The sequence below is a fragment of the Zingiber officinale genome, chromosome 7A, assembly GCF_018446385.1.
Source record: "Zingiber officinale cultivar Zhangliang chromosome 7A, Zo_v1.1, whole genome shotgun sequence".
Classification (NCBI taxonomy): domain Eukaryota; kingdom Viridiplantae; phylum Streptophyta; class Magnoliopsida; order Zingiberales; family Zingiberaceae; genus Zingiber; species Zingiber officinale.
Genome location: NC_055998.1, coordinates 106486492 through 106547439, shown reverse-complemented (window position 1 = coordinate 106547439; position 60948 = coordinate 106486492). Strand labels below are relative to the sequence as shown.

Sequence of the window (60948 nt, the reverse complement as noted above, 5' to 3'; positions counted from 1 at the left end):
AAACGGAGTTGAAATGCTTACTCAAGCTCACACTCCCTTCGTGTTGATATTCCATTAAAACACCTGTTGTACTTGTTTGGGAACCTACTCTTTAAATATATATATATATATACTCTTCAAAAATTTTAGAGAACAATGTGATCATTAGAACATTTAGAATCTTAAATGTGCCCTTTCATAAATCTGCCAAAAAAAACGTTGAATCAAAGTAGGCCAAAAAATTACCATGATTGAATTCAAACTCCAAAATGACAGATTATGGGAGCAACAAGAATAGCCACTTTGAGGTAAGCACAATTGATCCAAGGATCTTTCACAAGATCAAGATTTCTTCATCAATTAAATTTGGCATCCAATTAAACAATATTGATACAAGGGACCATCATATATATACATGGAGAAGAATGAGAATTTAACTTGAATGAACCGGATATAAATCAATCTCTAAATCCTAAAATGTAAAACATGATATCATTTCAGCCAAAGGCAAAGTGAAGTAAAAAAAGCGATATAAACAACCTGGTGGAAAAATGAAGGGAATAAGCAAAAGAAAAGGGTATAAATTAGTGTGAAAAGTGACATAAGATAACAAGGTTGTCATCATTAGTTCCCCGTGCTTCATGGGGTCGACGGACACTTCTAAACGACCAAAACTTTGGTTGCGTAGTGTTTGTCATGTATAGAACGAACAAATTAATCAAATGAGTAGAGATTGCAACCAGTTGGAAGTGTACTCGTATGCAACAAATGTGACTGCAGCAGCAGGAGCAGATTTTAATAAACTGGGAAAGATGCCCTTGTATAAACCAGGCCACCCTTCTGCGTGGAATATGTCTCTCAAGGCATAATGCATGTTCTTGTATTTCTGGCTCTCTACTCGTGCCCCGTACCTCGGATGCCTCTCTAGACCTTCGATCTGCAGTTAAGCCAAGCGAAATCAAGACAGTGAGATAAAAACTATAAAATAGTACAGTGCTCTAAAGGTATATACTGTCAAGCGGAAATAAGTAGGCTTTTTGAAAGCAAATAATGATGAAGTATTTAATAGTAGTATGGTGGCAAATTATATGGAACCTTTAATCAGTGATCTTATGTAGTATGGTTCCTTCAATATAATACAGATCTTGAAGCAACTTCAAGCGATAAACTAAGTGGTCTCAAGAAACCACAATATTTTGGTTTTCCAAACCATAGTCTGTGTTCTGAGACTTTGAAACTGTAATGGCCTTTGAAACTGCAGTATGTGAGTGTTTCAACTTGTAGTTATACTTAAAAGTTCGAAATTTGTAGTATTTGGGTTTCAAATATCGACTCGTACCGAGGTTTTGGTCATAGACTGGAATGATACGGTTTCGGTATTGTATCGTGTTATACCGATACGATTACGGTATTTTTTTTATTTATATATAGTAATTATTAGATAAATATATTTATTGTGTATAATTTAAAATAAGTTGTATATTGATTTTATATAAGTTATTTAAACAACTTAATATGGTTAGAAAAAATAATTAAATATACTTTTCTTTAAAGATGTATTAATAACTTGAATTAAAATTGATACATCATAATTATATAAATTAATTATTTATTCATTTAATTAATTATTAATTTAAATAATATATATTTAAAATAGTAAAAAAAACTAAAAATATCAATTAAACAGTAAAAATAATAAAAAAATAAAAAAATTTATCAAAATATAGATATGATTTATTAAAATTTTTAAATAAAATTCAAAACAGTAAAAAAATTATAATATCAATTAATATTTTTTTTAATTTTAAATATATTTTATAGGGATACTTTATTTAGGGTTTCTGAAAACATATTCGAAATATCACACCTCAATTGGGAATTATTTAAATTAATTATTTTTTTTGTTTTTGGGTAACAGTAGGGATCATCTCGCACCGGTCGCGTGATGCGGCGCTAGAAGAATCCCGTATTACTTTCGGCGCAAGCTGAGGCATCACACGACGCTTCCGGCACCAGCGGAGGCATCGCACAACGCTTCCGATGCCGGCGGTGGCATCGCGCGACGCTTCCGCGGCACGAAGGCATCTCGCGATCGTCGATCGTGAGCAAATGACGCACGCGAAATTTATTCGAGTGCAGTGCCGGTTTTGCTTCCACACCAAAACGATAAATTTTAACGGTTTCGGACGGCACGGCTTGACACTTCAAACACTGGCCAAATTACATGATACTTAGAAATTCAATAGTATATCATTACTGGTTCATTGAAACCATTGTATATGATCTTTGCATTCACAATATCTGGATAATCCAATCCCTAATATATAGATTCTATTGATACAAACTTCAGTATGTAGCCTTTGAACCACAGGATATAGACATTCACAGCAGTTTATTGATTCTGTGAATTCACAACCATAGTATATGGTCTTCGATACTATAGCCTTTACAAGTACACACCTGTTGTATATGTTTCTGAATCCAAATGTATACTTTACAACCATAGTTCACAATTCATTACTAAGTTTTGTGATTTATTGATTAAACCAACCTCCATTAAATCACTTATGGAGGCACTACAAGAAAACTGGTTAATAGCGAAAAAATTATAATTTCGTCTCTAAATTAACGACCGAAATAATAATTGTCTCTAAATCAAAGACCGAACATTATTTCGGTCATTAATTTAGTGACAGACTTAGAATTCCGTCTCGGAATTAGCGACCAAAAATTCTGTTCCATCTTTAAATTTGTTGCTATTAATCAAAAATAATATTTAACTTATTTAATTAATTAACAACGGATAAATAATTTCCGTCATTGATTTAGCCACGGAATTAAATTTCGGTCGCTAATTTAGAATCATATTAGGATTTCTATTTTTTTTTTCCTCTCTTCTCGCTCTCTTGATCCTCTCTCCGATCGATCTTCAGCGTCTAGCGCAATCTCCTCTCTAACACAATCTCTTCTCTAACACGCAAGTAAACCTCTCCCCTCTCCGACACTTTGTTTATGAGGTCAGCCGTGGCCTCGGCCGGGTGCAACCTCACATAGTGTTTGTGAGTCAGCCGAACAGAGCCTCACGCTATGCTCGCGAGGCCAGCCACAGCCTCCTCACCCTCTCACCCTTGGTCATCTGCGAGCTCAGCCCTAGTCGTGTGGCCGAGAAGGTGTGAGCGGCTGGGGTGTTCGGGGTCGACCATGGGCGGTTGTGGGTGGCCATGCAGCCATGGGTATTTAGCTTCTCCTGAAAATGAAGAAGAAGCTACCTTTAGCTTCAGACTACAAGGAAATAAATTAATTGCTTATTTGAATTTAATGACAAACAACAATCTAATTTGTCTATTCTATTGGTGGTGGATCACAAGTTGCTTCTTGTCTTGTGCTTAAGGATGTTAGGTAGAATGACTATGGAATGCTTCCAAACCAAGTAAACTTTAGCCCCAAAAGTCTAAGAAAGGTGTCAAATGATACAAACTCTTGGTAAAGTCTTTAAGGACAATTCTTGATCACTCTTCATTAGGATCTCATTCTAATTTGATGTATTATTAACTTTGACTTGATGAACACTTGTGCTGAAAGAATTAAGGTGTTAAGAATTCTGTGATGGTGATTATGAAAAGCATGTGGAGATGAGTTGAAACTTAGCAATATCTTTCTCACATGGAAAACAATTCAGTGTTGGGTCCTGAAGCTTGAGAAGTTTGACAAAGTGGCACAGAAATTTCATTCATGAAAAAGCTTTTGTACCTATTCCTGGATTTTCTTTTGTACTGATTGAATAAGTAAATGAAGGCATCTTTTAGGAAAGCAATAAATACTGGTCTTGTGAATATGGAACTGGAAACAGCCTCTTATAAAAAACAGGATAAGGCTACGTACAATGGATCCTTCCCTGGGCCCCCGCATAGTGGGAGCTTCGTGCACCGTGAATATGGGAAATCAGTGGTGCTGTGGAGGGGCTGAAAGTCATTATCTAAATTATAGGCCTTCACTTTTTTTTATGTATAATCTAGATGTTCAGGCTTTGCTTAATTAATTCTAAAGGTAGACAATCTTTCTCTAGATTCATATACTAGATAAATCCATAGCACAGTTTATATTAAATTCTGATCCTCTCTTGATTGGTATACAAATCTGATTTGATTAGTATGTGTTATAATATTATTTTGCAGATATAATCATATCAGATATTGTAGTAGTACACGGTGGTCAAATTATATAGAGAATTGTAGGGGATTGGTAAGTATTGATGTTATTAATAATTCAAATTCATCTAATCTTTTATTTATTATTTGGAATAATGAAAGTTTTTTCATGTAATTTTACTCCTGATGGTCATAGTGTATCTACTTATATAACCAAAAAATGTAAAGAGCGTCAATGCGCTTTTGGTTGTACATGGAGGCATGTAGACCAAGATCTTAAAGATTTTTATTATCGAAATTTTTTTATGAAGTAATTTGAATATTGTTTTTACTGTATAATATAATTTTTAATTTTCTCGATATTATTGTAGAAAAATATATTTGAGAGCAAGGACATGAAGTAGAATTTAAAGAAACATGGAACAATTATTGTCAAAAATTATACAAAGACTTGTTATACAAGTGGAGAAGGAAGAGAACAAGGTCAACCCATGTACATATGAGATTTGGGATGCATGAAATAATAATTGGGCTGCAGAAAAATGACAACAAAATTTATCGACGGCTCGAAACAATAAAAATATTGAGCTCGCTTGCCCAAGCACCGGATCCACAAAGCATACAACTAGATCACGATATATTGTAATGCATGCAATAGACTTGGTGAGTTTACGACAAATATAAGAATTTTTTAATTATTAATACACTTATTTTATTTTATAAAAAAATTATATATGCAGGTAGATACTTTACAAAGACCTCCCATTTGTTGGTAGGTATTTCGCAATATGCACGAACAAAACGATGACACTTTTGTCAATGCTCAATCAAAGGTACGTAAGAATATAAACTTTATTACAACTCACATTTTTTTTTTGTGCACTGGCTTTATTAATTGTATATTAGATAATACTAAGTTTTTTTACATAGAACGATATGACTCATGAAGTTGCACAAGCGTCTCAGCCTACTATAGAGGGAAAGGAAGTACAGACTTTATATGCTATCAATGATATATATTATGAAGTTGTAGGTGGAAGGAAAAAGAACTCCCTCTACAGCCTTAGCTCCTACACAAAAGTTGTATATGAGCGTGTGATGACTCATAGGCTCAGGGGTCGTCCTTCATCTACTAAAGTGCAAACATTAATACAAGAAAAATCAAGAATTGAGGAGCAAGTCTCAGCATTAGCATTAAAGATCGGGTAAAGACGACGATAGAGCAACAAATGCAAGAATTCTTCTCTCGCTTTCCATTAATGAGTCCTTTTACTTTTCCAACGCCGCATGATTTTGACTAGCGGGATACTCAAGACTCGAACGCCACTAATAAGTAGCTCTTATTTATCACTCATAAAACATGCAAAATTATACTGTTAATTTTAATACTATATACAACTCTAATTGTATTAGAACTTTTCAGGAACAATATAGATAAAAGGTCAGCACTCGAAGAACTAGATTTGATACTATATTCTATTAGTAAGGTATATATTTTTTTAAAACATATTAAACTTGTGTTTCATTCTTTGATAAGTAGTTTTGTCTTTGTGTATATCTATTTTAATTTTAGATTTATATATAAGCAGGATTGTTTCAAAATAGAAAATGTAGTCAACTTTAGATTCATGTAGTAAAGTTTGAAGTATCATATTGTACTTGTTGAAGTAGGATGGGATGATAAAAAGGAAGAAGGTAAAGAAGTGATGAATGTATTTTGTTTTTGAGCAGAATGGAATATATTGGAAATTGAACCATTAGTATGTTTTGTGATGAATGTATTGTTTTTTGAACCATATACTTGTTTTTGAATGTTGCTTTGTTGTTAAACAGTTGAAATTGATGTGGATTTAGAATGTTGAATGTAAGGAATTTTGAATGTTGCTTTGTTTAGGATGTCTGAATTTTCAGTTTAATTTTGTGATGTAATCTAGGATTTTTACTATTTTTAAGGGTGTTTTGGCAAATTTTAAACGACAGGATTTTAATATTTTCTTGTGATGTAATTCCGTCACTGAATTTAGCAACAAATTTAATTCCATTGCAAAATTTAGCAACGGAATTAAACTTCCATCGCTATATTAGCGACAAAATTAAAATTCTGACGCTAAATGCGACCATATTTTTTGTGACCGAAAAAATTGGTCGCTAAAAACTATTTTTCTTTTAGTGAGGGATCTGTCCGTAGACTTCATCTCGGTGGTTTTGGTTAACAACTATCGACACAATCAAACTTCATGAGGGATTATAGAAGAAATTTAAAATTAGTTGTTCCAACTAGACTTTTACTTTGTAGGGTAGCACAAGAAAACATATATTAAATGAACTACTGAGCATCTCCAGAATGTTATAAGTAATCATATGGTGAAAAACATCCTTGGAAGTTTGGGCCTAAAACATGACGCATTTGAATGTACTTGGATGTTTAGCAGCTAAGAATTTTGGTACACAAAGATAGTTGCCAAACATTCAAAATTTTAGCTCAGCATTAACCATATGGGATGAAAATTTCTAGATCTTCAAGAAAACACAAATTTAGAGACCAAAATGGTTGGCTAATTATATTGAGCCTGCTAAGATATCCAAAGTTACCTGGAATCGCTTTTTGACCACATCTAGAGGGTGACAAATGGTTTTCGCACAGGTTCCAGCTGCAAAACCACAAAGAATCAATTGGAAGCTTGATAGAGAATCATCTGGCTTGATTGGGCCAATATAGGAAAATCTGTATCTATTCCAAGCCTGTATAAAGGAGAGAGATTTTCCAATTTAAAATGTCAAGAAAAACAAAATGATCATTGATACTTCATGAGATGAACCAAAATTATCCAAAAATCTATGATGAAAATATGTATTATTGAAATTTATGCTAAAACACAAGGATGGATGACTTATGTTAGTGCTGGAATAGTGAAGTTTAGAACACTTTGAAGACAATGCTAAAAATTGTGAGGTTCAAGCAAGAAAGACCGTGCAGAAGTCTAAATGACCCTTCAATTTATGACAATATTTAGAGTTAAATCAATAAGCATGATGATAAAAAGTATCAAGCAAATTTTGATATAAATTATAAAATATATTGTTTTCAAATGTTACCATCATCCAACGCTTGAAAGTGTCATATGATCCAAATTGCAGAGCAGCATAGGGAATGATTTCAACAAGTGTGGGTGACAATCCAGCATATAGTCCTCGTACACCACGAGTTTTAATTATGTCAAACAAAGCCGATCTCATGGTTGGATAGACCTAAATTAACATCATATACTCTCAGTATGTGTTCCAGTTATAAATGGAATTTATTAAGTGCACAAATTACATTTAGCAGAATTCATTTCCCCATTATTCTAAAACTTTCGTTTCCATTAGAGGGCATCAAAGCATGAAGAAAGGATATTTTTCTTAATACCTTCGGCTCACCCTGTGAGGCTAAGACTGTCCGTAGAAGATCAAAAGGATATGACCCTATAGTTGCTGCACATCCTGCAAATGCTCCACTAAAATAAGACAAATAAGGACTCAACTGCAAGTGATCCTCTGCAAAGGAAAATTTGGTATGTCAAGGATATCAGTTGAAGATATTTAAGACAAAAATTTATTTCATTAGCTCATTGTTTAAGCAATGTAGTTTCAGTAACACAAGAAATTTTCTTATATATCTTGAATGTATCAGAAACCAAAGGAATGTACTTTCAGTAACACGAGAAATTTACCACTCTACCTTGAATGTACCAGACCAAGTTCAGACCCTGAGCCTGCAACTTACATTCCAAATTTTATATAGATTTTTTTTACAAAGGATGTAAATGTCTTGTGATCACATCATCCAACTTCCAAGTAGCATTTCTAATAGATATTGGTAATGTTAAGGGAAGTTGTTGAATCAAAATGTGCTTAACATCAACCAGCCAACCATGGTCATACTCGTGATGACCATGATAAATGTTCTTTTAGCAATTTAAGAAACTGATTGCAAATATATAATTACACAAAGAAGAGAAGATAGAATACAAAGTCCAATTCAGAAATGCCTTGTCAATCCTGAAAGTGGGTGTTGCACTTGAACTCTAAAGGAATCATAGTCAAAATAGTTGGTCTAAAAGTGTTGTTTAATTTGTCGATGATACCTCAAGTTAAGCTCCAAGTTAAGAGTCCTGTGGCTACTGTCACCAGTGGACTTATATTTTGAATAGGAGAAATGGGATGGTGGAGCTTCTACTCATGCTTAAATTGTTGATATGGAGAGATTAACGCTATGCATCTTTCATGCTACATAGAAGTTGACGGATTGAACTCGCTACTAATTTGGTCACCACAAACAAGAGCTATCAAGACCTGACTTGGAGGCATGCTAATTATACTAGGAGCTCAATTGATGCACTATGCATCTTTTGCACTTAGTAGAGGCTAAGAGATTGAGCTCAGTATTAATTTAGTCACCCCAAACAAAAGCTATGAAGACCTGATTTACAGAAATGTTAACTGTATTAGGTGCTCATCCAACCCTACTTGGAGAGATGTTAACCCTGCCAAGTGTTCAGCTGACATCACATGGCGCTCCTTACCAAGACCTCAAACTTCTGGAAGTTGAAGGGCAATGTTCATTATAGCATGTGGCTCGTTAATTATGCAATTTATGATCACAAAATCTTGCTCAAAGGCTAGACTCTTGATTAATCACAAAATCGAACAAAAATCTCACACAAAGACAAAAACTCAAGCAGAAGCTTATTTAACAGAAGGATAATTTACAGTAGGAGCATGGTTGGGATTTGGGCCTTTTTTTATAGAGCAATCAAAGAGTCTAGCCTTCTTAAGTAATTCTCAAAAATACAAGGTCTAATTGCCCTAATAAACAAGGTCTTCTTCAATATCATTCCTTCTTGTTGATTGTAATTTTATCTTTTCAATTTATCTGTGTTTCATGCTTTCCTTGCATCTGGTCAGGGGTTCTAATAGTTTGCGAGAGATAAGTATTGCATCCCTAAAAGAAAGAACTTGAGACTTAAAATGAATTAGATGAATCTTTTGCTGAGGTACATACAAACAATCTGAAAAAAGTGCAACTTGAGACAAGGTTTAAAATTGTAAGTCGTGCCAAAGTTTCCGTTTATAATTGGAATGATATTGTTTTAGTACCATATCATGTCGTATCAATATAATTTCAATTTTTTTAAAAAATATAAAATATATTAATTAAAAAAATATATATTAATATTTGATTGCTATAAATGCTTACTATTAGGTTATACTTGAGATGTTGAATGTTAAGAGTTTTAATATTATCTCGTGAGATGATCATGATTATTGAATATTTTGCAATAACTATAAAATATATAACTTTAAAATCTATATTTTTATTATTATTGTACATAATTAAATAGTCTTAATTATAATTTTATTATAGAGACATCAAGTACAATAAGGCATCAAGTCTAAGAACTTGCATTTGCAATGGTAATGAAGATTAATCTTTAGTTTTAAGTTTTATTATAGAGGCATCAAATCAAAGACCTTGCATTTACAATGGTTATGAAGATTAATCTTCATTTTCGACATATTTAATTCTATTTTGAAAATTTTAAGGATTGATTATGTTATATTTATTTGTAAACCTTAAATTATTCATAGATTAATGTAATTTTTGTATTTTGAGAATATGTATAAGTTGGCTAAAGTTTTTATTGAATACTAAAAGGATAAAGGAATGACGACTTTAAATATTGTATCATAACAATCTTTATCGATATCAAAAAAGTTAGAACATACAAAATCTTTTAAACTAGATTTAATCTAATTTAAAAATTTTATATTTTAAATAACTTTTTTTAAAATTAAATAATTAATAAGTTAAATTAAACTAATATTTTAAAAACTAAGATCAAGTAAACATTGATTTAGAGTATACATGATGATTAGGATGAAGTAGGTTTAAATTGAATTGAATTTAATTTATTTTTATCAATTTAAAATTAAACTAAATCATATATATAATAATGTAATTTCGTAGTATTTAGGAATTATATTATATTTAATTTTCTTTTCTATCTTTGCTAGCAATTTGTCTCTTCTATCTTTAAAGAGATAGTTCTCCCTTTATCTTTAAAGAGGTTCTGTTTTTCTCACATAACCTTTGTGTTTGCCCATATGAATGAGTGAAGGAAAGAATTTAACATAGAAAAAGAAGCTCTCTCTATTCTTTTAAAAAAAAAAAATCATGTGTTTAAATAGGAAAGGAATAAGAAAAGAAAGGGGAAAGGAACCAAAATTAAGAGGGAACATAATTAATCATTTAAAAATAAAAAATTAGAAATTCAAGAAAATAAAGGAAAAAATATAAATGAAAAAATGTCACCTCGCGCGATTGCAGGGCCTCGCACGACCGTGGGGTCTAGCGCATGCCTCATGGCTGCAAGGGTCTCGGGCGATGACGAGAGCCTATCACGACTATGTGGTCTCACACAGGCCTAGCATGAGGCCTCGCAATGGCCTATCACAAGGCCACATTGCCTCACATAGGCCTCGCACAGTCACAGGGCCTCACTATGGCCTTGCGTGAGGCCGAGCTGCCTCGCGGAGTCCTCACACAGCCGCAATGCCTCGCAATAGTTGCATGAGGCCTCCGAGACGGCCTCACGTGAAGCCGAGCCACTCCATGGATGCCTCGCACAACCACAGGGCCTAGCGACAGTCTCGTGCAAAGCCAAGCTACTTTGCAAAGGCCTCATGCAGCCACAGGGCCTCGTCGTCCTGCCTCGCGGAGGCCTCGTTCTGCCTCGTGCAGCCACTACCATGTTGCCTCGCGAAGGCCTCGTGGCCAGGCATGCCTCATGTGGTATGGGTGTTGTGCCAATTAGCAAATAGAACGGTAAATTTTGCACCAATACGTATCGTATTTTAAACACTGAGTTGAGATTAAATATATGAATTTAATATATCTTAAAAGATTTAATAATGTGTGTAATTTCAAGTTGACAAAAATTCCGGACACACTTCTAGGTGTACTGCCTGCAGTCCAGAAATTTTGCAGAGAAATTAAAGTAGAGTTGGTGGGTTGGCACTAAGATCGTAATCTAGACAAAAATAGCAAGCCAAGGCAATTTTTCCCACAAAGTGAAGTTGGTTACGGTACTAGCTTGATTTGATCCCCAACTGATAGCAGGATTCAGGCTAATGCCTTTTTATGCCTATGTCATACCCCCATAAAGTTGCAAAGAAGCATGCATGAATTTAAATGCAGTTTTTAGATCACTTAATTGTAGAGCAGATTAGTGCAACATTGAGATATCAAACAGCATAGTAACTTGCTACCCAATTATTGTCAAGTAGTAGGTAAAGTTGTTCAGCTAAAATTTAAGACTTGTATCCAGCTTCTGCTTGCAAGACAAATGAATCTAGTATAAAAAATGCCTAAAATGGCACATATTGTGATAAAAATAAATTTTAAGATGTGTATACCTTTCTTTGATGAACCTGCTGCAAGAGTTTTCGAATAGTGAAGAACTGTAAATTGTATAGCAGTATATGGCATGTACAACATGAGAGCTGGAACATTTCCTCTCCAAAAACCCTGTTTCACGAAACAAATGAAATAAGAACAGAACAATAAACACTCTACAGAAGCAAACATGTGAAACCCCAGATCATTCAGATAAATCTGTTAAGTTCTCATACATGTGCAATACCTATTATAGTGCAATAACTAATGCATTATTATCTAAAAACCACATGAAAAATGTATAGTCACAAAATAAACAAGAGTTTCTGTTAATCAGCAGATCATCCACAGTTTAGATGTGGATATCTATTATAATTTATTGTGTTTTCAGTGCATCGTTATTTCACTTGTTAATGCTATCCAAGGATCAAATGTCGTTCCGTGCGGCCCAGCATGGACGGTTTTTACCGTTCTGCCAGGCGGCCAAAACCGGCACAGGAGGTGTCCCTGTCTCGAGAAATCGCGGACGCCTCTGGCGGCGCTGGAGGAGATGCGGACGTCTCCGACGGCACCGGAAGCGTCCCACGACGCCTTCGACACCGAAGGCATCGCCAAACATGGACGGTTTTTACCGTCCATGTTTGGCGTTCCGTGCGGCCCAGCATGGACGGTTTTTACCGTTCTGCCAGGCGGCCAAAACCGGCACAGGAGGTGTCCCTGTCTCGAGAAATCGCGGACGCCTCTGGCGGCGCTGGAGGAGATGCGGACGTCTCCGACGGCACCGGAAGCGTCCCACGACGCCTTCGACACCGAAGGCGTCGCCAAACAACCCTGTTGGCGCCGCTGGACTCGTCCGGCAACCCTTCCAGCGCCACCACATGAGTCTGACAACGGTTCCGGCCAGACACCCCCGCGGTGATCGCGGGTGGGTGAGCGATCCATGCGATCGCGTTTTTTTCCGATAAATAATTATTTTATTTAATTAATTTAAACAATTCCTAAGGATGTGTGATATTTCAAACAGGCTTTCATAAACCCTAATTAAATTATCCTAATAAAATATATAAAAAATATATTTAAAATTAAAATAAATTTAATAAATTTTATTAATTAATATTCTGATTTTTTAATGTTTTAAATTTCATTTAAAAATTTCTAATATTTTTTTAATATTTTGTATTATTTTAAATTTCATTTAAAATTTAAAAAAAAATCTTTAAAAATTCTTTTAAAAAATTAAAAAATCTAATAAATAATATTTATATTCTGATATTTTTTTTATTTTATATTTTTTTACTTGATATTTTTTACTATTTAAATTATATATTATTTAATTAATAATTAATTAAATGAATAAATAGTTAATTTATATAATTATTATTATATATAAAGTAATATCTTATATTAATTTATATACTTATTATTATAGATAGATCCATTTTAATTCAAGTTATTGATATATTAATTTTATTTAAATAAAATTATTTTTAATTATTTTTTCTAACAATGTTAAATTGTTCAATAATTGAGAACTTATACAAAATCAATATACAACTTATTTTTATATACACCATAAATATACTTATCTTATAATTATTATATATAAATAAAAAAAATACCGAAACTATATCGGCACGGCACGATACGATACCGAAACTGTATCGTTCCGGTCTGAGACCGAAACCTCAGCACGGGTCGAAATTTTAAACCTTGATGCTATCTATATATATGCCCATATATTTTAAATTTGGGGGTTCACTTTTGTGTTACTTTGATTATGGGCACCAAATGGGTTATCCTTTTTGTATACACGACTAATCACTCCATTATTGATTCTCATGGATTACGATGACATCACCTAATAGGTATTGGTGACATCAATTAGGTGTGGTAACTGCTCACTTTAGCATGCTTAGGAGGGTCTCCCCTAACAAAGGGAGGTGTCTCCTCTCTTTAACAGTGACACTAAAGAAGCTAAGTTCAAGAGGGTGATCCATTACAATTTATTTTGTGAATAGATCTTAGATCAGACATGAGAGAAACAGTCACACTGCCTATTACAGACACCAAATGATTATGGTATTTTTCTGTGTATTAAAACATTTTAAAGAAAGGTGATTCCATCAAATTTATGTATATTGCATGCATATATTGTTGGCATTTTTCTTTTGTGGTTTTGATGTTTGGCAATAAGTATGTTAGATGATTCAACTTGATGACTTACTCCTGAACTTGTAGTCCTAACATATTTTGTAGGTCATCAAATGAATTGTAAAACTTAATCAAAACATTCAAGGAATGAGTGTCACATTTCCACGTTGATGATGAGTGTCAAACTTGAAGACTACCGAAGAATGCAAGTTGCAATTTTGGTTTATGTATAGATTCTAGTAAGAATTGTGCTAAACATCTAAGTAGCAGTAGATTACTTACAGATTTGATCTTAAAGCCATGTTGGCAATGTGTTTGAAACAAGTTCCCACATTTTCCCATTTCTAAGTATGGAGAGCTACCTACAATTGGTGTAGGGAGTTCTAGATCGTCGTTTAGGACTTGAACATGTTGAAACTTTCAACCCCCAAGTGGTCCAATTTTAATATTTGGGCAAAAGTTAAGTTTGGCATTGTTGGATAAGGCTTGGTTGTTGTTTTTGTTAAGTTAGGCCTTGTACTTGTTTTTTATGTGTACCTAATTGTGTTGGCACATATAGATGCATGGAGACAACTCGGCATGATCTAGGTCATGAGTACTCAGTAACTCAAAGTTCATGGAAGGTCAGAGAAGGGTGGTATGAGACACTCGAGGAATCATAGGACAAGGAGCATTAGAGGCGACTGTGTTTGGACAGAGTACGTAAGTGAAGCAAGATAAATGACACAAGAAGTTGAGGGCTCAAAGGACGAGAAGCTTGGAGGAAGATTGCTAGAGATGCACTACGTAAATGGAGCAACAAGGATGATCGATAACCATCATTTTGTCAAAATATTTAGGCTTCTATATTTTTTTTATCCTCTCGTGGAAAATTCACATTTATACTACATTTTACGAGTTAGATTCATTTTTTGGACTTTAATGCAATTTATCCTTTATTTGTGGAATTATGGATAAATATTTGAATATAATCTTTGTAGGCAATCAAAGGGGCTATGGATTCGAGTCTGATCGATCCAAATGGAGCTTAAGGCTAGGGCTAAAGGAAAAGAACCAATCTAGAGCAACTTGGGTTGTCCATCTAAGATCCAAAGGAATCTGAGTCATCCATCAAAGATCTGGGTCATCCAAGTCAAGGGAGAGTAGATCACAACCATTGATCAAGATCTAAAGCCTTGGATTAAGATTTGAGATGATCCTCCCTAGATCAAGATTTGGAGAATTCTCAATCGTGGATGCAAGTCTGATCCGATTCCAATGGGAAGTAAAGGGAAGGAGATCGTCAAAAACATAGCAAAGGGTGCGGGAGAAAAGGGAGGATTGCTGATCTCCATTGACGCCAACCACTGGAGCTTCACCATCTTTCGTCCACCGAGGTAAAGGGATTTTCCTTCCTCGTCCATCCTCATATCCACCTTCATTGCAAGCTTCGGCCAGCCTGTCTCCATCTTCCTCTCAACGCAAACAAAGGGTAGGACTTCATCTTCTTCCACCACGCGACACCGATGCTCTTCACCACCACTGACGAACACCAAAGTAAAAGGTATTGCCTTCTTCAGGTCGTCATCCATCCTTCCTCACCCGGCATGATTCATCTCATCTCCAATCTCACCAATGCCACCTCACGCAGGCAATCTACATCGCAAGCCATACCAGAGAGAGAGGGGATTTCCCTCCTCAACCGATTCTTCTTCATCCGCACATCATCTCCGATTCGGGGCAGCACTTCATCTTCTTTGATCTAGGCAGCAGCATTCTCCATTTCCAAGCTATGGACATCAGCCATCATCTCCGATATCCGAGCCAAGCTTGGGGATTCCCCAACTTGATCTGTATGCTGTCAATTCTGATCCAGAGATCCCTTTTCTTGCAATGTGTAGTCTCCTTTCCATGCAATTGAGTTGTTTATAGGATGTTTGGTTTTATCCCTTATGCATTTGAATTTGAACCTGTTTGAGTGTTAGTTTTGTTGATCTGCAACTTGGTGTTCTTTAATATTACTGTACATGTTTGATTCCTAGATTGCAGTGGTTAGGATAGTTTAGATGCCGTGTTTTTCCAATGTCATGAGTCATTTGCATTCGTAGTATAATTTCCTTTATGTTCTATTCAATGCATTAGATCAGACCATGTTTCGTTAAATGTCTTGTTTCTTTAATTAGTTGTGATTGTAGTTTAGATTAGATTGGGGTATCTTTCATTGTTTAAATTTAGAATTCACAGCTTAAAACCCAACCCCAAAAACCATTTATGACTTAGATCAATGACACGGATAGGGAGCCAAGGGTTCGGTGCATCCAAAGGATGAGAAGCTTGATGGGAGGTCTCATAATGAAAAAAGTTGCTAGTGAGACGAGGGTTGAGAGCACATGGGTGAGGGGCAGTCAACTTAGAAACTCAGTAGATTTTTTATTTCAAACAACTGATTGCCTATGATCAATCAACTAATGAAGGCTGAGTGAACCATTCATCAAAAGAGAAAGGAAATGGCCAAGATCCAAGGCTAGTTGACTGATGGATATTGCAAGTTGACCGGTAAACATGGGATGAAGTAGTCAAGAGAAATGCAAGAAATGATCGCGAGGTGTTGGAATCAATCAGATCAATTGACTAATGGTGGCATACTAGTCAACTAATGGATGTCATATCAGCAGACAGTGTCAGCAAAAGAATTCATGGAAGAAGCTTTAAACAAGGTTCAAAAGGCCACGAAATAGATGCAATAGCTTAACAAAAGCTTTGTTTTATTGTTATTCTTGTTGAGACTCATTGTCAAAACCTTACCTCAAGCCCCTTGTACCTTTTACGATGATATTGCAAGAGGTTTCTTTACCTCCGGACACTTCACCAAACCGAAAAAAATAGATAGAAAATCAAAAGGGCATCTTTTTATCCATATCGCCAAAAGGACATCTCTTTTTCAAAAATTATTAAAACAATGCCCTACCAATAATTTTCTAGCCAAAATACCCTTTGCTCTTGGCCACCTTGGAGCAGCTTTGTACAAAGCAAATCTAAGGTGATTTTACATTTTTGTTTTCCACTTTTTATTAAAGTTTTCTTTTTTTTCATTTTTTTCTTTTCCTTCTTTTTCTTTTTTTCTCTTCTAATTAGCTATTAAAAAAACAAAAATGCCAAAAAAATAAATTTTTTACTAAGGTTTTTTTCTATTTTCTTTGCTTTCTGTTTTCCTTTTGTTTTATTTTCCTTCTTTTTTCTCTCTTCTAATTAGCATATTAAAAATAGAAAACCAAACAATGTGGAGCTACCTTGGTAAAAGTTGCACCACCTTAGAGTTGCAAAAGAACTCAAAGTTATTTTTTTTTTTTTAGTTTTCTATTTTTTATTAAATTTTTTTGTTTCTATTTTTCTTTCCTTTCTCTGTTTTCCATTTTGCTTTTTTTTTTTTGCCTTTTCCTTCTTTTTTCTGCGTTCATTGCACTCTTCAACATATCCCGATTAGACATAATTTCACCAATATTTGTCCATTTATTAGCTCTTTCAACCCAACGTGGAGCTTTGCAACCGACTCTCCTTTTTCTAATTTTCCTCAAAAGATATCTTTTCACTTGCTTTGTCTATGGGGTGCTTTCATGCAACTTCATTAACTTATCCCACAAATCGTTGGCATTGGTAGGCTCCAATTTGATTAATCTCATTTGCATACCGGACACTCAAGATGTGGTGCTTGGTTTTAATGTTAGGTGTGTACTCTTCTCGTTGATTCTTAGCCCATCTATGATCTTCTAGATCATCTCCGTCTATGTCCTTGAGCATCTTGGCTAGGGGTAGAATGATCCCGATGTGGCACTCGACTTTACTATTGGTCATGTACTCTCCTTGTTGTCTCTTAGTCCATGTATCTCCGTCTAGGTCCCTGGGCATCGTAAATCCATGAAAATATTTCATGATTAGCAAAAGATCAAAATTAAGACAAAAATATAACTCCATCCGGTGCTTCTATAAAGAAAATTCCCTTTCAAATCTCGGTGGATGAATGTTCATTTCAGCCAATGTTAAACCTTTCAAGACCTACTCTAGTACCATTTGTTGGTGGGAGATGAGACAGTGACGTGGAATGCTAGAAAAGAGGAGGGGTGAATAACGATCGTCCTTGCAGATAAAAGAATCACTTTCTTTTGCTGCAATCCTAGCAAGGTCACAAGTGTACAATTAATCACATAAAAATAAATAAAACATGAGCACATACCATACTATAGGCGATTTATGTGGTTTGGCAGCCCCTAAATTCATAATCCATGGAATTATGATCCTTTAGGTGGATTACTCTCAGATTTCTCTCTATATTTTCTCTACTTTGGTGAAGTGCCGAAGGTGAAAAAACTTCGTACAAGATCGTTGTAATAGGTACACAATACTTTCTCTATATTTCTCAATAGAAAATTAAAAGAGTGTCCTTTTATCCATATTGTCAAAAGGGCACTCCTCTTTTAAAAATTATCAAAAGAGGGCCCCACTCATAATTTTCTGCTCAAAATATCCTTATGTGATCCAACTTGGAGTTACTTTAGTTAGAGCAGCTCCAGTTAATTTATTTGTTTGTTTTGTTTTAAATTTTTTAATACACTAATTAAAGAGAAAAAAAGGAAAAACGAAGGAAAGGGAAACAGAAGTAAAAAGGGAAAAAAAACAGAAGAAGAAGAAGAAAGGAATGAAGATAAAACCATAATAAAAGATTTTTTTTGCTACTATACAATTACACGAGTCTAGACTTAACGTTGCAAGAATAAAACAAGAGGAATGATTTAGCCTTTGCCGCAACACAAAAGAATGAGCATTTGGTGTCTCTATCAGAATCTTCCAACATAGACAACAACAAAGAGGATTTTCTGGAAAGGAAATGAAAAAAAAAAAGCGTTTAAAAGTTCTAACTTTGATAACAATGTCCAAGAAGCTCTTGAGGAAGAAAAAGGGTACAAAAAGGTAAGATGTTTTCATTGTAAGGAAGGTCATATGAAGACCAATGCCCTAAATTGAAGAAAGAAGATGATAAAGAAAGTGTTTAAGCATGGCTTTAACTTTTTATCCAAACATAAAAACCCATAATCGTACCAGACCACTTGAGGATCAAAAGTTCCAACAATTTTGCTCCTTATTGAAGGGCAATCAACTCAATTTAGTAGGAATATTTTTCACCTTTGTTGGAAATTAGTCAAGCTAGCTCTTTTCCTAAGTTGACTTAAGTTGCCACAAGTAATGGTTTGCAAATAGGTCCACCTACACTTTTTGATAAGTTAACCTAAACACAATGAGCTGACCAAGCTTTTCTTAGGTCAGCATAAGAAACATGATTGTTACCTTTATGAATTGAATTTACAACTATATTGGGATGATTTTACCATAAAATCACATACAATCATTTTGAACTCTCTTTGCATCCCAAAAGGTTGAAATCATGCAATCAAGGCTTTATTCTTGATAAAATAACCTTTCTCTCACCTTCATACGAATTTCCATTTCTAGGGTGACTAAGTTTTGCATCTCTTTGTACTTCTTATTCTTGGAGCGATCAAGGCTTAATCTTGATCAAACATTAATACAAATTTCTATTCTCTAAGGTAAGACTAAATTTTGCATCAATTTGTAATTATCCATTTTTGAAAGATACATGTAGCTTCTAGAATTTCCTAGAAGTTTGTTTGCTCTTCTTTGGTAACTCTAGATGTTTTTCTAAATTAATGTGCTATAAAGCTATCTAGCTTATATTCTCTCTAAGGCATACTGTAAATGTTTCCTCTATTGCCTCTTTAAGGATACAAAACCACCTAGTAGCATCTGGGCTTGAGTACCCTACCCTCAGGCATTTAGAAGAGGCTATTCAAACTGAGGAGCAGCAGCAAATTTACTCAACCAGCACAGTAATATCTCCATACAAGCCTCCGGAGGATACTGCTATGGGACCTCCCAGGTACCCTGCAAGAGCGGATCCCCAATCGTCCAGACCACAAACTATATATGATCAGCAACCACCTAAAGCAAGATTCAAGGGCGGATACAACAATGAATTATGGACGCTCTCATCTGCACAACAAGGAGGAGCTATGTTTATTATACCAGTGCAACTAGGCCTCTTTGATGATGCATTTTCAAGATGGAAATCCATCACAAAAAATCACATTGCAAAGCAAGCCTTTACGGATCCAAGGGATAAAATGGAGTATATGGAAAACCTACTCGGAGGAATCGAAAAGATCACATGGATCCAATGGCGTATGAGCTATCCAGCAGAATATGAAGCCCTAGTCAATATTGTGATGGCAGAGAAGGAACCCAAAACATAATATCCCAAATGCGAAGGGTTTTCTCATCAGAGGATCCGGCCCAAGGATCCACAGCAGTCCAAGACGCCGCCTATAGAGATCTAGAAAAGCTCTCGTGCGACAACGTCAAAAATATTATCGAATTCATGAATGACTACATGAGGGTTACGGCAAAGACAGGAAGAATGTATGCAGGGCCAGAGCTATCCGAGAAGTTTTGGCTTAAAATGCCAAGCAACCTTGGAAATAGGATCAAAGCAGCTTTCGTCGAAAAATACCCAAGGCTAACTATAGGAATAATCCCTAGAGTTTTATTCGCCTACAAATTCCTGGAGCAAGAATGCAAGGATGCGGCATTCAAACGAGCCTTGAAGAACCTATCCTTTGTAGTCAGATACCAATACCTGGCTACTATAAAAATCAAGGGCAAAAGAGGTACGGTCTTAGACGATCCAAGACATACAAAGGAAAACCTCATGAGACGCGTGCCAGGATGGAGAAGAGGAAGCACCTGGTCCGAAACAAGAAATGTAAGTGCTACCTTTGCAGACAGGAAGGTCATTTCGCAAGAGAATGCCCTAATGAGCGCCGCAATATTAAAAGAGTTGTCATCTTTAAACAACTTAACCTTCCGGAAGACTGCGACGTCATATCAGTACAAGGAGAAGAACAGAGTGATGTCATTTTTAGCATTTCTGAGGGAGAAGAAGATGATGAGGATCTTCAAAGGTTGATCCAAACCCTTCATCTTAATTCTAACACTATCTTTATGCTAGGACAGATTGATGGAGGATACAGGCCGTAGATAAAAGTACCAGAAGAACAATTAAACTGCGAGCATGACTGGCATCACAATGAGCAGATCCTTCCACCTAAGCCAAGCATATGCACCTGCTGTAGAAGGGCCACTATCCAGAGGGCAAGGATCCATTGCCCAAGGTGCCTAATAACGGCATGTAATCTATGCGGACCATATTATTTTAACAAGGAAGTTCCCGTGGTGCCATCAGCACCAACACCCTTTTTCCCCAAGCAATTACTCAGGGAACAACAGTATTATATTTCTTGGTGTGAAGGGGAGATTGAAAGACTTCAAAAGGAGGTACACTATTATAAGTCCCAATACGAAGAGCTACTCCTGGAAAAAGAATTAAGAGAAGACTTCAGTCAATTAGAAAGAGGGAAAGAAGTAGAGGAAACTACAAACGTCCTCCTTGAAGAAACAACACACAGGATTGCGGCCCAAGAGATAAGAGGCCCAAGGTTAGTAAAAACTCTACAACCTAACGGTTGAAATTGATATTCCAGGGATACCAAGGTTCTCCCTTAAAGCTATAGGGCCACTACATGCTGCGTCGATCAAAAATCGGTGCAAGCAAAATCGCTTGAAAAGAATAACTTTGTGGTCAACTTTAGCGATATCAATTCACAGCAGACGGCAAACATGAAGATGAAGCAGGGAAGAATGTACATAGGGAAAACATTTTCAGAATCCCCTACACCTATAGTTCCCCATGATCCTTAGTGACAACATACAAATAATAATCGGCTGCAACTTCATACGAGCTATTCATGGAGGATTACGTATTGAAAGCAATGTGGTAACTTTCTACAAGAACCTTACTACTATTAATACTTTACCCTCTGTCACACCCGCGGCCATTGAAGAACTTGAATTGGGAGAAGAGAAATATATTCAAATAAAAGAAATGGTGCACTACTCTGCCAAAACTCCCCAGCAAAAATTCAAAGAACAGTTCGAACCCCTCCTAAGGGAACTACAAGATCAAGGATATATTGGTGAAAATCCTCAGAAACATTGGGCCAAGAATAAAGTCGTATGTCAGCTGGATATTAAAAATCTAGATTTCATAATTGAAGATAGACCCCTCAAGAATTTAACTCCTCGGCAGAAGAAAGCTTTCTCTAAGCATGTTAAGGCGTTACTAGAGATCAAAGTTATTCGTCCTAGCAAAAGCAGACACGGGACAACGACTATTATAGTAAATTCGGGAACCACAATCGACCCAAAAACCGGAAGGAAAATAAAAGGAAAAGAAAGAATGGTCTTCAACTATAGAAGATTAAATGATCTCACCAACAAAGACCAATATAGTCTCCTAGGAATCAACATCATTTTGAGGAAGAGGAAGATGGGTAACTGTTTCAAAGGAACTGAAGAATTTATTGCTGTCTATATTGATGACATCCTGGTTTTCTCGCACAATGAAAAGGAGCATGCAGAACACTTGAGGAAGTTATTGGACATTTGCAAGACAAATGGGCTTGTGCTAAGCCCAACAAAAATGAAAATTACTGTTCTAGAGATAGAGTTCCTTAGTGCAATACTAGGTAACGGTAAAATTAAACTCCAACCCCACATTATTTCTAAGATTGCTGATTTCAGAGAATAATTGAAGACTACAAAGGGGATGCGATCCTGGCTAGGATTACTCAATTATGCCAAAAACTACATTCCAAATTTAGGAAGATTATTGAGCCCCCTTTATGCGAAGACTAGCCCAACTGGGGATAAAAGGTTGAATAACCAAGATTGGGCCTTAGTCAAAAGGATTAAGAAGCTAATCCAGACGTTGCCAGACCTCAAGGTTCCACCCGAAGAATGCTTCATTATTCTAGAAACGGATGGCTGCATGGAAGGTTGGGGTGGAATTTGCAAATGGAAAAGATGCAAGTTCGACCCTAGAACCACAGAAAAAGTTTGTGCTTATGCAAGTGGCAAGTTTAATCCGCCAAAGTCAACCATTGATGTCGAGATTCATGCAGTCATGAACTCTCTGAAGGCACTGAAAATCTATTTCCTAGACAAAGAGAGTTTGATCATTAGGACGGATTGCGAAGCTATTATCAGTTTCTTCGATAAATCAACCAATAATAAACCATCCAGAGTCAGATGGTTGGCATTCATGGACTATATTACCGGCACAGGCATTTCTGTTCAATTTGAACACATAGAAGGGAGAGATAATCAATTGGCTGACGCCTTATCTAGACTAATTAATTGTCTTATCATTACAGAATGGCTGGAGGAAGCCCTCGATAGATTGGAACTAGTGGCACCAGTCCTTCAGGAGATAAAGGAAAGACCCAATATAGAAGCTCAAGCCCAAATGGCCTAAACTCTCTTGACCCTGTCGGCCTCGCTAAGCAGTACCAACAACTACTGCAAGACCTCCATCAGCAATATCCCATCTCCCTTGACAAGTATAAAGAAAAACATCAAGAGCTACACTAGCTATAGTACAAGCAGCTAACTCCTCCAGCAACTTAGATTGCTACACGCCTTGAAAAAGCAAGAATGCCAGCGAAGGAGCTCATCCGACAATTGATGGTCAGATTGGTACCCAGCCACCAAACAAATCGATGAATAGCTGGAAACAGCTGCCAACCTGCTACATGATGCTTTCAGACGGATGGATTCCTTCTAGCTATGAAAGACTTTTTGCGGAAGTGGTGGGCCCGCAAGAACCAACCCAGCCCACTAATCCCTGTAAATTATTAAAGATAGGAGTGTTGTAAAATGGGATTCCTTCTTATCTGAAGGACAACCACGCGAATAAAGTGTGTGGTGTAAAGAAGATTCCTTCTTATCAGAAGGACATCCTCTAGCTGTAAAGGGATAGCACACGTCCTTCCTTATCATGTAAGAGCATGTGACGATGGGACCCAATGAGCACCCGACATCTCTTACTTCCTCTATATAAGGAAGAAACGAGCCCTTTGCAGAGACATAAGCGACCTTTAGTCTCAACTCAGGGGTGCCTTGTAATCTCTTAAGTAATAAAATCTGTGAGTTTTTCATCTTATCTCCTTATTTTTATTAGTTCTAAGGGCCCCCCCCCCCCCCCCCCCCCCCCCTTCTCTCGGTATTGCCACGCTTCCTCTATTGCCTCCTGAGGAATTTTTTTTGTGATTTTTTCTCAAGAGTTGAAATGAAAGTGATAGTGACATGTTGTAGATATAGGAGCAAGCCTCTAAACCATGTAAAGCTCCCTTTTTAGTGATTTTTCATGAACTGAAAGTGATAGTGACAGATTGTAGATATAGGAGCATGACTCTGAACAGCATCAAGCTCCCTTATTAGTGTTGTATGGTTTTCTATTTATTTTACTTTTAATGCATATTTGTCTACACATGTAAACATATTTCTAACATTTGAATTGTGTCATGTTTGCAAGAAAAGTGTGGCACCAACAATTTCCCTCCCTCTTAGCTGCTGTCATTCGATCCTGTATATAACTCTAAACCTCCCATGTCAATTATTTTAAATTGTAGTTTTTTATTCTTTAATTTCCATCATTTGTCTACATGAGGCACCAAGATATCATAACATAATGGAATTAGTTAAAATTAATCTGAACAAGGCCCATATAACTACCAGTTCAATCATTGTTTCAGTTTAGTCTTTTTCTCTTCTGGTTAGTAATCATATTTCTGAGTCAACCCACACAGCAACAATTAAATATGTTATATTAGAAAGAACAATGGAAAGGCTAAAGAAGTTTAATGAGACAGGGAAAAGAACTCCAACACATAAACTAATCCATACCAAGAACCCTTCCTCTCGAAAAATGTCCTTGCTGGCTTGCAGAATCCCAGTGTATTTTGAAGGACCATACAAGTCCCTTCGAAGGAAGTCCCATGATGATGTTGGTTCCATTTGAACCTGAAATAGCTCAGAGAGCTTTTTTTTAGTTTTCTTCAAGTGCAAAATAAAATCCTGAACACAATAACATAACACTATCTTCATGCAATATGTGAAGAAGAATACTTATATGTTTTAATTATCATGAAAAGTTCAAACATACTGTTTCATTTGAAAATGCAGAAGAATCTCATCCATTAAACAGGCAACAAAAAAAACAAACTTAACAAATAGAAAATTGGTGGTTCCTATAGGGTTAACTCCCTCCAAAGCAACGTAGTTCTATCATGTTTGGTGATAAAAGATAATGTTAGAACAAGATCATAATGATCTCCTCCAAAATCAAGGGTACTTGTCACTAAAGCACTAGCAAGTTTTACTGTCTAAACTGAAAATTTTAGTGCAGAAAAAATAGCAGTTCAAGACTAAGAAACAGTTCAACATGAATTTACTATATTAAAAGATATCAAATTGCCAAAGTTTGATAGAATAAATAAGGAACAGGTAAAAATTTTGAATACCTTCAGTATAATGAGTGCAGTGATGTGATTAGATTCTAAACTCTTATGCTTGTTTGGAATCATCAAGTTTCATGTAACAGAAAGTTTACTTCTGAAATTGTACTAGTGTCTTGTAAAACATGACAACTAAAATTCTGTCTCAAAATTTTTGGGATTTAGAAATCCAATCAAAATCAATCTGGTTTCTTTTTGAAAATCCTAGAAAACCCATGAGACACTAGTACATGTTTCCAATATTTATCTATGAAACACTAGTACATGTTTCCAATATTTATCTATGAAACACTAGTACATGTTTATCGATAGAATTTTGTATGTTTTCCATGATTCAAAACATACAAAACGGAAAATTTAATTCTATCTCTCACTTAAACCGAGATATATGAATTTGATTAGAATCGTTAATAGTTCTATTCTAATATAACAACAATAACAGCCAAGCCTTTATTCTACTAAGTGGGATCGGCTATATGTATCCGCCTATGTCATTGGGATTGGATCCCCTACTATATCCTCATTATATTTAAATAAATTTTATATTATTTTATTGTTGCTAAGTCTTGTTTAATCTCCCTTTTTTAGATTAATGTGTGAATTTGTCATGATCTTAGATCATCTAATTGGGCCACTTATTGGTCATCGTACATATTTGTATCATCTTAAATTTGTTTCTCGGAATTGCTTATCTTGTCCATCCTCATATGTTGGCATATTTACTTTAACATACTTATCTTTGTTACTCTCATCTTTTACTCGTATACTCAATTCATAGCCCAACGTTCAACCGCATGTAACATAACACATAACAAATCCAACCGTCATTTTGTAAAATTTTCCTTTAACCTTTAGAGGTACCTTACCATCAAAAAAAAACAAAACTAAAGTTGTCCTCCATTTCAACCATCCTATTTATATCTTATATAAAACATTTCTATCAACTCCTTCATCGTTTTACCAAAATGATTTAGATATTTAAAGCTCACAGTTACATAAAACTTCAGTAACTCGTTATCTCTAATTTTAATAATTGTCTTGCTATGTCCACTACTAAGGGCAGTTCGGTGCACAAAGTATTCCCGACAATGCAAAATCCCGAGAAAGGATCGGACCACATTGGATATAGCCTTATCTTGCATTGCAAGAAATTATTTTCGCGACTCAAACCCGTGACCACAAGGTCACATGGCAATAATTTTACCATTGCGCCAAGACTCCTCTATCTTGCTACATCCACTACTACTAAATTTAAATTTTATATATTCTGTTTTTACTCTAATAGTCCTAAAACATATTTCTTACCAAAATTCTAGTTTAGCATTTATTCCGCGTATCTTGTCGAACAAAACAATGTTAAACAACATGCACTATCATAATGTGTCTTGGATGTATTAGTGAGTTCATCAATGACTAAAAAGGCCACTAATTTAGGTTCTAGTGTCCAATCAAGTTGTTAGTGTATTGTAATAAAATGAGGAAAAAGAAAATAAAAACTAATGTGTATCATGCAGATCATTGTTGAAGACCTGACCATGCATCTTCTAGAACAAATAGCCTCCTCTTTTTTAAGCTTCTAATTAAGTGTTAACGTTGAAGTCGCATTAAATTCAAGGTGAAGTATAGAGTATATCTTGTATTGATAAAAAAAGAAACAATCTATCTGAAAAAGTAATCCCAAGATAGCTTGGGTTGTCTTTTTTATTGCACGCATAACAGTTGGTGAGTGCTTATTTGTTCAGGAGACACGAATTCCAGTGGCTGATGGCCACCCCCCGCCCCCAAAAGAATAAAAAAACAAAACCAAAATCTGTAAGCAACTATCCAACCTCCAACCCAATTAATTAAATAATCTTTCACATGCATTTTTTTTAAAAAAAAATGATTTTTTTACGTATTCTTATAAAGAAATCAACCGCATCACATAGACAAATTGAACTAAAAAAAACGAATTTTGAAAGAACTTCACCAGAGACGGTAAATTCGGGGAAAAAAAGACGAACCTGAAACCTAATCTTGATCACATCCAGCGGCGAGGTCACCATCCGAGAGATAGCGCCCGAGATTGCTCCGGCGGAGGAACTGATCAAAGCTTGCTTCAACTGCCCCGTCTCGCCCATCAAGCGGAATGATGAAGCTTAGAAAAATACAGGCGCTTACTTCGAAAAGCGAAAGAAGAACAAAGATTTGCAGATGCTGGAAGAAGAAAAAGACGACGAGGAGGAGCTACAACGACGGAAAAGGGATGCGGAGAAAGGAGAAGGTTTGCCGGTTTGCCGGTTTCCCAAACCCTCTGCCGCAGCCGCTAATAGATGCTTCAATCCTTCCTCGCATTAACTTCTTTTGAAAGAATCAAAATTAATCCGGAAGTTTCGTACGATAATCCATCAAAGTTATTAAGGAAAGGGCAAAGGGTTGCTGGGCACGATCTGGAACTTTTCCCTTTTTTGCCATTGCATAAATCAACTGGCGCCTAATATCTTGTTTGTGAAATCCAGGGTTCTCAGAGAGGAAAATACGTGGCGACGTGGATAACAAAAAAAATTAAAAAGGAAATTAATTCCGTTTAAATCCTTCTTTGATAAGGAAGAATCCAACCAAATCCTTCGCTTTGGTTGATGTCGTCAGTCCATTGCTGGGTCCAGTCCAACTGAAATGGGCCCTTCCAAAAAATTGACCCACTGAGTTTTGTTTGGGTGGCTTCGATCTCAAAATAATTTCGATTTTGTAAAAAAAAAAAAAATTATAAACTAACAAAATAAATTTGAAAGTATGATAAATATAGATGAGGAGTGAGCACATTAGATATGAATGACACTTGGCTAATAGATGTTCAAGACGTATGATGCAAGCAAATTCTTAACTCTCAAACACATGTATTAAAGTAAAGTCATATCATTTAGGCAAAATGGAACTTTAGTAATATACAATTTACCTCTAATTTTGTTATTCAAAAAGGCTTACTAGTGGAAGGCAGGAGTGTAAATTATGTGATGTCAAATGCATAGTTGAGTTTCACTCAAACAAGTAATTAATCTAGCGTTGTGATTCTAACAACACTATTCTAATTGTGTTTCAATCATAATGTATATACATAATTAATCTTCCTTATATTATTAATGTGTCGGTCAAGTATTTCATGTTTAAAGAAGATGAAGCATGGATTTAGCACCAAAGATTAGTTCACACTCATATGAAGTAGCTTAAAGGGGAACGGGTGGGAGGATGGACAACGGTTAAATATACAAAAGACAAGAAGATAAACAAACCATGTCTCATCCTCTTGATCTACTATATTTGGATTTGATCAGATGACTACAGTGGATGTGCGTGCATATTATTATTTCTTAGAAATAAACATTAGACTCTTGAAATACTCACTAAATTTTGCAAAAGAGTCAGAAAATGAAAAGGAGATCAAAATCAATAGGATTCGAAGTAATAATTATGGAAATTTTAAGAATATAAGTTTTTTATAAGTTTTATAAAACAATGTACTTATGAATTTTTCCTAATAAATTACCGTATAGGTAAATTTTTAAAATACTTAAATCATATATTCTAATTTTAAAATTATCAAATTATGTATCTAATGTTATTTTTTGCCCTTGTTCCTAATCGATAGCTACAAGATATTGTTCATCCGCGCAATAAGGTCCCTAGCAATCGAATAAAAAACATGTTTCATGTTGAAAAAATTATTATTTTTAATATAGTCTGTCAAATTGAAGTTTAAAAGTATGGATATAATAAAAAAAAACAAAATGAACACATAGTAGTTGGTTTCATATTATTCTGAGCTCTCTAGGCCTATCAGCAGATTTTGATCCAGATTTGGTCAAAATCGATTGATAGACCTAGAGAGCTCAGAATGATATGAAATCAGATCTTATGTATCTATTTAGTTCTGCTGATTATATTCATATACTCAAACATCAATTTAATCCACTATATTGAGAACAGACATTTTTTTAACACGAAACATATTTTTAAATATTAAACCATAAACAATTTTAATCGATTTCTACTATTAGGGCTATAAATGAACTAAACGTTAATGAATAAGTTTGGTGTTTGGCTTAGTAAGAGTTTGCTTATGTTCGATCAATATACACAAGATTAATTAAACAAATAATTTTGAACAGTTCGTTAAACTAAACAACCAAGTTTGAACACATGTGTGTTGGTGCAATCGACCCAAGTTTGATCGATATAATCATGGTTTTGATGTGTGTGTCAAAGAGTTTAAATTAGGCTTTCATATGTGTTTGATATGTGTGTTTGAATCTTGCAGGACTTGGTGAAACACGTATGAGGAGCTTGGTGCAGCTAAGCTTGGGAAGCTCATCCTAGAGCTCGGATCCTTGAGTCGGTGAAGGATGGTGTGGAAGACATCCGAGGGACCGTCGGACGAGGAGCAACGGAGTGGAGCAGAGGGAAGCAGACTTCAAGGCAACGTGAAGGATGGCACGGAGTGGAGCCGCGGGCTCGGGTACATTTGAGGATCGAAGGCCGAGGAAAAAGACTTCAAGGGCGACTCCGGAGAGGATGAGTTTGAATATGTAATCAGGTGCAGTCAACTGCTAGTTTTAGCAATCTACTGCTAGTTTTAGCAGTCGACTGGCAGCGAACAGAAACATTCTGTTCGCTCAGCCAGCAACTACTAGTCGACTGGTGCAGTCGATTGCTAGTTTTAACAGTCAACTAGCAGCGAGCAGAAACATTCTGTTCGCTCAGCCAGCAGCTACCAATCGACTGCTAGTTTTAGCAGTCGACTGGGAAATGACCGTTGGCAAACCGTTGGTGCTGCAAAGTAGTCGTTGGCTACCTCCAATGATAGCACTAGCCGACTGATGATTTTGCAAGTCGACTGGTGTCGAGATGAGTTGATATGATGATCAACTTTCTTCTCTTATTTATAGGAAGCTTTGGGGCTTGAAGGAGGTTACTCATGTTTATTGAATAACTCCTAGTCTTTGCTCAAAGTTTCCAAGTCTACTCTTTTTCTCCCAAACCTAAACTTCATCATTGTAAAAGAGGAAGAGATCTTTTGTGAGAGGTTTGCTCCACCGAGAAGGAGAAAGCTCTAGCCGGAGATTGTCGAGGATTGATCCACCGAAAGATCAAGGGTTCGTCCACCTCAAGGACACGCCGTGGAGTAGGAGCAAGCAATTTCCGAACCACGTAAAGGAATTGTGTTAGTGTTTGTATTCTTTCTTTGCTCATTGTTTTAGTTTTAGTATATTCCGCTTGTATAAACTAACCGTGTAGAAAAGAAAGTAAATTGGGGGTGTCGTCTATCCAACCCCGCTTCAAGCCAACCATCGATCATCCTACAATGTGTTCAGCTTGTTAACGTTTGTGAACAATGTTCACAAACATATTCATTAATAAAATTCTTATGAATATGCTTAATATAATATAATATAATATAATAAACAAATAAGTTTGAATTATCAAGCTCAATAACCAATCAAACAACTAAAAGTTTCAAACAATCAAACAAGTTTGAATTGAGAGCTTGATAACATCTAAACGAACTAAACTTAAACCAATTTCAAGCAAAGCTTGAATTGAGAGCTCGATAAGATCTAAATGAACCAAGCTCAAGCCAAACTTCAAACAAACTCATAAAAACCTTATCAAATAAGATTGAACATCACAAAGCTAGGTTCGACTCGTTTACAACCCTACCTACAGTACAACAATCGATTAAATTTTTTTTAATAATTAAAAATTTTGATTCAATTCAAAAAATTATTAATCTTAATATAGTGTGTCAAATTGATGTTGAGATTATGAATATAATCAAGAAAACTAGACGAACACATAGGATTTGGTTTTATATCATTTTGAGCTCTCTAGGTCAGTCGATTTGGCCAAATCCGGGCAAAAATTCATTGTTAGACCTAGAGAGCTTGGAATGACATGGAATAAGGTTTTATGTGTTTGTCTAGTTCTCCTGATTCAAATATCAATTTAACATACTATATTCAGTGGTATAGCCAGGATTTTATGCTAAGAGAGGTGATTTTTAAAAATTTTAAATATTAGTGTAGATCAATTTTCACCTCCAAAAATATAAATTTCAAATTTAATGAGTTAAAAATGAATTTTAATAGAAAATTTTAATTTTAGCACTAGCTCTAGTTGAAATAATATTTTCTCAATCTCCCGAGTTTATCTATGATTTAAAATCAAATAATCATTTGTGTTTTCACTTCCTCATAATATTTAGCATTCTTACATATGAGATCTTCATTCCCATCTAAGTAATCATCTTAACTAATAACCTAATAAAATAAAGTTTATAACAATCTCTCTTTCACTCACATTATACTCATCACTCCACAGTCAACGTTTCAGGGTTGTCTTCCCACTAGAGTAAATTAATTATGTAACGCGTCATAGCTAATGATCAACTTGTAGATGCCTACTTAATTGTGGAAGACTTTTATCGTTCATATCAAAATATCATATCGATATCGTATCAAAATTTGAATATACCGAAACTTTAGTACATTGATTTTCAATAGAGCATAAATTCTATATCATTTATATTCAAATTTGGTTATCGATACGGGATATTGAATACCAAATTATGAAATTGCATATCAATACCGTACTGAAATTTTTTTACTATGATACAATATGCTACCAAAAATTTCAATATACCAAATTTTTAATATAATTCAGCATATTTTGATACAGTACATACCATATATTGAAATTTTCCTTAGTTTTCCCATTCTATTTCATATAGCATATATGTTATCAGGATGACATAATCCATTTTTTTAGTCAAAAGACCATTGAGATGGTGTTTTAAGAAGACATTCCACTCATTATCCAACTACCCTCCACTATACAATAGCAATTTATTCATGTTATTTATTATCTTTCTCCTATTTTTCTCTTCTTAAATCAACATATTATAGTACCTACGAAACAATGTTGTTATACAGTTATATTAACTACAAATTCGTAACAGCTACGAACCCACAATTGTTACACAATTATAACAACTATGATTTTGGAGTAGTTACAACTGAGCTGTCACACAGTTGTAATAGCTATGGTCCCGTAACTACCACTCAATTGTAATAGTTACGGTTCCGTACTTACTACAATATGAAAAAAAAAATTAAAACTAAAATTGGTTGGAGTCTTTGAAAATGATTTAGATGATTTTTTTAGTAGTCGTTATGGTTTTATCCCATAATTAATTGTAAATCTCATGGTTAGTACTGAGATAAGTTATGATCATTCAAAGTTTAGAATTTAACATTAATGTTGTAACAATTAAAGTATCGTTGCTGCTACAACTAAGTTGCTACACAGTTGTAGTAGCTATGATTTATTGATTTTGTAGTTGTTATACAGTTATAGCATCTTCAGTTTCGTATATGATATAATGTGAATGTTAAACTCTAAATTTTCATATTCCATAACTTTTAACTTGAATTGAAACATGCGATGCATATATCAAATCAAAATTTATTCAGAGATCTATAACTAATTATAAGATAGAACTCGTAACAGTCTAATTGCGAAAGCGGTCTAATTGCGAAAGCGTAATCACTATAACTATGTGATAATTCAATTATATAATAGATGTAATTTCGTATATGCTATAATTCGTTCGATTTAGATTGTAGATAAAATAATAATGAGAACTTAAGGCATTTTAAAAAAGACAAGGCTTCCTTTTATAAAAATCAACATACGATGCCCATTCAACAATAAAAAAATGCTTTTGATTTTATTTTTTTAAGGATTTAATTCAAATATCCAACTCTAATCGGTCCTACGTAAACTGCCTCGACGTCACAAGTTTTCAAGCCATTTAGATATAACAAAAATCCGTCCCCTCTTAACCTAATCCGGGTTAATTGTTTTTTTAATTCTATACTTCAAGTTAATTGACAAAAAACCGTACAAAAAAATTATAAAATAAGTATTTGAATTTTATTTGGTTTAAAATCTTAATTTTTACATCTTAATATTTGAATTGCTACAAGAGTGAGTTACTCCTCACAACTGATTATTATTACTTTCTTATTCTTAGAAGGCCCTCTAAAGATGGAAAAATTTATTATAATCTGCTTACAATATGAAAATTAAGAAGAGTTCTATGCGAAAAGAAGGATAGATTGTTGTACCATTTTGTAGAAAATCCCAAAACAAGTAGGCCATTTTTTCATACGAAAACAAGGATACTAAAAATCCAAGACACATCCATCCCCGTCGTCCACTCACAACCGCCACGCGAACTCGCGACCATCACCCGAATCGTTGGTCATCCCCACGACACAGCTCCGTCGAACCCTACGTCCTCCGCCCCCGTCGCACTGGCGGCGACCGCCGACTCCTCGTGCTCCAGCCCCAGGAACGTCTCCAGGCTCGTGATCCGCTCCAGCAGCCCCTCCCCCATCGCCACCGCCTCCTCACCACACGACCCAGAGCTCTCCTCCACAGCTGCAGAGGCCGGCCTCCGCTTTTTAGGCGGCTCCGGAGCCGCCTCCGGGAAGTTGAGCTTCGCTTTGTTACCGCGGATCTCGTGCGCCGCCGCATCGTACGCCCGAGCGGCTTCCTCCGCGGTGGCATACGTCCCCAGCCAAACCCTCGCCCCCTTCCTCGGGTCCCGTATCTCAGCTGCCCATTTTCCCCACGGCCGGCGCCGGATCCCCCGGTACTGCGCCTTCCGCCGCCTCTCCCCCGCCGGCTTAGCGCTCTCGCACCCCTCGGCTGCACCATAAAACGCGGACAAACATTCAGAAATCAAGCCCATGAACAAGAGTAGGAACACGACGGAATGCTACCGCGAGAAGGAAAGCTTTCTCGCCCAGCTATAGGATCCTCAGCATCGATGAAGGCAAAGAGGTCGGCGATAATCGCTCCGCCACACATATCTGCTCCTACGTCTCCGGCGAAATGAAACGGACCAAATTCCTCCGATGAGGAAAAGAACAAGAGGGCGAAAATGATGATTCTACTTGCTGCAACCCCACGGTCCCCACTCCCCATTTTAAAGCACAATTTCTGCCGGAATTTCAAACAAGAATTATTATTACGATTTTTAATTTAATTTTTTCAAAAAAAAAAAAGCACGTCAGGTAGAGTGTGGGCCGTACGGTCGCGATCTGCTTCTGCCCCAAAAAAAATATAACGGCGGCAGTTTCTTCGAAGTGGCACCGACGTCCCCATACACCCCCCCTGGCTGCTGCCGTGATCAAGGGTCGCGATCGTCCAACGGATGGCTATGATGGCGACTCGAGCGTCCGGTGAAGATTTGGTGCATCTTTTTTGATCGTAGCGTGTGAGGGGTACCTGGAAGCGAGAGGAGTGGTGGACGCGTGGAACGTTGCGAGTGGTGTTGGGATTGGGAGTGGGCGGTCGAAGGGGACAAGGGTCGGTCAGACCGGCGCTGGTGGCGGTGCGACCGCGACCATAGAATTTTTTTATCTGCGAGCGGCCATGTTGCTTGTGCTGGTTTAGATGATTAACCAAAAGAGTATTGCGCTTGCATGTATTTCAGAATTACAGGTAGATCCATACCGTTGTTAACGTGGCTGAAGAATGCGATGATCAACGGCTGAAAGAACTGAACATGTATAGGGAACTAATAAAAAAAATCCTAAATTAATCCCACTTAAATCCCTATGATTGACACGTGCAGTACTAATTTTTATTTTGATTACATCATACCAGAAATTAAGTATAATTCTATAGTAGCACGGTCAAATAGTTCCATATACTTCTTGACAACTGTAAAATCATGAGAAGAATTATTCGACTCATGATTTTGAAATCAGTTCTGATGTAGCTTGAGCAAAGTAGTCTCATGCTAGTATATGAAATTCTCGTGTAATATGAATGAGATTCTTTATTTGCATATGAGATGTGTACTCCTGAGTCACTTTTTGCCGGAGAGGAGTTACTGCAGGAAATACATCGTTCGAGATTTATGATACCTCCAGGTGCTATCTGACGTATAGAGACTTAAAAATTTTCTATTGGTGGAACGACATAAAGAAAAACATCACGGATTCGGTAGCTTGATGTCTAGTATGTTAGCAAATGGAGGCTGAACATAAGGGACTAGTTGTATTATTTCAGTAAATTCAGATATTGGAATAAAAATGAGAGCATGTTATGATATATTTTGTTGGGGGATTACCCAAGATGCAAAGAAGATATGACGCGGTTTGGATAATTGTTGATTGATTGACTAAATTTACTTCTTTTTTATCGATCCGTAGGGCAGATTCTTTAAATAGATTAGCATAATTATATTGTAGAAAGATTACCCGCCCTTATGTTATATCACTGAGTATTGTATCAGATGGAGATTCACGATTCACATCATGATTTTGGCAGAGTTTATAGCCACAAGTATAGAGCTATGTTTTAGTACAACTTCTGACCCTCGGATGAATGGATATTCTGAGCGCACTATAAGATGTTTGAGGATCTGCTGATTGTGTACATTATAGATTTTGGAGATGGCTGATTTATCCACGGATGGCTATGTAGCAGAGTGGGAGTAACGGAATCAGGGTGAGCTCATAACCCACAGAATCATCCCTTACGGTTGGAGATTGTTCATGATACTAGAATGAAGTAGTATATAAGGGTGCTGCTTAGTTATTACCCTCATATGAGGATCCCTGAGTTGAACAATAAATTTGGGGACCAAATTTTTATTAGTGGGGAAGAATGTAAGATACAGTAAATTAAATAATAGGTATTATTAAAGAAATAACCTTATTAAATTTTTCAAGAATTTTTAGAATTTTTTTTAGATTTTAATGGAGGTCGTATGATACGTTTTAAGGGTATATATTTATTAGGTAAGGAGAAAGTCTGTTTGGAATACTTAATTAGTTGGGAGTTGATTGTTTTAATTAATCTAAGATTTGGATTAATTAACCTAAGTATTTAATATAAATACTTAGGGAGCGTTTAGTTTACATTTTTCATGTTATTTTCTATTTTTATTTTTTGAGAAAATAAAAAATACGTTTAGTTTATATTTTTCACTTTCATTTTTTTTTTTTTGAAAAAGAGAGCATTTTCTAAAAAAATGAAAAATATAGAAAAGTCATTTTCTGAAAAATAGAAAAATATGATTTTCTGAAAAATGAAATGAAAATGTAAACAAACTAAACGCACCTTTAAGTTTTCATTCCTCTTCTCATTTCCTTCTTTCGTTTCCCAATTCCCTCATCTTCCCCAACCTAATGTCATGTCAGCCGATCGCCTTGGTATCGCCGCCCTGGTTTTCACCACCCTTCACCTATCACCGGGCATCGATGCCTACCACCACGATCTAGTTCCCTCATCTTCCCCAACCTAACGTCGCGTCACCCGATCGCCCTGGTATCGCCGCCCTGCCGCGCCACCCTTCGCCGATCATTGGGCATCGACGCCTACCACCGCGATGAGTCGATCGTTGCCGGTGCAAGCCTCTACAACCACCATTGCTGGCTGTAGCCATGGCAAGTGGTGTGGCCAACCCTTCTCCCATTTACCAATCGCAGCAGGAGTTGGTACTGATCCACTGTCTCGATCCACTTGCTGCCCTTCGTTTGGGGCCAGATCGCATGAGGCCAGATCCTTTCTCCTCTCACGTTTCTGCCCTACTGTCGGTGTCGCCCTATCCTCTGCCTCGGCTCACCGCACAACGTCATCTCGATTTTTTCTATGAGAGATCTTATATCTAGTTCAAGGGTAAGTCATTCTTAGTGTTGGATTAGCATAGATTTGATTTTGTACTCTGTTTTGGGATGCCGAGATTAGTTGTGTGACTGATCAGTTGTACCTCTAGCGAGGAGAGGATTAGATCACGAGTGGCTAGCTGCGACCACTAGAGTCTTGCCCTGGCTATCCCTTACCATTGAGGTTAGTGCTGAACTTTTTCCCTTGGCTCGACGAGAAGCTTCCGGCCTGAACCTCCTAAATAGTGCGATTTTGGCCAAATGTCACTATTTCAGAAGGAGATTGAGGATCGACTAAAAGTAAGTTGTTTGGTTTAGAAGGGGTGGACTAAAATTTGGGTCTCATTCTCAGAGGTTAATGTATTGTTTGCCTTTTTAGGGTATTGGTGTTGTAGATCAACAAACCCACCTTCCTCTAGCCATTAATTATGGCAACGTTTTTCCCCAACAGTGATTCATCGGCTAGGGCATCAAACTCGGGTGAGTCTTTGGAGTTTATTCATACTTAATCTAGTCTAATTTGAATGTGGAATGCGTAACGGTGCTTAAATCCAATGGAAGGAGTAATAGGTGTGGAGGTTTGGTTAAACCTAATTGAATCAAATGGGTTTTGATTAAATAGTTAGTCAATGATCGCTGTAAGTTCGCAGGAAACAAATCGCAAAAGATCTAGCGAAGAAAACTCTCCACCCAGGCTTTAAACAGTGCTCCCAATCGATCGAATTCATCCCTAATCAATTGTCATGTTAGCACCACTCCATCGCAACCGTCCATCACCTGCATCCTGTGCAACGGTCACTTCCCAATCGATCGACCTATCGATTGAGACTGTCTGAATCGTTCGACCGATCGATTCAGAGCCTTTCTGTGCTCTCGCGATCGCGCGAGAGATTCTGCTGCCCAATCGATTGACAACTCCCAATCGATCGCCCGATCGATTTGGAAAACCTATGTGCTCGCGATTCCACATCCCAATCGATCGACCGATCGATTGGGCCTTCCTATAACCGCAGCGCACCCTAATCGATCAACTGATCGATTGGATCCTGGTTCAATCGATCGCCCGATCGATTGACCAGCCTGGACTTGACTCAAACTCAAGTCCAAAATCTCCAACCCAACTCCTAGTCAATCGTAACCTGTTTGGTCTCCATGCCTAGCATTTGGCCATACCCGACCAACCTCGAACTAGCCTTCTAGCCTCCTCCATCAGCCTTGCGTCCCTCGGATATCTCCCATCCTTCACGCCTTACCTTCAGGAGCTTCCTTCGGCCTCATCCTAGTTGTCGAGTTCTCCTTGCCAAGTCACACTAGGACTTACATTGCCAAGACCACATGCTTGAACTTACACCCTTTGCCAAGATCACACTTGGACTTTCCAACTGCCTGGCTCCTCACTAGGACTTTCTCATTTGCCAAGATCACATTTGGACTTTCTAACTACCTGGCTCCTCACCAGGACTTTCCTTGCCAAGACCACATGCTTGGACTTTCCAATTGTCTGGCTCCTCACCAAGACTTTCTCCTTTGCCAAGATCACACTTGGACTTTCCAACTGCCTGGCTCCTCACCAAGACTTTCCCTTGCCTAGCTCCTCACTAGGACTTTCTCATTGCCTGGCTCCTCACCAGGACTTTCTCCTGCCTAGTTTCTCACTAGGACTTTTCAAATGCTTAACATCCAGTTAGGACTTTCCCAGTTAAGTCTCCTATCACTCTTGACCTACTTGACTCGTATTCTCATCAACCTGGTCAACCCTTTGACCATCTCCATAATCGGATGATTGCTCCAGCAATCTCCTTATATTGTCAAACATCAAAACTCAAATCCTGACTCAAGCTTGATTCAACTCAAGATTAGTCAAACTGGTCAACCTTGACCAAGGAAAATTGCCCCAACAATGATATCTTGAGAGGTGGCGGGGGTGACCATGTGTCATGCATACGCATTTGCATATGATGTGCGATGCATCTGTAGAGATATATCTACATATATATCTTGTAGTTACTAACTATATGTGATTGTAATATGTTGCACTCATTTGAGTTATGATTGTTGCATATGATTGTCATGCTTCATACATATCATTTATTATACATGTATATACTGTCGGTTATATTGCTCAAGTGTTATGAGCAAATTTATTGCTAATCCCCAGTGAATTTACTGATCATTATACCGTATGTGTCGATTTCCAGATTGGATATATGCATTCATTATGTCAGTTATGAATATGTGCATTTATTTTGTCATTTACGATCTTGACCTTAGGTATTAGATCCAGATTGGGTATGTATATTTATTATGTCATCATGATTTTATACGTTAGATCTAGATTGAGTATGTATATTCATTATGCTAGTTTATTTAGATACATTGATTATATCAGTATGATCATGTTCTTATTTCCCTATTGTGACTGTATATATTGATCTCCATGTTTTAAATAGACTTGACACTATCTTATCTATTACTCGCTGAGTGACCCGCACTCACCACCACATTTCGTGTATTATCTTTTTCTTCAGGTAGTAGGTAGATGATGTAACAATCCAAATTTTCTCATTTTGAGTCCCAAAAATAATTTAAAAATATTTAAAAATGCTATAGAAACATTCTAGAGATTTTTAAAAATTTTTAGAGTATTTTTATGTAATTTTTGGAGGTTGTTTGATATTTTTACTAAACAAAAGAAGTTTCGACAAAAAAATGTCCAAGCCAAGATTCAAACCCGAGACCTCCTGCCGAACCCAACTTTAATCAAAATGCAGCTAATCAACTGTTCTGCAAGCGTTTTGTGAATGAATATGGAGCGAGATATATATATGTTATAATTGGAACCGAAGATACCGAATAGTTTAAAAAGGGTTTAATTTCTTTCCCGAACCCTAATTCCTTTTCTTCCTCACGCGTGCGTTGGCGCTTCTGGTCTCGGGCGGAAACGCAGCAAGAACCTAGGTGACTTCGGCAGTCGGCGAGCACCCTTCTCTGCGGGTTCTTCACAGATCCGAGCTCCTCTCGGCAAGGTGAATGCGCGGGCACAAGAAGAGGTTGAGAGTTGCCAGTCTCCGAACCCTAGAACCTTCCCTCTTCGGCTGTGAGTCCAAGGAACCGAGGTAAGTTGCTCTTCATCTGCGGTAAGAGTAGCTATGGAGATGTTCTTCTTGTTAGTTTCTTGTTTTTCCGAAGTAAGTTGTAAGGGATTGAACTTTGAAGTTTCTACCGTGGGTTGAGGTTTCGGATTTTTGTGGAGAGAATTGTGATGGTTAAGGATTGTTAGAATAGATCTAAGCTTTTGGTTTTTCTTCCTTGCAATTCTACTAAAGCAAGTTCATTTATCTATTTTGGTATGAGATCTGTGGAGGTAAGGATAGGAATCTGTGAGAGAATCATGTGGGTGCCTATGATGATCGATTGACTGGATGTTTTGCGATTCAATTTTCTTGAGATGTTTTGGTTCCATCGGTTGATTTCATTTCCCTTTTCGTGGTCTATTATCATTTATTCATTAATTCTACTTAGATCAGTTATTACGGAGTTAATTATATGTAATCCTATCTATCATCAGATACTATCCCAAGGACTTCGTTTCTCAATCGATTCAATACAAAGTGCAAATTTTAGAATCTCCATTCCATCTATCTGGAGTTTTTGTATGTAGCTTAATGTTGTTAGGTTTCATTTTGTTGGTTGAATAAACTTGGAATGAAAGGAAAGGTTAGTGTTAATTTTGATTGAGTTGGCTGGAATGATTTTAAAGAGTGGCTTGGAAGCTTAAAATTAGTTTTAATTTCTCTCTTTATGTCTTTTATTGTGTATATCATGTTCCTGGTGAATTAATAAAATGATTTGTTAAAAGAGTGTTAGATATTAACATTAAGATGAAATTATGATTAAAACTTCCTTTGACATTAAAATTTGCATTCTAGTTAGTGCTCCTTGGGCAATTTAAAAGAGAGTCATGTTCTAGTCTTTAGCTCACCACTTCCTTCTTAGTTGTAGGATGGCTTGCTTTCTCCTTGAGAATGAGGTTTCCCTTCAAACAGTCTAAACAAGTCTAAGAACAATGCAGTATGGTCTTGCCAATACGAGCAGTAGGCCATGGTTCCCCAACCCATGATCTTAAGTCTGATTTGCTAAGAAAGAGTTGCACCATTGATTTCTTTATTCCTAGTTTCCTTACTATAGAATGAGTATGTGCAGCATTGAATCATTTATTTCTAATTTTCCTTGAATATGCATGAGCAGATCTATTTCCTAGTTTTATTGCCATGAGTTGAGCATGACCAGTTTCCTTGCTATTAGATATACAGGAGCAGATTTTTAGTTGCATTTAGTTCCTAGATTTCTTTGTGTAGCAGTAGGCGTGCACAATAAATGAAGCAATGCGGATCTTTAATTTCATTTAGCTATAAGAAAGGTAAGAAAAGAAAGAAAAAGGCCAAGGCCTTAAGTAGATCCCAAAGTCAAGATTTTAGGGATTTTGGCACACAAGGTGCTTGTTAAAATGTCAAGGCATTTAAAGAAGAAATAATTAAGATAATAAGATATTTTATTTTAAAGAAAGGCTAGTACCCGACTTCCAAGGTTGTCGTTAAACAAATCTAGGTGATTAATTCTAAGGTCTTGACCCTGGTAAGACCAAGGTCTTTACCCTCGTAGGACTGATGACTAGCTACCACAGTCCCTATTAGGGAGCGCACATTTGGTGCTAAGCCTGGGCCTCAAGAGAAATTGATTATTATTTTAAAGTAATAAAGTATAAGTTTTGAAACAAATGAAACAAGCTACATTTATGCTTAGAGTCAGCAAGTTTAGCTTCTTTTAATTCGAAGCATGCAGTATTAGTTTTATTTATTTCCTGATTAATTATTTAGCATAATTAGCATTATCTTCCAGCATGCAGTTTTATCCTTGTATAGGATGATTAGCTATTTAAATTACATGAGTAGATTCCTTAGATTTTCTTTGTTATTAGATTAACATGAGCATCTATGTTTATGCTTTATTTTCTTTTAGAGCATACAGTTTCTAGTTCTTCTTGTATACATGCATATCCGTGTTTTTGTGAGTTAGATAGCGCTTACTAAGCATTCGCTTATAGTTTGCATTTCCTCTTACTGCAAATACAGGAAAGGAAAAGTTTTAGCAAAGGAAGGCGACATGGAGGTGTTCGATGATGTGTAATGCCTGGACTATGGAGAGATCTAGGGATTTGTCAAGAATTTATTAAGACTGTTTTCGTCAAATTGTTAAAAGAATTTAGAACTTGTACATGCTATTCTATGGATTGTTTTATCGTGCTTTGCGAGAGTTGATTATTTTGGTTATATATGAACTGCTTGGTTGTTTGATATATGTTCCAGCCGCCTGTGGTTGAAGTATACTATGTATGTATCTTATTTTATGGTCACCAGTACAGGGGAGATGCTGCCGAAATTTTTCGATAGAGACTCCTCGTGGTTTCGATCATACCAGCTAAGTAGAGTTAGTAGTTAAGTAACGGTCACCCTTAGAGAGTAGTAGTAGTAAGAAGGGTGGTCATTACAGTTGGTATCAGAGCAGTTCCTATTCTCCAGCATCACACATCAGCACCAGCCTTGCCGTCTTCAAAGTAAGAAAGTATTTAAATTTTCCTTTTATGCTTTCTTTATTATTTGCAGTATGGAGTAATTGCTTATATGCGCTTACTAAAATAGAAGTTTTGTTTCTCTTATATTCATATACATAAGTATGTTTAGAAAGGATAGAGAAGATATCAAGTCTTTTTCTCTGCATAACTAGATGTCAAGAAGAGAACGTCCCCGTACCGTTCGTACTGAGGACCGAGCACAAAAGAACAAGAAAGACCCAGGCAAGAAGACGTTCGGGTAGACTGTGAGTATTCAGAAGTATTTCCAGAAGAGTTACCTGAACTACCTCCCAACAGAGAAGTAGAGTTTGAAATTGAATTGGTTCCTGACACCAACCCAATTTCAAAAGCTCTGTACCGAATGTCTCCAGCAGAGCTGAAAGAGTTGCAAGAGCAACTTCAGGAGCTACTTGACAAAGGCTTCATCCGCCCTAGTCACTCACCTTAGGGAGCTCCTGTGTTATTTGTCAAGAAGAAGGACGGATCTATACGGATGTGCATAGATTATAGAGCTCTGAATCAAGTGACAATCAAGAATAAGTACCCCCTTCCCAGAATTGACGACTTATTTGATCAGTTGAGAGGGGCAACAGTGTTCTCAAAGATAGACCTGCGCTCTGGGTACCATCAGCTCAAAGTGAAAGAAAGGGATATACCCAGAACGATATTCAGGACCAGATACGGACACTACGAGTTTGTGGTCATGCCTTTTGGTGTAACTAATGCACCAGCGGTCTTCATGGACTTAATGAATAGAGTGTTTAGAGAATACCTTGACAAATTTGTCATCGTGTTCAACAACGACATTCTAGTCTATTCCAGAACCCTAGAGGAGCATGACACGCACTTGAGAATAGTCCTGCAGACCCTTCAGCAAAAGCAGCTGTATGCTAAATTCTCAAAGTGCGAGTTCTGGTTAGATCAGGTGGAATTTCTAGGTCACATAATTTCTAAAGAAGGTATTCAAGTAGATCCAGCAAAAATAGAAGCGGTCAACAACTGGGAGAGACCCAAGAACGCCAGAGAGATCAGAAGCTTCCTTGGTTTAGCTGAGTACTACAGGAAAATCGTGAAGGACTTTTCCAGGATAGCTTCTCCACTAACGGCCTTAACCAGGAAGAATAAAAAGTTTGAATGGTCAGACAAATGTGAGCAAAGTTTCCAAGCATTGAAGAAGAGATTGACCAGTGCTCCTATTCTGACTGTTCCAGAGAGTGACAAGAGTTTTGACATCTACAGTGATGCTTCCAAGATGGGCCTAGGAGCTGTACTTATGCAAGAAGGAAAAGTTATAGCTTATGCTTCCAGGCAACTCAAAGACTATGAGAAGAACTACCGCACTCATGATCTTGAGCTAGCAGCTGTGGTCTTTGCACTAAAACTCTGACGACATTATTTGTATGGAGTTCAGTGCAGAATCTTCACAGATCATCAAGAGCTTGAAGTATTTCTTCACCCAGAAAGGCTTAAACATGAGACAACGCAGGTGGCTAGAGTTGGTCAAAAACTATGACTGTGAAATCCTCTACCACCCAGGCAAAGCTAACAAAGTGGCAAATGCACTAAGCAGAAAATTCAGTGTATCCCTGATGTCTTTGTCATCATTAGCCCTACCACTGCAGAAGGAGTTGTCAGACTTTGGAATGGAAATTATTTATGGGCAACTCTCTGCATTGACCTCAGAGTCAACCCTGCTTGAGGATATACAGAGAAAGTAAAGTGAAGATCCGGACATCCAGAAGATCAAGCAAGGGATACAAAAAGAAGAAGATACAGAGTTTCAAGTATCAGATAGTGGAGTTCTTTATCAAGGAACCACCTTTGTGTTCCGAATGATGAGGAATTAAGAAGGAAGATTTTAGAGGAAGCTCATAATACACCATACTCCATGCATCCTGGTTCTACCAAGATGTACCAAGATGTGAAACAGAGGTTCTGGTGGTCTGTACTCAAAAGAGATGTAGCTAAATATGTCAGTACCTGCCTGACATGTCAGAGAGTCAAAGCAGAGCACTAGACACCAGGAGGAGTTCTATAGCCTCTCCCAATACCAGAATGGAAGTGGGAAGACATATCCATGGACTTTATAACAGGTCTTCCAAGAACCACGAATGGATATGACGTGATATGGGTAATAGTGGACCGATTGACCAAGTCTGCTCATTTTCTAGCCATCAAGGTGTCCCACTCTATAGAGCAGTTGACACAGCTATATGTTAAGGAGGTGATCAGACTTCACGGAGTTCCTAAATCTATTGTTTCTGATAGAGATGGGCGATTCACCTCTCAGTTTTGGGAGTGTGTTCAGAATGCATTAGACACCAAACTCAAGTTCAGCACAGCCTTCCATCCTCAGACTGATGGACAGACAGAGCGAGTAAATCAGATTTTAGAAGATATGCTCAGAGCTTGTGCGCTAGATTTCAAGGGAAGTTCGTACAAGTATATGTGCTTAGCTGAATTTGCCTACAACAATAGCTATCAGGCCACCATCAAGATGACACCTTATGAAGCGTTGTATGGCAGGAAGTGTAGATCACCCATTTGCTGGCAAGAAGCAGGTGAAAGAAAAGGAATGGAAGTGGAGCTCGGCATTCAGACAGAGATGATAGATGAGACCACTTAGGCTATCCAGAAGATCAGACAGAGGATAGAGACTGCCCAGAGTAGACAGAAAAGTTATGCTGACACATGCCGTAGGCCACTTGAGTTCCAAGTAGGGGATTCATTTTTTTCTCAAAGTCGCTCCTATGAAGGGAGTGATGAGATTTGGCAAGAAGGGCAAATTAAGTCCTCGTTATGTGGGACCTTACCTGATCACATAAAGTATTGGGAAAGTAGCTTACAAGCTGGACTTACCATAGGACATGTCGGCCATACATAACGTATTTCATGTCTCTATGCTAAAGAAGTGTATTCACGACTCTAGCCAAGTGATTCAGTCTCAGACAGTGCAGATCCAAGAGGATCTTAGCTACGAGAGCATACCTACACAGATAGTGGACAGAGCAGTTAAGAGACTAAGAAACAAAGAAGTGCCACTAGTGAAGGTCATTTGGCAGAACCAGAAGCACGAGGAAGTCACTTGGGAGCGTGAGGACAGTATGAGACAGAAATATCCAGAGTTATTCTAAGTTCGAGGACGAACTTTTTATAAGGTATGGAGAATTATAACAACCCAAATTTCCTCATTTTGAGTCCCAAAAATAATTTAAAAATATTTAAAAATTCTATAGAAATATTCTAGATATTTTTAGATTATTTTTATGTAATTTTTGGAGGTTGTTTGGTATTTTTACTAAACGAAAGAAGTTTCGACAAAAAAATGACTAAGCCGAGATTCGAACCCGAGACCTCCGGACGAACCCAACTTTAATCAAAACGCAGCTAACCAACTGTTCTGCAAGCGTTTTGTGAACGAATATGGAGCGAGATATATATATGTTATAATTGGAACCGAAGATACCGAATAGTTTAAAAAGGGTTTAATTTCTTTCCCGAACCCTAATTCCTTTTCTTCCTCCTCACGCGTGTGTCGGCGCTTCTGGTCTCGGGTGAAAACGCAGCAAGAACCTAGGCGACATCGGTGGCCGGCAAGCACCCTTCTCCATGGGTTCTTCACAGATCCGAGCTCCTCTCTGCAAGGTGAATGCGCGGGCACAAGAAGAGGTTGAGAGTTGCCAGTCTCCGAACCCTAGAACCTTCCCTCTTCGGCTGTGAGTCCAAGGAACCGAGGTAAGTTGCTCCTCACCTGCGGTAAGAGTAGCTATGGAGATGTTCTTCTTGTTAGTTTCTTGTTTTTCCGAAGTAAGTTGTAAGGGATTAAACTGTGAAGTTTCTACCGTGGGTTGAGGTTTCGGATTTTTGTGGAGAGAATTGTGATGGTTAAGGATTTTTAGAATAGATCTAAGCTTTTGGGTTTTCTTCCTTGCAATTCTGCTGAAGCAAGTTCATTTATCTATTTTGGTATGAGATATGTGGAGGTAAGGATAGGAATCTGTGAGAGAATTATGTGGGTGCCTATGATGATCGATTGACTGGATGTTTTGCGATTCAATTTTCTTGAGATGTTTTGGTTCCATCGATTGATTTCATTTCCCTTTTCGTGGTCTATTATCATTTATTCATTAATTCTACTTAGATCAGTTATTACGGAGTTAATTATATGTAATCCTATCTATCATCAGATACTATCCCAAGGACTTCGTTTCTCAATCGATTCAATACAAAGTGCAAATTTTAGAATCTCCATTCCATCTATTTGGAGTTTTTGTACGTAGCTTAATGTTGTTAGGTTTCATTTTGTTGGTTGAATAAACTTGGAATGAAAGGAAAGGTTAGTGAAAATTTTGATTGAGTTGGCTGGAATGATTTTAAAGAGTGGCTTGGAAGCTTAAAATTAGTTTCAATTTCTCTCTTCATGTCTTTTATTGTGTATATCATGTTCCTGGTGAATTAATAAAATGATTTGTTAAAAGAGTGTTAGATATTAACATTAAGATGAAATTATGATTAAAACTTCCTTTGACATTAAAATTTACATTCTGGTTAGTGTTCCTTGGGCAATTTAAAAGAGAGTCATGTTCCAGTCTTTAGCTCACCACTTCCTTCCTAGTTGTAGGATGGCTTGCTTTCTCCTTGAGAATGAGGTTTCCCTTCAAACAGTCTAAACAAGTCTGAGAACAATGCAGTATGGTCTTGCCAATACGAGCAGTAGGCCATGGTTCCCCAACCCATGATCTTAAGTCTGATTTGCTAAGAAAGAGTTGCACCATTGATTTCTTTATTCCTAGTTTCCTTATTATAGAATGAGTATGTGCAGCATTGAATCCTTTATTTCTAATTTTCCTTGAACATGCATGAGCAGATCTATTTCCTAGTTTTATTGCCATGAGTTGAGCATGACCAGTTTCCTTGCTATTAGATATACAGGAGCAGATATTTAGTTGCATTTAGTTCCTAGATTTCTTTGTGTAGCAGTAGGCGTGCACAACAAATGAAGCAATGCGGATCTTTAATTTCATTTATCTATAAGAAAGGTAAAGAAAAGAAAGAAAAAGGCCAAGGCCTTAAGTAGATCCCAAAGTCAAGACTTTAGGAATTTTGGCACACAAGGTGCTTGTTAAAATGCCAAGGCATTTAAAGAAGAAATAATTAAGATAATAAGATATTTTATTTTAAAGAAAGGCTAGTACCCAACTTCCAAGGTTGTCGTTAAACAAATCTAGGTGATCAATTCTAAGGTTTTGACCCTGGTAAGACCAAGGTCTTTACCCTCATAGGACTGATGACTAGCTACCACAGTCCCTATTAGGGAGCGCACATTTGGTGCTAAGCCTGGGCCTCAAGAGAAGTTGATTATTATTTTAAAGTAATAAAGTATAAGTTTAGAAACAAATGAAACAAGCTCCATTTATGCTTAGAGTCAGCAAGTTTAGCTTCTTTTAATTCGAAGCATGCAGTATTAGTTTTATTTGTTTCCTGATTAATTATTTAGCATAATTAGCTTTATCTTCCAGCATGCAGTTTTATCCTTGTATAGGATGATTAGCTATTTAAATTACATGAGTAGATTCCTTAGCTTTTCTTTGCTATTAGATTAACATGAGCAGCTATGTTTATTCTTTATTTTCTTTTAGAGCATACAGTTTCTAGTTCTTCTTGTATACATGCATATCCGTGTTTTTGTGAGTTAGCACTTACTAAGCATTCGCTTATAGTTTTCATTTCCTCTTACTGTAGATATAGGAAAGGAAAAGTTTTAGTAAAGGAAGGTGACAAGGAGGTGTTCGATGATGTGTGATGCTTGGACTATGGAGAGATCTGGGGATTTGCCAAGAATTTATTAAGACTGTTTTCGTCAAATTATTAAAAGAATTTAGAACTTGTACATGCTGTTCTATGGATTGTTTTATCGTGCTTTGCGAGAGTTGATTATTTTGGTTATATATGAACTGCGTGGTTGTTTGATATATGTTCCAGCCACCTGTGGTTGAAGTATACTATGTATGTATCTTATTTTATGGTCACCGGTACAGGGGAGATGCTGCCGAAATTTTTCGGTAGAGACTCCTCGTGGTTTCGATCATATCGATTAAGTAGAGTTAGTAGTTAAGTAACGGTCACCCTTAGAGAGTAGTAGTAGTAAGAAGGGTGGTCGTTACAGATGATTGTGGAGTCACTTGAAGTATCCTGTCTATCGGTCCCACGTCACATCCGAGGATGGTTTTGGGGTTTGTTTCTTACTTTATTTGCTTTACGAATTTGTGAACTTGACATTGTATAATTCGATTCCATTTTAGAGTTTTGCTATGTGGTGTCATGTATTTTCCTTATTGTGTAAAGCTTAGCTGGCTAGCAATCTATCGTCTTTGGTTTATGGACTTTACTTTCATTTTTCGCTATGTTTTAAGTACAACCATGTGGGCTGTTTATTATACAACTGTGTGGTTGTGATCATTTTATTCCAGCTGAGTGGGCTGTGTATATAATTGCGTGGTTGTGTATGTTCTAGCTATGTGGACTATTGATTATATCTTGTGAGTAGCCTTGTGACATTGTATACATCAATCATTTGTCACTGTTACATGGAAGATACTATCCATTTATCGGGCAGGGACTCCTCTGGGATGTGACAATTTATTGGTATCAGAGTCACAAGTTTATGAGGTTTATTTCTTGTGTTTTGGATTTCATGTTTTATTTTCTTGATATGCCTTTTCGAATTTTGAGATCAGGCAGTGACAAGACATCTCCAAGCTGTAGGAGGTAAGTTTGTATTACTATTATCATACATTTTTGTTGGTATATGTATAGTTGTCTATGATATTTATGGCATGTGTTGGTACTCTTCTGTTAGTATTTGTCTAATTGTTTGTATCACGTATTATATGTGTGGATTAACTATTGTTTAGATCTACCTAACCCTATTGGAGATCAGGGATTACTGTCTCAGGGGATTCCTTCAACTATACCATCAGTATTACTAGTTTTTGTTACTATTAGTGGATGAGAGTTTGAGTCATATACCACCTCTGCTATTATTAGTTGGGTAGTGGATAGTACCTACATACATATGTTGACTAAGTCAATAGAGTATCGATTTACCTTAGTTGGTTTGGTCAGTAGAAAACTGATTTACTTTTATTGGTTCAATCAGTAGGGGACCAACTTAGTCTATTTCATAGAGATTTTGACCTTTGAGTTACTTCTACTTGGTTAGATAACTTGAAAGATATGTTTGGGTATATGACTTGTTCAGATGTAGAAAGGACTGAATTGGATGTATACCATTATTGACTTGACTAGTCTATAGAGGATAAACGCATCCTATTCCATGGGGACTTTGACCATGGATTGTCTGTACCTGGTTGGATAATTTAGAAGGTACATTTGGATAGATGTCATGCACTGATGTGGAAAAGTGTAGAACTAGCTGCTTAACACTTATGTGATACAACTGTTACTTGAGTGTATAACTTAGAGAGTACATTCAGATATATGACTTATACTGATATGGAATAGATGAAGTTAGCTACTTATCCTTTACATGACCAGGCACTACGTGAAGGAAGAAGCAGAAATGATTTTTGGAGTTCAAGACATCACTTAATGATTATTTTGAGGTGTTTTGAGATATAGTACCTCTCTACCTCCTTTGGTGGCATGATGGTTTATAAGGTGATGGTCAGTCAACTCACTTAACATTGTTTCATGAAAGATCTTGATTCATGGATCGATCAGATATGGTTAGATATCCTCAGAGGTATATAGATATATGACTAGTGATGATATGAAGAAGGTGGTGTTAGTTGATTAACACCTATGAGATGTTACCGAGGGGAAATATCGGATGATAATTCGAGGAGCAGAGTGTCGATTGATTGTTATTTTGGCAAGATATTTAGTGATAGTGCTCCTTTACCCTTGTGTGCGCATGACTCATCTCTAGGGATTCCTGAATCTCAGGTGGAGCAATCTTGGTATGATGGGTTACAAGACAATGGTAGATGGCTCAACTAGTATTGTCTTCATCAAGTAGCTCAAGATCTTGATAACATGATTATTTACTCAAGGTCTTGAAGTCTATATCTCAGATCAGAGGGTTTGAACTTTTATCGATATTTGTCGTGGGACATTTATGGACATGATTATGAGAGTTGTGGAGATACCCTCTATTAGGATGTATACTAAAAGCCTAGCTTTTGGTATAAACATTTATCTAGAAATAAGAATCACATTGGTCAAATGTCTACATTTATGATAAATGTAGTTGCTCAATTAATTTATATTGTAAATAACATGGTGTGTGGTGTCACACACAGAAGATCATGTTATCGGTTCCTTATAAATTATAAACAGTAGCTCACGACCAAGATGGAAAGGAACAAACCATTGGAAGGTCGTAGTGTAATTAGGTATTAGTTTATCTTAACTATATAATTACACTAGTATACTTAGAGTGTATTGAGTAGGACCATTTGAGGTTGTTCCTTTTATACTGACTTTATAAAGGAACAAAAACCTCAGTTATTATGGAAGTATGTGCTCTTAATCCTAATATAATAACAAGCACATATAATTGATATTTATTTCTTTAATTTATCAATGGGTGAGATTTAGTTCGATGAATCAATAAGCCTGATAAGTTGGGAAATGATATCACTTATAGTGTGTGTTGTTGATTATAGAAGGAAACTGTGTCCTAGAGATACTAGGTTGATAATGTCCCCAAGAAGAGCTCATAAGGATTATCATGTTAAACCCTGCAGGTGGACTTAGTCCGACATGACGATAAGGTTGAGTGGTACTACTCTTGGACTAAGATATTAATTAAGTGAATTGTCAGTAACTCATTTAATTAGTGGACATTCAACATCTTAAACACAGGAAGACTAACACACTCATAATAAGAAGGAGCCCAAAAATATAATTTGGGATTGGTGCGGTAGTTCAATAATAGTTCTTTAGTGGAATGAATTATTATTGATGAAATTAAGTTGTGTGTTCGGGGCGAACACGGGAAGCTTAATTTCATCGGGAGACCAAAACTCATTTCTCCTCTCGGTCCCTATCGTAGCTTCTTGTATATAGAGATTTATACCCACCACATATCCACCTTCTTACCCATCCTAATGGGGCCGGCCAAGTTAGCTTGGAACCCAAGCTAGGGCCGGCCAAGACCAAGTGGATGAGTCAAGTTGGTGGCCGGCCAAAGCTTGGGTCCCAAGCTTAGGTGGCCCGCCACTAGAATATTAAAAAAGATTTTTATTAAAATTATTTCTTATGTGGATATCATGGTTTTAAAAAAAAGTTTAAAATTTAAATATTTCCTTTTATAGCTTTCTACAAAAGATTAAGAAAAGATTTGAAATCTTTCCTTATTTGTAGATTGAAAGGAGGTTTTAATTTTGAGAAAACTTTCCTTTTTAACCATGATTATAATTTAAAAGAGAGTTTTAAAAATTAAATATTCTCTTTTATTAGTTTCTACAAAAGATTAAAAAAAGATTTGATATCTTTCTTTATTTGTAGATTGAAAAGAGATTTTAATTTTTAGAGATAACTTTCCTTTTTGGAAATTATCCACATGTTTAAAAGAAAGATTTTAATTTATAAAATTTCCTTTTTATAACCCACCATGAAGGGAAAAATTATTGGAGAAATTTTTTATAAATTTTTGGAAACAAATTAGGAAGTTTTAATTTTTGTTTTAATTAAAACTCTCCTTGTTTTGGGGAAAGAGGTGGCCGACCATTGTAATTGAAAAAAGAAAATTATTTTAATTAAAATAATTTTTCTTTTTCATGGAAAAGGAATTAAGAAAATTTTTATTTAAATTTCCTTATTTGCCAAGACCAAGGATTATAAAAGAGGGGTAGAGGTGTCTTCATGGTGAACGACTCTATTCTATTCTTCCTTTCTTTTCCTCCTTGGTGGCCGACCCTAGCTTCTCCCTCTTCTCTTCTTCTTGTGGCCGGCGGCAACCCCTCTTGGAGCTCTTGATGGTGGCCGGTTCTAGCTAGGAGAAGAAGGAGAGAAAGGACTTTTTGTTTTTAGCATCCCTTGGAGCTTGGTGGTGGTGGCTGAACCTCATATCTCTTGGAGTTTATGTGGTGGCCTAATCTTGCTTGGAGAAGAAAAGTGGCTTAGGTGGATTCTCATCTCGGTAGATCGTTGCCCACACAACGTTCCGGATAAGAAGAGGAATACGGTAGAAGATCAAGAGATTATTTTGCTTACAAAGAAAGGTATAACTAGTAATTGTTTTCCGCATCATACTAGTTTTCTTTGTATAGTTATTTATGGAAATACCAAACACAAGAGGCATATGATTCAAGAGTTTTCGAAATAGTTTTTTTGAGTTTGTGTTTTCTTCTTTTTCGAATTTGTGATTCGATTGTTCTTTTTGGTTAACCTAGAGTTATTTAAGGAAATAAATATTAGCTTTCCTTAAAAGGCTTTGCCTAGGCGGTGGTGGTTGCTCCCATATCCAAGAAGGCCATGAGTCTCGTCATGCAGTCCTAAAAGCCAATTTTGGAAATTAATATTTATGGAATTAATAACTTTGGTAGATTTGAATCAATAGTATTAAGTTCTGCTTGCGATTCAAATCTAAACCATTAAGAACAGATAAGTTAAATTTGGAATCAATGATGTTAAGTTCCGTCTGCGATTCCTAATTTAACTTCTAAAAAGCATAATAGGTTATTTAAGGAAAGGTTCAACACTTGTACAAAAATTTTTGTACAGTGGAACCTGTATGATTTTCCTAGGACTAACCAACACCCTTTTGATGGGTAGACTATCAGTCAGGAGGTTGAATGCCCCTTTAGACTTTATATTGTTATTCCTTTACTATAGATAGTTGAGTATTTGAAAGGATGAGATTTTTGGATTAGATTAGTAGAGTTTTATACTCATATCTCAGGGATTGATCGTATCTCTACCATTTGTGGAGTTGTTGATTATCTATTAGAAAGTTAAGGGATATCTCTTGGACTTCAGTAGTCATACACCTTTGGTAAGATGATGATATATTTCAACATCTTGATAGTAACCGATATGATGAGAATTGACTATAGGAAGTTTGATTTGTGAGCACACGGCTGGTCTATCTCACTAAAAATTATATGGTAATAAACTTCCCCATTGGATATAGTGGTACAACATAGACATGCAATGTTGAACCATGGTGTATATCTTAAAATTTGTTGGAAGTGGGTGTTGGAGGTTGGATGTTTTCCTCTTTCGCTATCATTGTGTAGGAAGTTATCAGGATTGATTGATGTTGAGGATGATTTGAGATTGGTAGATACATTGAGATTGGATGTTGTGAAATGTTATTTTCTGATGATCTATTTATGGATATTTAACTTGATGGTCTATTATTTGGTATCTATTTTTGAAAGTGACATGAGAAGTAGCATGTTTCTGATATTTATGGATTTGGTGATTTATAGTTAGTGATCAGATTGCAGACTTTTTGTCGGTTATCTTACGGTTGAGTGTTCTTATTGTATGGACATTATGAATCTTTGGTATTGTCATTTAAGATTACCAGTGCCTTAGATGTTTTTATGGAATCGATGAATTTGGTATCCCTAGAAAATTTGGATCAGTTGTAATTGTCTTTATTGATAATATTGTGATATATTTCCGATCTGAGGTGGATTATGAACACCATTTTCTCATAGTTTTGGAGATGCTTCGACAAGAATATATCTATGTGAAGTTTAATAGTGCACATTTTGATTGTCTTCTGTGGGTTATCTGGGACACATTATCTCTAGCAGGGGCATATAAGTGGATCCACAGAAGATAGAAGCTGTTACTAGTTGGGAGTAGTCAAAGTTTATTCATGAGACTCGCAGCTTCCTTGATTTGACTGGATATTACCGGAGATTTGTTGAGGATTTTTCTAACATTATTATACTGTTGACTAGACTGTCTAGGAAGGGTGTGGAACTTTCCTAGATAGATGCTTATGAGACCAGTTTCAAGGGTTGAAACGAAGACTAATAACTACACCTGTCTTAATTTCATCTTCTAGTGTGGACGAATTTGTACTCTACACAAATGTATCGTACTAGGGGTTAAGTGCAGTTCTATAGTAGTACAGTCGAGTAGTTTTATATGCTTCTCGATAGCTGTAAGATGATGAGAAGAATTATCTGACTCATGATTTTGGAATCAGTTCTGATGTACCATGAGCATAATAATCTCATGCCAATAGACGAAATTCTCGTGTAATGTAAATGAGATTCTTTATTTTCATGTGAGATGTGTATTCTCGAGTCACTTCCTGCCTGAGAGGAGTTACTACAGAAAGCACGCCATTCAAGATTTATGATACATCTGGGTGCTACATGACGTATAGAGACTTAAAATGTTCCTATTGGTGGAACGACATGAAGAAAAACATCGTGGATTCGGTAGCTTGATGTCTAGTAAGTTAGCAAGTGGAGGCTGAACATCAGGGACTAGTTGGATTATTTCAGTAGATTTGGATATTGGAATAAAAATGGGAGCACGTTAAGATGTACTTTGTTGGGGGATTACCCAGGACGCGAAGAAGATATGCCACAATTTGGGTAATTATTGATTGATTGACTAAATTTGCTTCTTTTCTATCGATCCATAGGGCAGATTCTTTGAATAGATTAGCAGAGTTATATTGTAGAAAGATTACCCGCCCTTATAGTATATTGCTGAGTATTGTATCGGATGGAGATTCACGATTCACATTATGATTTTGTTAGAGTTTATAGCCACGAGTATAGAGCTATGTTTTAGTACAACTTTCCACCCTTAGATGAATGGATATTTTGAGCGCACTATAAGATGTTTGAGGATCTGCTGATTGTGTGCGTTATGGATTTCGATGATAGCTGATTTATCCATGGATGGCTAGGTAGCAGAGTAGGAGTAGCGGAAGGAGGATGAGCTCATAACCCACAGAGTCATCCCTTATGGTTGGAGATTATTCATGATACTAGAATGAAGTAGTATATGAGGGTACTGCTTAGTTATTACCCTCATATAAGGATCCCTGAGTTGAGCAGTAAATTTAGGGACCGAATTTTTATTAGTGGGGGAGAATGTAAGATACAGTAAATTAAATAATAAGTGTTATTAAAGAAATAACCTTATTAAATTTTTCAAGAATTTTTTCTAGATTTTAATGGAGGTTGTATGATATGTTTTAAGGGTATATATCTATTAGGTAAGGAGAAAGTCTGTTTGGAATACTTATTTAGTTGGGAGTTGATTGTTTTAATTAATCTAAGATTGGGATTAATTAACCTAAGTATTTAATATAAATACTTAAGTTTTCATTTCCTCTTTTCATTTCCTTCTTCCGTTTCCCGATTCCCTCATCTTCCCCAACCTAACGCCGCGTCACTTGATCGCCTTGGTATTGATGCCCTGCCGTGCCACCCTTCGCCTATCATCGGGCATCGATGCCTACCACCGCGACTCGGTTCCCTCATCTTCCCCAACCTAACACCGCGTCACCCGATCGCCTTGGTATCGCCGTCTTGTCGCGCCACCCTTCACCAACCGTCGGGCATCGACGCCTACCACCGCGATGAGCCGGTCATCGCCGGTGCAAGCCTCTACAGCCACCATCGCCGGCTGCAGCCGCGGTAATTGGTGTGGCTAGCCCTTCTCCCATTTGCCAATCGCAGCAAGAGTCGGTATTGATCCACTGTCTTGATCCACTTATTGCCCTTTGTTTGGGGCCAGAACGCATGAGGCAAGATCCTTTCTCCTCTTGCGTTTCTGCTCTACTGCTGGTGTAGCCCTATCCTCTGCCTCGGCTCAACTCCACAACAACATCTCAATTTCTTATATGAGAGATCTTAGATCTGGTTCAGGGGTAAGTCATGCTTAGTGTTGGATTAGCATAGATTTGATTTTGTACTCTGTTTTGGGATGCCGAGATTAGTTGTGTGCCTGATCAGTTGTAGCTCTAGAAAGGAGAGGATTAGATCATAGGTGGCTAGCTGCGACCACTAGAGTCTTTCCCCCGGCTATCCCTTACCATTTATGTTAGTGCTGAACTTTTTCCCTTGGCTCGACGTGAAGCTTCCAGCCTGAACCTCCCAAACAGTGTGATTTTGGCCAAATATCACTATTTCGGCAGGAGATTGAGGATCAACTAAAGGTAAGTTGTTTGGTTTAGAAGTGGTGGACTAAAATTTAGGTTTCATTCTCAGAGGTTAATGTATTGTTTGCCTTTTAGGGTATTGGTGTTGTAGATCAACAAACCCACCTTCCTCTGGCCATTAATTCTGGCAACGTTTTTCCCCAACAGTAAATCATCGGCTAGGGCATCAAACTTGAGTGTGTCTTTGGAGTTTACTCATGCTTAACCTAGTCTAATTTGAATGTGGAATATGTAAGGGTACTTAAATCCAATGGAAGGAGTAATAGGTGTGGAGGTTTGGTTAAACCTATTCAAATCAAATGTGTTTTGATTATGTTAATCGATGATTAATTGAGGTTGATTAATACTTAGGGGAATAATCCATAATTATATTTGATTAGAGTTACACTAATTAGTTGAGGGAGTTATTTAGTTATTTACTTCATATATAATTTTCTAAATACATTATGTGATCGTAGGACTTGGATTTGGAATGAGCGTCTCAAAGTGGGATTTATTGTGACACGAACTACAAATAAAGGCGAGTATTTCTTTCTTGATCTCTTTAATTCTTTGAACTTAGTGCATGGTTGCTTGATTGATGGATTAAGTTGCTTTACCTTAAATCTGTTCGTTTTGTTATTTTGCTTGAGACTTACCTAGTTGACCTTAGAGATGTTCTGGTTATTTCATATATAGTCTTGGTTTTTGGATATTCATACTTTGTTGTGTATATACATGTAGAGTGTGTACGGTAAGGGGGGGGGGTATTTTGTTTATTGCGTTAACATGCTGATTATGTATATGTTGTTGAGCGTACACATGTTGGGTATGAGTTTTAGGAGTCACCTTGTTGACTATTCATTTGCATGTTGTCTTGTGTACATGTGTCTGATGTGTACTATTGGGGGAAATATGTCAATACTATCTATGTTGGTGATCATATATGTCTGGTGTGATATTGGAGGTATCGACTTGATTATACCTAGTTGTTGTCCCAGGGCGTACAGCTAGGGGTGCATGGTTTCGTGGTCGAGAAGTTTAGGGTTCTATCCTTGGGGTGTCATTACCTGGGTTAGAGTCCTGGCTATGCGCTTTCAGCTGTGTACCTGCATTTACCTCCCTCCATGTACGTGGGATCGACTCTAGGGGGCCACTGATGTGGCAGTTCCATATTTTTTTAATTATACCTAATGTTGTTGGTGCAGCGGAGACCAACAAAAGGGGGGTGAATTGCCTGCACAAATTAAAACTACCCTCCTCGGATTTTTCAACTCGAAAGTACAAGCAATAGCAATAATAATAAAAGAATTAAAATAATAAAGCAAAACAGAAAGACAGAGAAGACCAGGAGTTAACCTGGTTACAACCAAGAAGGTTGTTAATCCAGGGTGATGAAAAGCGCACACTAGAAAAATCTCCTTCTCTGAAGATAGAGAAGCCTTTTACACTCTAACAGCTCAGAACTATTGCTAGGAATTGATTATAGAATTGATGGAACAATTGATTGCTAATTCCTAATTTCAGAGGCCTTTATATAGCCCTTGGAAATCCTATCTTGGATGTCCGAGGCACCTCCAATAGAGGTCCAAGGCGTCTCCATCGAGAGAGTGGATAAAACTTTATCCAAAAGCTCAAAGTTCAATTCTGCCAGGATCGAGGCGCCTTCAACAGGGGTTGAATGCGCCCTCAAGCTGGAGGCGCCTCCAAGCCTGATGGAGGCGCATCCAAGCTGGCTGGCAGCTTTTCCAGCTTGCTTGCTTCTTTGCTTCGTCTTCCGAAGTCTCGTTCTTTTGGGTGATTCCGGCCAACCGAAATAGGGCTCACCCGAATCCAATTTCCGGCCTTTTCCTCGAGCAGTCTTCCTCCCAGCTTAATGTCCCTCGAACGTCTTGCACGTTCTTCTCGCCCACCGGTGTACTCTTCCGCATCTCTCTCGTCCTTCGGACGCACCGAGCCCGTCGGCTCCCATCCCGTGCCGTCCTTCTCGCTAGCTGCGTCTTCCGCTCGACTTCCTGCGCTCCTAAGCTCCTGCACACTCAGACACAGGGGTCAAACACAAAGTAGGACCTAACCAACTTGGTTGATCACATCAAAACACCCGTGGGGTCCAACAATCTCCCCCTTTTTGATGTGCATCAACCCAAGTTCAAGTTAGGGTAAAGAATAGACAAATAGTAATTTTAAAAAGAATTACTAAACTAACATTTTAAGCATAAATTTGTAATAAGTAAAATTGCAACTAAATAAAAGTTTTAAAAAAATTATCTCCCCTTAGACTTGTACTAATCTCTCCCCCTTTGATCACAGCAAAACGGGGTAAGAGTTTGATATTTAAAAATATTTAGTAGATTTTTAAGTTAGAAGAATTTTGAGTAAGATGAATTTTCTAAAATTTCTAAACAGAATGGAATTTTTCAAAATAATTTCTAAGTTAAAATTAATTTTTAGAAAAAAAATTTCTAAGTAAACTAAATTTTTAGAATTTTTCAAAAATATTAAAAAAAAACTTTCAAAGCATTATTTAATTCTAGTTTAATGTTTTTTTAGAAAGTTAATTAAACATTTTATTTCAATATTTCAGTTTCCAGGTCGTGGCGATGCACTATGTCTTCTTGGTTATTGGAGCAACAACCAGTTCCTTAGACAAAGCTTCATAAAGAAATTCTTTGTTTAATTTTCTCTCTTGAAAGCCTTAATTAAATAAATTAATTTAGCACAGATTTCGGAATCCAATAGAGGTTCCTTCCTACAGGATTATTCAAGAATTTAGGGGGTACATAGTTCTTGGGCACTCTTCTAATTTGACCCTGATGGTTTCTAATGTACCAATTCAATTTTCCATTAATTCTAATTTTTTATTTTGGAAATTTATTTAAATATGCATTATTTTTTAATTTTTCAACTTCAATTTTTAATTTTTAATTTTTTGATTTTAGATTATCGTACATCTCAAGTGGACATGCTTTTGCTAATTTCATTTTCAATTCAGTATTTTCTTTTTCTAATTTAAACAAATCTTTAGAAAGAGATTTGATAAATTTAAATGACTGAGTAAGGGTTAGAGCACATACCTTATTTACCTGACTTGGTGATGCTCCCCCTTCACTGCAGCTTTCCTCTTCTGATGTTCCTCCCCCTTCATCTATGCTCATTTCTGAGGTTGACTCTTCTTCCAGCTGATGGCTTGCCATTAGCGCTAATCCCGAGAATTCTTCGAGGTCTGACTCGGAGGATGACGAATTTGACCAAGTGGCCTTCAAGTTCTTGTGCTTGGAGGATTCTGGTTTCTTGTACTTTGTCTTTACCTTCTCTTTCTCCTTTTCTTTAACTTTGGGCAGTCATCCTTGATGTGCCCTTCTTCGTTGCAATTGTAGCAACGGACTGTCCTTGTCTTTTGATGACGTATACTCGACTGCGATCTAAATTTATTAGATTTGAAAAACTTATTAAAACGTCTTACCATTAACGCAACTTCGTTTTCGTCAATCGATGCGTCAGAGTAGAAGCGTTTGTTTTTGCCTTTAAGGCGATGTTCTAACTAGTCTTTTCTACTCCATTGGGCTCTGCAACTCGAGATTCGTGAAGTTCAAAAGTAGAAAACAAATTTTCTAAAGTACTTACCTCGAAGTCCTTAGAGATGTAGTACGCATCTACTAAGGAGGCCCACTCTGGAGTTCTGGGGAAGGCGTTGAGCGCGTACCGAATTGAGTCCCGGTTCGTTACTTCTTCTCCAAGGTTGGTTAGTTGAGTTATTAACTCCTTGATTCTTGCTTGGAGTTGTGCTACCTTCTCGTCGTTGTTCATTCGAAGGTTCGTTAACTGGGTCCGGAGGATGTCGCGCCTCGCTAGCTTAGCTTCCTAAGTACCTTCGTGAAGCTCCAGGAATTTTTCCCAGAGGTTTTTCGCAGAGACGTAGCTTTCGATTCGACTTACCTCTTGTGGTGGCAGCACGCTCAGCAGGTGGAATTCTGCCTTTCCGTTGGTGACAAACTCAGCCCGCTCCTTCTTACTTCACTGATGCTCTTCTTTGTCTTTCAGAACTTCAAAACCATATTTCATAGTTAGTAAAATATCGAAGTCGATTTAAAAAAAATACTTCCATCCGACGTTTCCACGTCACGAAGTCTCCGTCGAACTTCGGGGGATGAATATTCGCTCCGGCCATCGTCTTGATCGTTGTGCTTCAGTCGGCAGTTAGTCTTTCTGAGGCGGTCTGGCTCTGATACCACTTGTTGGTGCAGCGGAGGCCGGCAAGAGGGGGGG

General features: G+C 37.0%; 2 protein-coding genes across 2 annotated transcripts; both read right to left on the bottom strand.

The window, feature by feature from the left end:
* Positions 1–540: 540 nt before the first annotated feature.
* LOC122001956 (mitochondrial thiamine diphosphate carrier 2-like) lies at positions 541–27682 on the bottom strand. Its single transcript, XM_042556951.1, has 7 exons — positions 27182–27682; positions 24568–24684; positions 11586–11697; positions 7537–7664; positions 7224–7376; positions 6720–6869; positions 541–916 (listed from the first exon to the last, which is right to left on the bottom strand). The coding sequence occupies exons 1-7, from the start codon at positions 27296–27298 to the stop codon at positions 698–700; spliced, it is 996 nt and encodes a 331-aa protein (XP_042412885.1). The 5' UTR covers positions 27299–27682; the 3' UTR covers positions 541–697.
* A 5629-nt stretch (positions 27683–33311) lies between these two features.
* LOC122000351 (ethylene-responsive transcription factor ERF071-like) lies at positions 33312–34217 on the bottom strand. The gene is made up of 2 exons (XM_042554779.1): positions 34001–34217; positions 33312–33926 (listed from the first exon to the last, which is right to left on the bottom strand). Exons 1-2 carry the CDS (start codon positions 34203–34205, stop codon positions 33478–33480), a joined length of 654 nt encoding a protein of 217 aa, XP_042410713.1. The 5' UTR covers positions 34206–34217; the 3' UTR covers positions 33312–33477.
* Between the last annotated feature and the right edge of the window lie 26731 nt (positions 34218–60948).

What these genes read in the sequence shown, in the direction of transcription:
- LOC122000351 (XM_042554779.1), bottom strand. Translation starts at nt 34,205, where the DNA reads ATGGGGAGTGGGGACCGTGGGGTTGCAGCAAGTAGAATCATCATTTTC. An exon ending in AGAAAGCTTTCCTTCTCGCG is followed by an intron (nt 33,927 to 34,000) that starts GTAGCATTCCGT and finishes TTTATGGTGCAG; the next exon opens with CCGAGGGGTGCGAGAGCGCT.
- LOC122001956 (XM_042556951.1), bottom strand. Translation starts at nt 27,298, where the DNA reads ATGGGCGAGACGGGGCAGTTGAAGCAAGCTTTGATCAGTTCCTCCGCC. An exon ending in CCTCACAGGGTGAGCCGAAG is followed by an intron (nt 7,377 to 7,536) that starts GTATTAAGAAAA and finishes ATGTTAATTTAG; the next exon opens with GTCTATCCAACCATGAGATC. An exon ending in TGGTCAAAAAGCGATTCCAG is followed by an intron (nt 917 to 6,719) that starts GTAACTTTGGAT and finishes GCTTAACTGCAG; the next exon opens with ATCGAAGGTCTAGAGAGGCA.